Source organism: Gossypium raimondii, chromosome 13 (assembly GCF_025698545.1).
Source record: "Gossypium raimondii isolate GPD5lz chromosome 13, ASM2569854v1, whole genome shotgun sequence".
Classification (NCBI taxonomy): Eukaryota; Viridiplantae; Streptophyta; class Magnoliopsida; order Malvales; family Malvaceae; genus Gossypium; species Gossypium raimondii.
Genome location: NC_068577.1, coordinates 46978967 through 47051055, shown reverse-complemented (window position 1 = coordinate 47051055; position 72089 = coordinate 46978967). Strand labels below are relative to the sequence as shown.

At 32.7% G+C, this 72089-nt stretch overlaps 4 protein-coding genes and 1 non-coding gene across 7 annotated transcripts in view; 1 reads left to right on the top strand and 4 right to left on the bottom strand.

The window, feature by feature from the left end:
- Positions 1 to 28533: 28533 nt before the first annotated feature.
- On the bottom strand, positions 28534 to 38823 carry LOC105783396 (uncharacterized). Its single transcript, XR_008192578.1, has 3 exons — positions 38511 to 38823; positions 38336 to 38417; positions 28534 to 28740 (listed from the first exon to the last, which is right to left on the bottom strand). It is a non-coding gene; the product is annotated as an uncharacterized LOC105783396 (transcript).
- LOC128031886 (transcription termination factor MTERF5, chloroplastic) lies at positions 28766 to 30676 on the bottom strand. The gene is made up of 2 exons (XM_052626088.1): positions 30516 to 30676; positions 28766 to 30266 (listed from the first exon to the last, which is right to left on the bottom strand). Exon 2 carries the CDS (start codon positions 30058 to 30060, stop codon positions 28906 to 28908), a length of 1155 nt encoding a protein of 384 aa, XP_052482048.1. The 5' UTR covers positions 30061 to 30266; positions 30516 to 30676; the 3' UTR covers positions 28766 to 28905.
- A 6427-nt stretch (positions 38824 to 45250) lies between the features above and the next one.
- Positions 45251 to 47760, bottom strand: LOC105783380 (basic leucine zipper 34). The gene is made up of 4 exons (XM_012608802.2): positions 46950 to 47760; positions 46768 to 46858; positions 46540 to 46666; positions 45251 to 45796 (listed from the first exon to the last, which is right to left on the bottom strand). The coding sequence occupies exons 1-4, from the start codon at positions 47495 to 47497 to the stop codon at positions 45603 to 45605; spliced, it is 960 nt and encodes a 319-aa protein (XP_012464256.1). The 5' UTR covers positions 47498 to 47760; the 3' UTR covers positions 45251 to 45602.
- A 5055-nt stretch (positions 47761 to 52815) lies between these two features.
- LOC105783381 (ras-related protein RABA1f) lies at positions 52816 to 55668 on the top strand. Its single transcript, XM_012608803.2, has 2 exons — positions 52816 to 53161; positions 54934 to 55668. Exons 1-2 carry the CDS (start codon positions 52941 to 52943, stop codon positions 55364 to 55366), a joined length of 654 nt encoding a protein of 217 aa, XP_012464257.1. The 5' UTR covers positions 52816 to 52940; the 3' UTR covers positions 55367 to 55668.
- Positions 55669 to 69393: 13725 nt separating this feature from the next.
- Positions 69394 to 72089, bottom strand: part of LOC105783423 (probable E3 ubiquitin-protein ligase ZFP1) — a 4013-nt gene continuing 1317 nt past the window's right edge. For 2 of the 3 annotated variants that reach the window (XM_012608869.2, XM_012608868.2), the window contains 5 exons: positions 71001 to 71832; positions 70460 to 70824; positions 70203 to 70301; positions 69945 to 70112; positions 69394 to 69790 (listed from right to left, as the gene is read on the bottom strand). In XM_012608869.2, the coding sequence (XP_012464323.1) occupies positions 69644 to 69790; positions 69945 to 70112; positions 70203 to 70301; positions 70460 to 70824; positions 71001 to 71802 (1581 nt within the window). In that variant the 5' untranslated portion in view covers positions 71803 to 71832 and the 3' untranslated portion in view covers positions 69394 to 69643. Of the gene's footprint in view, positions 69791 to 69944; positions 70113 to 70202; positions 70302 to 70459; positions 70825 to 71000; positions 71836 to 72089 lie in introns of all 3 variants that reach the window. The other variant, XM_012608870.2, reaches the window with a different exon arrangement.

Below are 72089 nucleotides of genomic sequence, written 5' to 3'. Positions count from 1 at the left end.
ATTTAATTCATAGGGGCTAATTAGCCCATTTTTCGAGTAGAAGAGACAAAATGCAATCTTACTTTTAGTATAGGGGCCTCTATGATACTTTTTACCGTTATTTTACTGTTTGGTCAATATTTATTCTTAGTGTTTATTTATTATCGTATTTAAATATATGAAACTCAATTAGTGGAATACATAATAAGGATACATAGCATCAAAATTTTGGTACTTGCCTTCCTATAAATGGTCCCCCATATGTAGGTATATTTTCAGCTTAGCTGGAAATGCTATAATATAGAAATTTGCAAAGGAGATGGTTAAAGTTTGGGACATTTATAAAATTGGAGGTGGTTGGATTTGTAGGGCTTTTGTTGTTGGCGTGTAGTTGGAGTTTTACCTATGAATGCATAATTCAATATAACAATGAATAATTGTTTGCTAATTAATGGTTAATTGAAAAATGAGTTAGAGCATCATTTAATAATAATATAATTATTATGGAAGATTAAATAAAATTCAATGTTGGTGTTGCTCACTTGTCTTTGTTAGTTGAAATTGTTTTTTTTCTTTCTTTTTGTGACAAGAAACAAAACGGTTGGATTACAAGGCAAATATGTCATTTGTTTTATCAGAATCTAAGGTTGCTAGAGCTTCCCTAGGTGGAATATCAAACACTTGCACACCTGTCTCCTTATCAAAAGTTATTTTGGTTAGGCAATCAGCAGCTTTGTCATTCTCCCTAGGAACATGCCTAAAAAGACATTATCCTCCATGCATCAAAATTTGTTGGATTCGCCTAAGCAACACAGAACTCAAAACATCGATGTACTGTCTTGGATAGCTATGACAGCCTGCAAACTATCAGATTGAATCACCACTATATTATACCCTTATCTTTGGAGAAGAATCAGTCCATCTAAAATACCTCATAATTTAGCATAAAAATTTGAACACTCCCCCAAATAATGGTTATACCCAAGAATCCAATTCTCATTCCTATCCTGCAACACTCCTTCGACGGCTGCAATTCTTGAACCCATCTTGATTGCACCATCAGTATTTAAAAAAGCCCAATTACCTATCATTAATTGTCTCGGCTCGTGCTGGCTAATCAAACAGTTTTTTTGAGCAACATAATATTGTTTAGCTCAATTGTAAGAGAGCTTAACAATCTCAAAAGAGCTTCAAGCTATGCCTTGAAAGGTGAATAAATTCTTGTTCTTCCAAATGTGCCAAGCAAACAGGCCAAAAAAAAAAGACCAATTAACCCCTCCCGAGTGATTCATTGATTGATCTTGCAAATTTGCAACTAGCCACTCGAGAAAATTTTTCGAATAAAAACTATTGTGATGGTTTATTGGGATAACTTACAACCAAACTTCCTTGGCTGCTAAATAATCTCTAAGCACATGTAGAATATCTTTTAAAGCATGACCACAAACTACACAAGAGCTATCATGTCTAATACCTCGTTTCACCCATTCGACATTAGTAAGTAAGTGTTGCTTGAGTGCAATCCAAAGGAAGAATCGAACCCTTTTAGGACCTTGAAATTTCTACACAAGTTTCCAAACCGCATCTCTAGAGGACCAAGAACTCTCCTGTAGCATCTAATACACACTTTTAACAAAAAAGACCCCTGTTGAAGTACGCGTACATGTAATCCTATCCGGACCCACTGTAGGATGGGGATGGGGAATACCTACAATTCTCCTTACCACATCTTCTGATAGCCAAATACAAAAGAGATTTAAATTCTACATGCCTTCGTCTATTACCATTTCACTAAGAAAACAATCAGAGCTAAGATTAGCATGAGAAGAAATTTGCTTAATCAAAGGTCCTATGCCCGGAACCAAAGAGTCCTTCCAACATCGAGTGTTATTCACATTCCCCACTGACCATGCTAAATTGTCTCGGAGTAGAGGTTAGACCTTAGAAAGAAAGAAACATCTTCCTCGCGTAATACTTTCCAGCATTTTTTTTTCATGCCATATTTTGAGCGAAGAACACGAACCCAGAAGGCATTATTCTTTGAAGCATATTATCTCCAAGTTTCAGCAAAAAAGAGGTGTTTTGATCCCATAACTTCCTAAACCTATGACCACCACAAGAACGAGGTTGACAAATCAATTCCCACCCAACAAGAGACATTTTCTTCCTTCTGTCTAAGAAACCCCAAATAAACTATTTGGCCATGTGTTTGATCTCCTCACAGATAGGGGTGAGTATTTGATTGAGTCAAATCGAGTTAAAAAATTTCGTGTTAGTCGAGTTGACAAATCCTATTTTAACAACCAAACTCAAATTGAATTTTTTTGAATCAATTCTAATCGAGTAAAAAAAATTTGAGTCGAGTCGAATTAGCAAATCTTATTATTTATACTCAATGTTCCATTTACATGGACCGATTATTTTACTAGTAGACGAAGTACAAGCTTTTAGATTAATTTTGAGTAAAGGAAAAAAGGAGAGTGGAGCGATTTGGGAAGGAAAGTAAGACTAATGGGTAAACATTTATCAAAACAACATAGTTTTGCCTTTTAACTTGATAGTTTTAACTTTTTTAGAAGGTGAACATTTATCAAAACGACGTAATTTTGTCTTTTTTATTTGGATTTTCGGATAACTCGAATTAGGGGTGAGCATTCGATCGAATCGAGTGAAATTGTTTGAGTTAAATTAGAAAAAATAATAATGTTAAATTAAAATCTTGTACTGTTAGGATCGTTTCGATTAAGCAACAAGTAGCAAAAAATAGCGGAATAAATTGAGAAATTGAACACATAAATTTAACGTGGAAAAATCCCTATAAAGAGGATAAAAAAACCACGGGAAAAGATAATTTTACTATAATGGCAAAAGAACGAAGAGTACAAAAGATGGAGATAAAACTAAACCCCAAAAACCCGAAAACAAAGAACCCTCAAAACGTAAACACAAAATTCTCTAAATGTGTTATGAGTTCTAATCTCTAATGGGTGTTTTTACTAAGGTTGTGAAAGAGCCTAGTTATAGGCTAAATTCATATGTCAAATAATAATAAAATAATCTAAACTAATCAGTGTTTGACTGAAACAAAAAAACAAAGTTTAACTAAAATATTATTTCTCAAATTTGACTGAAAATAGGAGTCATACTTAACAAATCTCTACCTTGACTCATATTTCCCCAACATCATCTTTGCCAAAGCCCGCCACGAGCCTATCTTGAACTATGCAGGGAAATAACTGAGCCGAATCTTTGCTTAGAAACTGGAAGACTTCTAGCCTTCGACTTGTACATTGCCAAATCAAAACTAACCCGGGTCTGATTTTCGAACACAGTGCCCTAACTTTTCAAAACCTACATCCAAAAGAGAACCTCTCTTCAACGAAACGGTCATACATTTTTCCCTCCTATGACCAAGTTGCCTCCGCTTCAAACGAGTTGACTTCGACTCTGTAAAGGACGAGGGACGTCTGATTTCACCAGTCACTGTAGAACCTTCTAGAATATAAAGACTGCCAGTTCTTTTACCTTTTAACAAAACGAGAGCTCCACGAGATACTTTAATGCCGTTTGACTCGATGTTGATTCTGCATCCTTTCAAGTCTAAAATACTCAAGGAGATGAGATTCTTTCGTAAATCAGGTACATACCTGACATCTGAGAGTGTCCTAATCGTCCCATCGTGTATCCTAATTTTAACAGTACCAATACCAATTACCTTACTAGATGAATCATTTCCCATGCGCACAACTCCACCTTCAACCGAACTGTATGTAGAGAACCATTCTCTATTGGGACACATGTGGAAAGAACATCCCGAATCTAGGATCCACTCGGACGTGAGCTTGGAGTTATCGCTCGTTGACACTAATAAGAAATCATCACCGCTTTCATCGATCAAATTAGCACCAGCTACGTCTTCCTTGTTACTCTCAGCAGATCTTTTATTTTGCAGTTTATAACAATCTGCTTTGACGTGACCTAACTTTTTACAATAGCGACACCTTTTATCTCGTTTCTTTGATGCTATCAAAACAGAAGCTTGCCTATCTGCATTGCTATCCAAATGAAGCTCATTGTCGAGTTTGTCTCTACTCAACAAATGACCCTTTACATCTTCGAACGAGAGTTTGTCTCTGCCATAAATCAGGGTCTCCCTGAAAGACTTGTATGAAGGGGGTAAAGAGCACAATAATAGCATAGCTTGATCTTCATCATCAATATGAACTTCAATGTTCTTTAAATCATTTAAAAGAGTAATGAATTGACTGATGTGATCTCTAAGAAGCTCACCTTTGTTCATGCAAAACGTAAATAGACGTTGTTTCAACACTAAACGGTTAGCTAGAGACTTAGTCGCATAAAGAGTTTCTAACCTTTTTCACAAGGCGGATGAGGTCTTCTCCATCAATACCTCCTACAATACCGTATTCGTGAGGCACAACTGGATTGCAGACAAGGCCTTTTCATCAAGCTCTTCCCATTCTGTTTTATTTAGATTCTCAGGCTTTTTCCCGGTAACAACCTTTTTCAAACCGGATTGAACTAGAATTGCCATCATCCGAACTTGCCATAGATTGAAATTTGTCTCACCATCGAACTTCTCAATTTTAAATCTTGTTGTTGCCATATCTGAATGGGCTGATCTTTGAACTAGCTCTGATACCACTTATTGGGGATCGTTTCGATTAAGCAACAAGTAACAAAAAATAGCGGAATAAATTGAGAAATTGAACACACAAATTTAACGTGAAAAAATCCCTCTAAAGAGGATAAAAAACCACGGGCAAAGATAATTTTACTATAATGGCAAAAGAACGAAGAGTACAAAAGATGGAGATAAAACTAAACCCCAAAAACCCGAAAACAAAGAACCCTCAAAACGTAAACACAAAATTCTCTAAATGTGTTATGAGTTCTAATCTCTAATGGGTGTTTTTACTAAGGTTGTGAAAGAGCCTATATTATAGTCTAAATTCATATGTCAAATAATAATAAAATAATTTAAACTAATCAGTGTTTGATGAAACAAATAAATAGAGTTTAACTAAAAGATCATTTCTCAAATTTGATGAAAATAAGAGTCATACTTAACATGTACAATATAATTATTTCCATGTTAGTATGATAAACTTGAATCATTAATCACTTATTTATAATCCAAAATTATTATTTTATAAAATTTTAAATTTTTTATATATTTTTAGATTTTTTAAAATTTATAATTTTTTTAAAATACAATTTTCAAAAATTATTTTCAAACTTTAAAAATTAATTTGATTTTTTGTAATTTTTGTTAAGAGAGACTAATTTGCTCATTTTCAAAATTGACAAGGACCAAAATGGTATTTATACTAATTTGTTATTCAATTATTCAAATTATAAAAATTCAACTCGACTTGAACTCAAAATTTGAAATTTCTTATTCGAGTAATTTGATTCGATTAACTCAAAATTTAAATTTTTTTTTGAATTTTTGGAATTGAATTAAATTTTGCTCAGCCTTACTCATAGATTCCTTTAGGAATCATCATCGATTACATAAAATAACTTGGAATTGATAAAATGACCGCTTATGTTAAGGTGGCCCTGCCAGCTAGAAAAAGTTGTCTAACATCCCAACTCTACAATTTGATGTGAACCTTTTCTACTATGAATATTAATGTGCTAGTAGAGTTACCTTTTCATGTAGCAGAGGTATATCCAGATAGTATCCAAGATGCTGCACTCTTTGAAAACCAAGCAAATTGTTTATCTGCCCTCTCAACACATTACCAACTCCACTAGAAAAGAAAATGTTCGTTTTCTGAGCATTAATCTTAAGGGGAAAAAAAACAACACAAAAGCGCTCTGAAATTCCTTGAAAAAGTCGAGCTTGTTGCATGTGCGCCTTACTAAAAATAACCAAGTCATCTACAAAAAAAAAAGGTACGATAAGGCTGGGCCGTTCCGGGATAACCGGATAGGGCATCACTCACCTTTAGAAATGGTAGAAAGAATTATATATCCGTGCCATTCCATGCACAACAAAAAGAGATATGGAGACAAAGGGCACCCCTGTCAAATTCCTTTGACAGGCCTAAATTACTGAGTTGGCACCCCATTCCATTAAACTTGCATTGTACAATTTGTAATAGTTGACATAATTATATTCCTGAGAAAATACGGAATACGAAGCGAGGCATCAATAAAATCCCTTCTCACCCTGTCATAGTTTTTTTCCAAATTTATTTTAATTGCCATCCATCGCTTTTTATTATTTTTACCCTTCATGGAACACCTCTTGTGCTATAACGATATTGTTAATGATATTTCTTCCCGCAATAAAACCAACTTGCTCCTATGCAATGACCTTAGGAAAAAAAATTGAAACAATTAGCTATTATCTTCATAATCAACTTGTACAAAATGGAACAAAGACTTATAGGGCGAAACTGAGCAAAACTTTCAATATTTGAGACTTTGGGAACAAGAATAATCAGAGTATTATTTAACTCTGGATCTATAGCTCCCCTAACAAAAACCATTTTTACCCACTCATAAATATCACCACCAACTACCCCCATTGCTTCTGAAAAAATAGGGCGTGAAAACCATCACTACCCGAAGCCTTCAAAGGTGCCATGTCAAATAGTGTTATTTTAATTTCCTCATCAGAAACCGCCTTACCTAGAAATTCTACATCAAAAACATCAAGACATGGGAAAGAGCTAAAGGGTAGCCTTGTCATGGTATTCAGAACATCACCATACAACTTTTGAAAAAAAAAATCTAAACGCATTTAGCTGAAGTACATCTTGGTCATAAATCCAATCACCATCAACATTCCACAACACAGTGATCCGATTACACTTTCTTCTCTATATTGTATGGTTATAGAAGAACTTAGTGTTTCGATTTCCCAATTTGAGCCAATCACATCTGGTCTTTTGTTTCCAAAGTAATTCCTCATGATGAAGAACTTCTAACTCCTCTCATGCCTTTATTTTCAGCTGGATTAGATTATTCGAATTAGAACATTCTAGTGCCCTTTGAATACCCGACAACTTATTTAACAATTGTCTTTTAAAAGTCCAAATGTGTCCGTAAAAGAGTTTTATTTCATTCCTTAATACTAGAAGTAAATTGAAAAAGTGAGGCTGACATACTTCCATTAAAGTGTCGCTTGCCTTGGACAAAATCAGAGAAATTTAGATGTTTAATCCATCCTTCTAGAAAACGAAAAACCCTTCCCCTCGACATGTTAAACTCTGGCCTTAAAGAAAGAAGTAAAGGCCTATGATCAGATTTAATTCTCGAGAGATGAGTAACCATGCAATTAGGAAAGGCTTTCATCCAATCATCGTTGCCAAGAGCTCGATCAAGCCTCTCGAACACACCTCCTCTATACCAAGTAAAAGAGAGACCCCTAAGCCCCAAATTTTATAATTTAGTCGAATCAACAAAGTCACCAAAAAAAGGCATCTCCTTCCACTAGAGCGTCCACCTTTCTTGTCACTAGAGTAAAGATTAGCATGAAAATCACCAATCACCAATTACCAATCACCAATAGCCATCCAAGGAATTGATATCGAAGGAATAGACGATTTCAAAGTATCCCAAAGGAACTTACGCTTCTGTCTGACAGAGTTACCATAAACAAAAACGATGAAAATAGACTTCGATGGAATGCTACTTAAAACCCGAATCAGAATAAATTGTGGATGATTCTGAACCACCTTGACCCGAATCGAATCCTTTCAAACAATCCAAATACCCCTAGAATATCCAACACTTGTATGTTATGAGAACACTGAAATCCCAACTTAGCAACATTTGTATCTACTTTGGCGCCATTAGCTCTCAATTCAAGTAGACTAACAATGTCTGGTTTATACTCTAAATTATATTCTCGTAAAATATGGGGAAATTTAACGCTAGCACATCCCTTGTAGTTCCAAGAAAAAATAGATAAATTTATATTCATAGCAAATAGAAAAAAAGAAACAACCTTCAATGCCTGGGCACTTCCGTGACTTCCAACTGTTCTTCCGTCTTATTGGGGTTTCCCTTACCAGCTTTAATTTCAAGTTGAGAGGAAATAAGCTCAACCAAGGAATTTATTGAATCAGATAAAGGAATTCGAGATCTTCTAGTCGTATTAAACTGACTCCCTTGACCTCGTAATGATTTGTTAATTTTCTTCCCACCCTACCGAAACCATTCTTCTTACTGGCACTTCGCCCTTTAACACTAGAACTGTCATTACCTAAAGCTAACAACCTTCCTCCCTCAACTGTGCATACAGAAATTGGGGGAAAATTCTCCTTAAAAGTAACTGATGAATGCTTTTCGGGATCCAAACTATCGTCACTCATCAGAATTCCAAACTCCATCAGTATTTCGAAGGTCAGGTTAAAATGGGATGTGGTTGCACATTGGGTTTCAACACTCATGATTATTCCAACTATAGTAGCAGCTTCATTGGAACAGACAACAGGAAATAGTGCAGGTTCAGAAACAAGACTGGATTGATCCATATGCACTTGGGCCTCCATAGACGAACTCGCCTTTATTGCTACCTTCAGCATATTTTTTTGTAATTACAAATAATTTATTTTTAAAATTAAAAGTATTAGCATTTTATAAAATACGCCTTTTTATCAACTCATTAACTTGATGATAGATGATAGTTGCACAAACTGAATTTGACGTTTTTTTAAAAAAAATAGCTTTTTAAATTTAATTAATTGTCATTTTTAACAGCTATTCACGTTGTAGATATATGTATTTATAGTCTCTGAGTTAACCTGATTTTCAATCAGGTCACTAATTCGATCAAAAATTACCAAAATATTTTTCTGTAATTAAAAGAAATTATATTATTCGAGAGTATTTTAGTTTATTTATTTTAATAAAAACACTAATTAAAATATGTATATAATGATATTTGAACCGCATCAATTAAATTACTAAAACTTTAAATTTACTATTCAAGCAAACCTCCATTTTAATATATTTTATACTTTTTTAATATACACAATTTATTATCTCGACACTAATTCATAATTAATGACAAAACCATGATAAAAAAATTGTAGTACGTTTAATATTGTTTATCTTATGTATTTATGTGTTTAAATATCATTTAACTCATAATGTAATCTATTTTTTATTTTAATATTGTACATATTTCATGTGTTATTATGATTAATTAGTTTCAAACCATACACTTCATTATTTATTGTATGCTACTTTAAACATCCATGTGTATTTGGTTAGTAATGCAAATTTATTTCAGTAGTTAGAAGCTATTATTTCCAATAGTTCCAAACCATTTTTACAATTACAAAATATTAAATAATTTTCTAACCATTACATGAAAATATTACATTTTTGCCCCTTCCAAAATCTTATAAATAGGAGGCATTTTTCCTTCATTTAACACATGACTGACAAAAAAAAATAAAGTTTCTTCTACTCTCTCTTGACTCTCTCTCATTCTTTCTAAAACTTTAGATTTTTTTTTAAAATTGTATTAAAGAAAATTCTGTTTAGGAGTTTGAGTTTTAAGCAGAACCGTCTGTGATCCCTCCAAACTTTCCCGGGAATTGATCCTAATATGAATTTTCCGATTAGTTCAAAAGAGCAATACCAATGGAGTTCTACCTTCCTTATTCAAGTGTATGAATATCGAAGAATTGTGTTAACCTTGGGAGACGCCGTCCACTATACGATTACATCAATCAAGGTGAATTCATTTCTAAGGCTGTGGTTCTTCCACGGCATAATAATACTTTATTTATTTAATCTTAGTTTATTTTCCAGTCAGTGCTAACGAGTTTATTTTGCAGTAGTGTATTTTCCAACATATTTTAAATCTATAATTTCTACACGCATACCTGTGATAGAATTTCTAATTTTATTTATATATTTTAAATATGTTGGAGGACCAAAGAAAATGTCAAAATTGATAATTACGTCGGTTGAAGTGCAACATGAAGATGAAAATAATATTCCTTTGTAATTTAGTATAAGAATTGGACGATACGGATTGTGTCATTTTTAATTTAAATATAGTTGATTTTCAATAACCAAATCCATTTCAAATATGGGTGGATTTTTATTCTTTACTTATCTACTTGAGGTGCATTAATTTTTGTCTTTAATAAAAAATACTCCAAAGTCCAAACTTTAGTATTTTTTTATTAAAATGTTACTTAAACTTTGATTTCGTTATTACTTTTGGTCCAAATTATTTGTTCCATTTAAAAAAAAACCAAAGTCAATACTATAACACATGGTTTTTTAATTAAATAAAATTAAATTAAATATTATATAAAATTATTAATATATCATTTAGTACTCTAGTTTGACACATTTTTCTAATGTAGTATCTATGCTATTTTTGGTCCAATCTAGTACATGTATTTGATAAAAGTTATATTTTGGTACCCAAACGTAACAATGTTAATTTTTAGTATTTAATTCAGATTTTAGGATTGATTTGATTAAATTTAATTGCTAATATTATTAGGTTTGAATTTTTGTTATTTTTAATAGATAGAATTTAGTGTTAATTGTGACCTTGTTTAATTTTTCAAATGCAACCCGATGTATGTGACTCAATTCGAGTTTTAGGGTTAATTTGATGAAAATTAATTGTTAATATTATTAGCTAATAATGAATTTTCATCAAATCAACTTTAAAACCTAAATTAAACACTAAAAAATTAACATTATTAGCTTCAAGTACCAAAATGTATAACTTTTATCAGTAATTATCACATTAAAAAGAGTGTCGTATTCAAATATTACAAATATAAATGAATTAAATTAAATATTTTTTTCCTTCTCTCTCCTCTCCCACCTTTATCATCATCATCTCTTCCCTCCCCCTGCCTTCCCCTCTCATAACCGATGATCAAATACATCGAAAATATGGAAGAGCATTGAAAATAAGAGTAGAGAATTGAAAAAAAAAAACCACTTGGAGAGTTTGGCCAGGAAGAGCATTGAAACTGGCAGACTGTGCCAGCAACTATAAGGGCAGAGAAAATAAGGTAGAATTTAGGTTTAATGGTATAAAAGGTGCTCAAATTTTTAAAAAAAAAGTTAATTAAGTCCTTTTAATTTTTTGCATCCAATTGAATCTTTAGATTTATAAAACCAGTCTAATAGTTCTTTGACTAATATTGATTGTTAGTTTATTAATTTTTAAAGAAATTATTCGTGTGATTGTTAATAATTACTAAGCCAAGCAAAGAGGCGTTGACATGGCACTATCACGTCAAAATGAATTTGAATAAAATGATTGTTCAAGTTCATTTGAATCTAGATATATATACATTTGTCCAGATTCATTCTAAATTTAAAAATATAAAATATATTTTAAAAATCAATAAAATTATAAAAGATTCTAATTTTATAAAAATAATAAAATAATTATAAATTTTATATATATATATATATATATATATATATATATACTTTTAAAAATCCGGAGAGGGTTTCATTAGGTTGAAAAACTGGAGTTGGAGTGGAGTTGTATGAAAGAGATTGAACTTTGATTACTTGCAAGAATATTGAAGCTTTTTCTTTAATTGGTTTTTTCTTGGATTGCTGTGATTTCCATGACCATCCACAGCTTGTTGGGAGCTGGAAGTGCTGTTAAATTTCTTTCTTGTTTAGAAGATTTTATCCCCATAATGGACGATGGTTTGTAACTTTTGAAATATTAGATTTTAATTCCATCATTTATTTCATTATTCTAATCTTCATATTATACTTAATGGATTGAAGCAATCTGCTTAACATTTCATCATTTTCATTATAGGATTTTTATATGTTTTCAATAATTTTTTTATTTTTTAAAGGAAAATTTTGATTAATTAAAGGTTGCTACTGTTTTTTTATGCCTTAAATGAATGCAACTTACACGTCATTAATATAATGCGAGTAACCCACCAATTTTTATTCCATTATATAACTAATTCATTACTTTTGTAATCTTTTAATTCATTTATGAAATCTTATACAAACTATATATCTTTTACTTTCAATTTTCTTATTTACTATTTATTCATTTTATAACCTAATGGCCATCATTGTTTCATATTAGCCGTCAAATACTGCAAACCAAAATTTGCAACACTTGACATATGATGCAAAAATTATTTGTCATGAGTATTAGATGCTGAAATTCATCTAGATACTAAAAGTCTTGATAATACAATCATGCAAAGGTTCTAAGGCATCTAAACATAACAAAACCCAAGTTATGATTTTCCTCCATTGTCATCTTCATGAAGGATTGAAAACAAAATATTTGACTATAAAAGGTCTACTTGAATTGTAACATAGTTTAAAAGAAAGATATAACCTTCAAATAACGATAATTCTACAAAAATCTCGCTATGATTGAATGCTATTGAGGTTACAAGATTATAAAGCAATGAGTATAATTTTACAATATTTAAAATAAATTCTCAATCAAAATTATGTAAAAATAATAATTGATAAGAACTTATTGGAGAAAATAGCCTCAACTTTTTATACAGCTAACGTACTCCTATACTAGCAATGCCAAAGAAAGGGTTTCATTTATCGCAAGTGTAATTTTAGATTTTAGATGCAATTATAACTAATTTAACCCAGTCAAGTGTCAAATTTTAAAGATGATGAAATAACTTGGTGCAATAACAAATGAAAATATTGATGGTAGCAAGGAAATGACAACAATAATCCAAAACTTAAATTTCTATGCTTCTCTCTACATGAGATTGAAAAACGAGGTCTAGAGGAGCAAAATGAAATTGCCTCCCCTCACGTAAAACCCCTAGAGTACTTGCCTATTATAAATTCTTGGCATAATAGCTACATAAAAACCCTTTCATTCATCACTTATTCAATTAAGTCCTCTTACTTCTAAACTTCATTATTAAATTAATCAAAATAAAAAATCTAAAACCTCTTAATTATCCTAATTTAATTAACTAATACAAATCCTAAAAACATCTCTAATTAAAAATCCTAATAAGGGAGCTACTTCAACTGGCTTTTTCTCCCTTAAAAGTGCCTATGGGAAGATTAGAGAAGGTACATTGAATTCAAAAGAACAAATTTGGGAGATACCTTGGAAAATTAAAGGCCCTCAATGGATCTGTTTCTTCTTATGGCTCGCCCTCAAGCAACGTTTACTTACGAATGCTAAAAGGGTAAGGTGAGGCATTGGGAGTAGCAATGCTTGTGGGTTTTGTGGACAGGATTATGAGGATGTGTTGCATGTGCTCAGAGATTGCCTTGCTGCTAGAACTATTTGGAATAAACTTATTCCAGAAGGCAGACTCTCTAAGTTCTACATCGGTTCCCTCCCTAATTAGATGACAGAAAACCTTCAGAATCACCTCAACATTTCTTTAGATGGGGTGGATTGGCCATGTCTTTTTAGGATCATTGCTTAGCATATTTGGAAGAACTGTAACTTGCTTATCTTTCAAGGCATTTCCTAGAGTAATGATAAGATCCTTAAATTTTCGTTCAGCTGGGCAAAACGATATAATTTAATCTCGAAAACAACACTCCATAAGTCTCAAAGTTATCTCCACTCTTCGCCTACAGCTAGCAGTTGGGTTTACTTGAGAACAGATGGTTCAATTAGGCTTGACGAAGAATTTGCAGCAGCTGGAGGTTATGTATGTGATCATAATGGTGGATGGATCATTGGGTTTTGCAGATATTTGGGTAATTGCACAGTGACGGAGGCTGAGCTTTGGGGGATCTTGAATGGATTAAACCTTCTTTTGGAAAGACGACTCGAGAATGTTTCAATCCAAACTAACAGTATTGAGGCCGTCAACATTATCCAAGATGGCTCTTCCGGAAACTCCAATTCTGCTCTAGTAAAAAGAATACTTCAAGTCCTGAAAATGGTTAAGCAGTGGAAGATCCAACATATACCTAGAGAAGAGAATTCAATTGCAGATAGTCTAGCTAAGTCAATTTGTACTAGAAGCCTAGGTTTAAGATTATTTGAGGATCCTCCTTTGAGGATCTAGTTTATTTACTTTGTATTTTATTTTTTCACAAAAAAGCTTAATAGAATACAAATATTATTCTAATTAAACTAACTAAATAATAACAAAAATAATATTAACAACACAGCCCACACATCTTAAAAATGAAAAAAAAAGATTAATTACACTTCCAATCACTCGTTCACAAAATAAATTTAAATTTAATATTTAAAACAAATTTGACATTCAATTCAGGTCTCAAAACTAAATTGAATTTTCAAATAAGTCCACAACCAATAAAAATATTGTAAATTTAAATTTTATTATTTCATCCAAAATTTTGAAATAATTTATCATAATTCTTTTCTTGAACTTATCTCAATTCGTACAAAATCTAAAAATATTTTTTGGGGCATTATAATTATGAAACAATGTTATCAACATTAGCGGGAGAAAATAAATAGCTAGTAAAAGAAATTACATGAGATAATCCATTATTACCTCTTTAGATCCTCGAACAAAACAATGTGAACTAGAAGTTTAAATGATAATTCATTTGCAATTGCAACTCAACTGTCGCTCCTTCTGCTGACTTAAAAGAGTTACTAAATCTCATGTACTAACTGAAAATGCTCCAATTTGTATTGATGTCCCTGTAGGATAATCTGCTAGTGCAAATGAAAACAAGCCCCGCCCGAAGTGTGGTAGAATAATCAGTTTCAAAGATAAAAATCCTCATAAAAAGAAAGAAGTAAATACTTTAGATGGTCATATTGTGGAAGTGAGTGCCCAAGAAGAGACAAAAGACATAACTAATAAAAAACCTCAAAAGAGGTTCAAGTACTTGAAATAGTGATAATGAAGAAATCTCGATAAGTTATGTCACTACCGGAAAAATATAGTTGTCAAAAACATTTTTGCTTATAATGTTGCTATTGAAATAGCAAAAGAAAATGAGGATCTTGATTCTCAATCTGTTGAGAAATGTAGAAATAGAAAAGATTGGTCAAATTGGAAAGACATAATATAAGTAGAATTAAATTCATTTGCTAAACGTAAGTTTTTGGACCTATAGTCCAAACACCAAAAGATGTAAACTCGATGAGGGGTATAAATGGGTATTTGTGCGATATCAAAATGATAACAATGAAGTCTTTAGATATAAAGCACAACTTGTAGCATCAAGACTTTTAAAAAGGTTCGACATTGATTATAAAGAGACATATTCTCCTGTGGTGGATGCAATCACGTTTAGATATGTTATAAGCCTGGCAATACATGAAAAACTTGATACGCATCTAATGGATGTTATTATAGCTTATCTATATGGCTCATTAGATATTGAAATTTATATGAAAATTCCTAAAGGATTTAGTATTCTAGAATGATACAAAGTTTCCCAAGAAGATTAATCAACCAGATTAAGAAAATCCTTATACGGATTAAAACTATCTAGACGAATGTGGTACAATTGTGTTAGTGGATATTTATTGAAAGAAGGTTATACAAATGATTCTATCTACCCATGTGTTTTATAAAAAATATGGATTAGAATTGAGATAATTGTTGTTTATGTTTATGATTTAAATATTATTGAAATTCTTGAAAAGCTCTAAAATGTAGTAAATTGTTTAAAGAAAGAGTTTGAAATGAAAGATCTTGAAAAAACAAAATTTTGTCGTGGTTTGCAAATTGAGCATTTGAAGGATAGAATCAATATCCATCAATCATCTTATACAGAAAGGATATTAAAGGAATTTTACATGGATAAAACTCATCCATTAAATACTCCAATGGTTGTAAGATCATTGGATGTGAATAAACACCTCTTTTATCTTTGTGATGATGATGAAGAGTTGTTTGGTCTTGAAGTACCATATCTTAGTGCCCTTGAAGCATTAATGTATGTAGCAAACAACACACCACCTGATATAGAATTTGCTATAATTTTGTTAGCAAGATTTAACTCTTATCCCACGTGTAGACATTGGAATGAGATTAAGCATTTATGTAGATATCTTAAAGGTACAATTGATTTGAGATAATTTTATTCAAATTATTCGAAGTCTTAATTAGTTGGTTATGCAGATGTTGGATATTTATCGAATCCATATCAAGGATGATCTCAAACTAGATATTTACTTACCTATGGAGGTACAACCATATCATGACATTCAACAAAGCAAGCATTAGCCACTACCTATTCTAATCATGTTGAAATAATTGCAATGCACGAAGCAGGTCAAGATTATGTTTGGCTAAGACTATTAACCCAACATATCCAAAGGATATGTAACTTCCTCAAGAAAAGATAACAACTATCTTATAAGAAGATACCGAGCATGTATAGCTCAATTAAAATGGGATACATCAAATGAGACAGAACAAAACATATTTCACCAAAATTATTTTTCACTCATGAACTTGAGAAGAAATAGAAGTTCAACAAATTCATTCTAGTGATAATTTGACAAATTCATTTATCAAGGCAATACCAACTGCAGCATTTGAAAGGCTGATATATAGAATTGGAATGCGTCGACTCAAAGATGTTCAGTGACATTGTCATCAAGGGAAGTCTAAGACATGTTGTACTCTTTTCCTTTAACTAAGGCTTTGTCCCACTGAGTTTTTTTTTGTAAAAGTTTTGAACGAGACAACTTATGATGAGAAATTATGTACTATTTTTATTTCATTAGATTTTTTATCGCACAAGATTTTTCCTAATAAAATTTTAATGAAGCATATTTTTCTGTAATAGACATCTAAGGAGAGTGTTATAAAAGAATAAATGTGGATGTTCATATTCTAGCCCCTTTCATTTATGAGATAAAACCCTGTCCATTTATTAGAATGGATATGTAAGTTTCTTAATGTATGTTTTAATGAACTTAAGTAATTTTCATTTATTTGTATTTCATCGAAAGAAATGAGCTTATAAATAGAACCCTTTTGTAAATAAAATGAAACTTTCATATGTTTTTATTTTTAATGTTGTGATAATTTTATAACAAATTAATGTTTTTTGTGTGATTTTATAAAAGTTAGATATATCCCACTTGTCATATCTAAATAGCCTTGTTAACATATATTTTTCGTAATTTTATAATTTTCTAAGTGCATGAAACTAAATGAATTATAAAAATTAATAAAGTAAAATTAAATTGTTGATAACCAAATAAATAAATAATGTAAAGTGGGGAAATGCTGTTGAAAGGGCATGAAATAAGTGTGTGAAATCTCCAAATGCATGTGTTTAAGGAACAGACTGAGGCCAACAAGTCACGTACAAAAGCTGCAAAAAGCCAGCAACATATACCCCTAAGCTCACATTCTCAACTAACCCACTAAAGTTCTGTTCTACACTACTTAAAAAAAATAATTTTGACTCTAAAAATATTTTTGGAAGAAAAGCTATGTTTAACAAGTTACTTTTAGCAGAAATTTTTAATTTTTCAAAAGTGCTTTTGAAAAGCTTCTAAAAAGGAGAAGCTAAAATTTTTAGTTTTTCCTCTCTCAAAAGCACTTTTAGTGCTTAATTACTTTTTCAACTCTCCAATAACATAGTATTTTCCATTTTTCTTCTTAGTGCTTAATTACAAATGTGTTAAAATATTTTTTAAAAATAAAAAATATTTTTAAAATACTAATTACAAATATTTAATGGTTATATTTAAATATTTAAAATATAGTTTATATATTCTAATTAAATTTTATAAATAATTAATATTTATTACTTAAAATATTTAAAATTTATATTTCATATATTAAAATATTAACAACAAGTTATAATAAGTTCTTTTATATTTTTGCTAAAATGTAATAATATTAACTAATTTAAATATTATTTAAATGTATATTTGTTACTTGATAATAACATGTCTAGAATGGACATTTTATTTCTCAAAAATACTTTTTGACAGCAATGCTAAACACTCAAATTTTAAACCAAACTTTTCAAAAACACTTCTTAAAAGCAATTTTCCACAGCACTTTTCAAAAGTATTGCCAAACTAACCCTAAATCATATTTCTTTTACAACTTTTAAACAATTATTTTAGTTGCAATTGAATTCAAATATTAAAATTATTAAAAATTAGTACTTTTGAAAGCATTTCTTTTAAAAAATATCTAAACCCTAATTAAGGATTTACTAAATTTAAATTTTTAGTGAATTTAAATATTATTATTTAAATAATAATATTACTCATATTTAGTTGATAACCTATCCAAATTTTAAAAAGATATTGTATATGGTTGATTGAGTCTTAGTTTGATTGACATTAGTATTGTTGCTAGTGTAAGAGGACGTGAGATCGAAACTGTTAAAGTATATTATCCTCTATTTTAAGGGTTGGGGAGGGGCTATGGATAGTTAGACAGAATTAAACCAATGACGGAACCAGTCATCCTTATCCCTTTCCAATAAGTAAATAACAAATCAAATTTTTCCTCTTGATTTTTAGTAATTTTAGTTGGATTTGAAAAATTTGATTTGTCATTCACCTATTGGAAAGGAATAGGGATGACATAAGTCACATGAAATCACAATTTCATACGATCCTAGCGGTATTTACAAAATTATGTTGGGTAATATGGGAAGTCGGATTCAATCTCTAATATCATGCATGGTTTTAAGTTTTGAAAGGAACACAAAAATAATTGAACGTAGACCCCTTTTTTTCTTTTAGAAGGGTAAATGTAGAACTTGTTAGTATATATACTTGTTTGATCTTTTCTCTTTCCACTCTCTTTTCAATATTTTTTTAACTGAAAATTTGGCTTTCTTCTCTACACTTCCAATATCTCACAGATTTTCTGGGTATCTTTTTCTTTATCTTTTGTTGCTGCTTCTTGTATATATTCTCTCTAGATTTTCGTCTTCTTATCCTTATCATTTTAAATTCAAACATTGTTCATTTTTCTCTCTCTAAATCTCATCTCACCAGCTTCAAGGGGGGAAAACACGCATGATATTATGTTAACCATGGCAGCTGCTAGGACTTGGTAACATCTTGTTTCTGACAAGATCTCAAGATTTGGGTGTTTCTCTAAAAGCTTATAAATTCTTCGATTTTTCTTCAAACTTTCGAAAAAATTGTTTGTTTTATATGGAAGCTAGTAAAAGCGAAGATGAAAACCAAACCCAAAGATGTAGAAATACCACAAGCAGTGGAGGTGGAATTGGGAACAATAATATTGGTAGATCTTTCAAAAAGCAAAGGCCTAAAAAGGTACCCCCAAAGAGGACTTGGTGTGGCACAGCTTGAAAAGATAAGAATTGAAGAAGAAGAAGAACAAAAGAAACATGCAGCTGTTATTTCACCACCAACTGTTTCTCATAAATCATCATATGTTCCTTTGCCAATCCCAAGTTTCCATCTTTCAAATCAATCATCATCTTCTTCTTCAGTGCCATTTCCTGCCACACTACACCAAAACAGGTCTTTAGCGGCGTTTTTTTAGGCCTTTAGCGGCGTTTTTTAATGCCACTAAAGGTATTTGCGGCGCTTGTGGAAGCGCCGCAAAAAAGGCTGCTAACGAAAACGTCGCAAACGTTTGCAGCGTTTACAAACAAAAACGCCGCTAAAGACCATGTTCTTTAGAGGCACTTAGAGAAAAACGCCGCTAAAGATCATGTTCTTTAGCGGCGTTTTTCCTTAAGCGCCGCTAAAGAACATGGTCTTTAGCGGTGTTTTTTTATAAGCGCCTCTAAAGAACATGGTCTTTAGCGGCGTTTTTTCTAAGAGCCGCTAAAGAACATGGTCTTTAGCGGCGTTTCTTTCTAAGCGCCGCTAAAGAACATGGTCTTTAGCGGCGTTTTTTTCTAACCATTCTTTAGCGGCACTTTTATACAAAAACGCCACTATTTTTGGGATTTTTTTATATTAATTTTTTTTATTTTTTCAGCCCTTCTGTAGCAACAAATCAAAAGCAACCAGATCTAAACCAGCCAAAAGTAATAAATTTATATAATATTTCAAATTAAACGAATAAAATAATATTAATATCAATAAATAAAAGTGAATTCATATTATTTTTGCAAAAATGTTAAATGTTAAAATGATATAAATATTTATGCAATACACTATGACGGCGGAAGTTGCGACTGAAACATCTTCATCATAGTCTTAAGCTGCTGCTGGAGTTCATCGTACTTTTTGCTCTGCTCTCCTTCTCTCGTTGCAGCCTTTGCTTCCCTCGCTGTAGTCGCTGCTTCCCTCGCTGCCGCTTCTACTTTAAGTTGTAGCTGAAGTTCTTCATATTTCCTTTGAACTTTAACTGTGGACGCTTGCATCTGAGCCATCTGATCTTTTAACCTCTGAACTTCAGCTTGAGCCTGACTCCCCAAAGCCATGTATTGCTGCGAGCTGGATCCAAAATATTGGGTTGGGCTAACAAAAGATCCTTGAAATCGAACCCGACCATACCTTTCAGGACCCAAAACTTCAGTAATAATCCAGTTATCAATTTCTTCAAGATGAACAGAACTATCACTAGAAGAAATCGCTTCGTACTCCGCCTTTTTATCCTTTAGTTTTTCCTAATAAATAAATCACATTGTTAGGAACGCAATATATATATTAAAAAACATATACAACATAACAATAGTCGCATTACAAGCAATGGATTAAACCATTAGAAAATAAACACTATAAATATTAAAACAAGTCAAATCGTATTAAGTAAACGTACCATTATTTCACCAGCTTCAGGAGTCATGGGAGATCCATCTTTCTTCCTATATGTAATTTCAAAAAGTTGAAGGCGTCCAACTTTTTGACCGGACGACAGTTCCTACAATATAGTAAGAAAAATATTATTTAATGGAAAGTTATACATATTTGACAATATTGAAAAATTAAAAATACCTCTGCCTCAGCTACACATGCAAAACTTCTCGACCCGATTGTGTGAGTGAATTTTTGTTTCTGCCTGCTGCTTTTTCCAATTTGTTCACGATCCTACGTTATGAAATTTTTAGTACGTAAATAGAAAATACTATAAACCAAAATAATTACAATAGTTTGGAAGTACATCATAGCTCGCCTTTCTTCGAATGCCAAAATCTAACTGCATCTTCCCATTAGTACCTCAACATACCCGGCGGGACATTTTGCAATTTCTCATCGAGGGTTGTTTTTGTCTTATAATAATTTTTCTTCAAAGTACTTTTATTGTCTCTCCATCTTTTTCCCAATGCCTTCTTTACATAAGCATCCGAGACCTCCAAAGCAAACCTCGCCTACAAAAAACACAAGTTAATAGAGTAAATATAAATGAAACTATTTCCCAAGCATTACAGATGACATTAAGTAGCGCGTTACCTTAATATTATCGAGGGCTTGGTTTTTGTTGCATCGGGCATTTGATGCCATGACTCGTAGTTGATAGGCAACATATTCGCATTTCGTGCTAAAATGCCCATGTATCCTGCTAAAAGTCGAGCTTCTGATCCAACAGGCTGACCAAAACTGCTTTAGTCCAACTTTGACACGCTCATTGGATCTAACTCAGATAACTCTCTAAGTAGCGTCGTCCTCGACCTCTGCGCGTCCCACCATTTTCAGCTACTAATGGTATATTATAATATAAGAATTTGAAAAATAAATCAATTATAAGTCAACACGCATGTAAATTAAATGTAAAATTACTTTGAACTTCAGAGGATCCTCGGTGTAATCGAACATTCAAGATCCAATTGTTTATCTGTTGTTCAAGACTATTTGTTTCATCGAGTTTGGATCATTTTGAACAATGCTTCCCTTAGAATTTTTCTTCTAGGCATTTTATCTGCAATACACATAAAATAGTTGAAAACTTAATAACTAATTACAACAACAACAACACATATAAAATAGTTCAACCTTTGGAATAAGACCAAGATTTAAATTATGATATTACATATAATTAAACAATCGTAAAATCTTACTACATCATTATTCGTAATTTATTGTTTAATAAATTTATTTAAAAGTGGAGTCTCCATATAAATATTAATAAGTTATGTAAGTTATTATAAGTACGTTATGTAAGTTATTATAAGTAAGTTATGAAAGTTATATATAAGTTGTGTATTATGTAAGTTTTTAAGTTATATAAGTTGTGTATTATGTAAGTTATGTAAGTTGTGTAAATTGTGTATTATGTAAGTTATGTAAGTTGTGTAAGTTGTGTATTATGTAAGTTATGTAAGTCGACAAGTTATGTTTAGTATTAATTAATTAAGTTATGTAAGTTGTGTAAGTTGTGTATTATGTAAGTTATGTAAGTCGACAAGTTATGTTTAGTATTAATTAATTAAGTTATGTAAGTTGTGTAAGTTGTGTAAGTTGTGTATTATGTAAGTTATGTAAGTCGACAAGTTATGTTTAGTATTAATTAAGTTATGTAAGTTATGTATAATATTAATGTAAGTTATGTATTATGTAAGTTATTTTAGTTATGTAAGTTGTGTATTATGTGAGTTATGCAATTTACGTAGGCTATATAGTATGTACGTTATTATGTTATTATGTAAGTTATGCAAGTTGTTATATAAGTTCTATATAAGTTATGTAAGTTATGTATTATGTAAGTTTATATATAAGTTATGATATGATTGATAAATATATTAATGTGAAAAATATATAAATTGGTTGCGCTTTTTTCATGAAACATTTTGTGATTTTTAAAAGTTTTGCCATAATTTTAGAGTAAAAGGTTATATAGCAACCATTTAAGTTTTGAAAAAACATTACAATCATCAAAAATAGGATTTTGTGAGGAATAAGATATTATGTTTCAAAAATATTAAGTTAAAACAGAACATATCTTCTAATATGTTATAAAGAAATATTACAAAAAAATAGAACAATTGATCAAATGGCTGTTAAAACAATTTGCATTCGATACTACTTGCATAAATTCATTCAAAAACTGTGAGATACCAACTTCTACAACAAATAAAATAGAAAAGTATTATGTGCATAACTAAATAAACAAGGTCCACTTGCTTAAAATCATTTCGGGATTTGCATAATACATGACAGGCTGACCAAAATGCAACGGGTATATAACTACCTCGAACAGCAAGATGATTAACTAAAAAACCTTTTATTTGCAACATAAAATTTACATTTACAAAATTTACCTCCACGCCAAAGAATATCCAAATTCTGCAGCAATGAAACTAGCTCCAACCCAGCAAGCAAAGAAAGCAACGCAGACAAAGACCCAGCTTTTTTATCCAATAGTACATAAAAGAATCATAGGAAAACAGAAAAACAGAATCATCTCTGTTTCTATTTCATATATATATTGAAAATCTATGTAAGTGGTACTGATTTATTTAAGTAATAAATTTAACCAAATTTTAGTAAGTAATGTATTTAAGTAATTTATTTAAGTAACATATTCAAGTAATATATTAAAGTAAATTTTAGTAAAAAATATGTTTTAGTAAGTAATGTAAGTCATGTAAAATATACTTAAAAATATATATTAAAATATATGTTAAAGAAAAACAACATGTTAGAACCGACTCAAAAACGTTATAGACCTTATCAATGATTTGATCATGCACAAGTTTCAAACCCACTCAATTACTTCCACTTTGAAGACAATCTCAAAATGTAATGGTATATTGAGCAAAGAATGAGGAATCAATAAAGGCGTAATGAATCTCAAATCCATATATAATTTTAATATAAATTTTCACCCTCTCATGTGCTATAATCTTATTATTAGTGAAAATTTTATATTTTATAAATCGATTTGTTAGTATATAAATCCACAATTTCCTATTAACACTGCTATACACCACATATTTATCAACCACCAATCGAAACAACTTAATGCGAAACAACTTAATGCAATATAAGAAATCTAAATCGGAATAGTACATTGATACCACAAATCAATATTCTCACCTCACTTTGTAATTTCTAAAAGATTAGTACATTGATACCAGAAATCCACAAATCAAGATGTGATAGGGGTTTAAGGAAGCAAATGAAAATGCAGCAACAACGCATCAAGGCAACACGGAAACAAACCCTAAATTTTTTTTTCGGTTTGATCTAATGCTTCAGTACATTGTTGAAGTTGTTTAATCAAAACCCTAAAACCCCAAATAATTAGGACTGACCTAAAACCCTAAAAATTTAATCCAAAAAATAACAGAAACGCCTTACCTATTTAATCGACAAATCTCGCAGCTGTGCCCACCTTATTTCAAGACCGATCCCGACCTTCTTTTTTCCTTTGTAAGAAGTCCGAAATTTTTGTTCCCTTTCGACACTTCAGGTCTGCACTTTACTTCTCTGCAATTTCCCTCTTTCTGTTTTTGAAGGACGACAGAAGGGTATTAAGTTAAATGTCCTCTTAAGAAACGGCGCCGTTTAAGAAATTTTTAAGTCAGATTTGCGGCGCGTTGAGGACAAACGCCGCTATTGAGTCCACACTTGCGGCGTTTTAAATAAAAACGACACTAAAATTCCAAGTTCAGAAACAAACGGCACCGTTTTACAATTATATACCGCAACATTATGGCGTTTTCCCAATAATCGCCACTAATATCAGTACAAACGCAGCCGTTTAACACACATTAAACTAAAACTTGTGGCGCTTAGAGTAAAAACGCCACTAATAACATGGACAAAACGACACCGTTATAAGATAGCCTTAAACATTTTTGCGGCGCATTAGCTAAAGCGCCAGTAATAAAAATAGGAAACGACGCTGTTTTCTCAACTCGTAATAAAAAACGGCACCGTCTTTGTTACACTTAAAGGAAATTTGCGGCGTTTTTTAAATGCGCCACTAAAAGAAAACAAAAAACGGCACCGTCTTTGTTACACTTAAAGGAATTTTGCGGCGTTTCTTCATAAAACGCCGGTAATACATCACCTTTAGCGGCATTTTTGCTGAAGCGCCGCTAATGCCTTCCTCCAAGATTGAAGTCAAATTGATCCAAAATTAAAACAAAATTTATAAAATGAAATTATTAATTAATAAAAAATGGGAGAATAATGCATTTTTAAAAATTAATTTCATGTTCTATAAAAAATTTTACATCAATATATTTTTATATTGAATAAATATAAATATTTATGTATGCAATATATAAATGAAAATTGATGTTAATTATATCAATAATTGTGTTAATATTTTACAAGATTTAGATCAAATTAAAGTTCATGTATACAATTGAACATTAAACCGTTGTTCATGTACGCTTTTGAGATTTAACCCTAAACCCTAAACCCTTAAACCTTAAAATCCTAAGCCGCTAAACTATTAAACCCTAAATCCTAAAACCAACAACCAAACCCCAAAATCCAACCACCAATATACCATAAACCTTAAATCATAATTCCTAAACCCCAAACCTAAAACTCTAAACTCTAAACCATACACCCCAAACCCTAATCCTAACGCCGCTAATATTAAGGTTTTTATATATTTTATACATTGTTCTAGACATTATTTTTAATTGATACATTAAAATTATGACATTATTAATATTATTAATAATAATTAAAAAACAATACGTATTTGTCATTTTTTTGAAATTGGTACCAAAAAAGTCATTAAACCCTAAATCGCCCAAACCTCAAAACCATGCATTGTAAACCTTAAATTATAAACTGCAAACCGTTAACCACAAGCATCAAGCCCTAAAACACTAATTAACCTCTTAACATGACTAAAGCAGCCTAAACCCCAAACCCTAAACCTTAAACCTTAAACCCTAAACACCAAAACCTACATCATAAACCCTAAACTCAAAACTCTAATATTCACAAAATAATAAAAATTATATAATGATTAACCCTAAAACCCTAAACTATATACGATAAACTTTTTAACTTATAATAACCACTAAACCTTAATCACCAAACTCTCAAACCCTAAACTGAAAACACTAAACCTACATCGTAAACCCTGAACCTTAAACTGTAATCCAAAAATACTAAACATTATATAATGAACCCTAATACCCTAAACCTGAACCAAATATGATAAACTAAATATATAATAACCTACATTATATAATGCATGGTTAAAACCCAAAACTCCGTTAAGATATTTTGCGGCGCTTCACGGCGGTTTCCTCTAAGCGCCACTAATTTTAGTATAAATCAAGACCAAAACGCTGCGTTTTGTTTAAGGTATTTTGCGGCGATAGCCACAAATCGCCGCTAATACTATGCTTTAGCGGCGTTTCATCGTAAGCGCCACTAAATCAAGTATACATCAAGACCAAAACGTTGCGTTTTCGTTCAGATATTTTGCGGCGCTTACAAAAAGCGCCACTAATTCTTACATACCTCAAGACCAAACTCTGCGTTTTGGTTAAGATATTTTGCGGCGCTTTTAGCAAAGCACCGCTAATACTATGCTTTAACGGCGTTTCCCGTAAGCGCCACTAATTCTAGTATACATCAAGACCAAAACTATGCGTTTTGGTTAAGATATTTTGCGGCACTTCTCACAAAGCGCCGCTATTACCATTCTTTCGCGGCGGTTTCCCGTAAGCGCCACTAATTTTATATACATCAAGACCAAAACGCTGCGTTTTGGTTAAGATATTTTGCGGCGCTAGCCACGAATCGCCGCTAATACTATATTTTAGTAGCGTTTCACCGTAAGCGCCACTAATTCTAGTATACATCAAGACCAAAACGATGCGTTTTGGTTCAGATATTTTGCGGCGTTTCCAAAAAGCGCCGCTAATACTGTCCTTTTGCGGCGTTTTCCCATAAACGGCACTAATTCTAACATACCTCAAGACCAAACTCTGCGTTTTGGTTAAGATAACGGCGTTTCCCCGTAAGCGCCACTAATTTTAGGATACATCAAGACCGAAACGATGCGTTTTGGTTAAGATATTTTGCGGCGCTTATCGGAAAACGCCGCTAATACGATTTAGCGGCGTTTTCCCATAATCGCCACTAATTCTAGTATACATCAAGACGAAAACGCTGCGTTTTGGTTAAGAGATTTTGCGGCGCATTGTGGTAAACACCGCTAATGATGTTCTTTTACGGTGTTTATTCTGAAAATGCCACTGTTTGTCCGACTTTTGGCGGAGTTTTTCAAGGAACGCCGCTAATGCTTGATCTTTAGCAGCGTTTAGTTCTTTGCGCCGCTAATGCTCGATTTTTAGTGGCGTTTTTCGTCCAAACGCTACAAAAGATGCCGCTAAAAGCCTGTTTTAGTGTAGTGCCAGTACTGGTGGAGCACTGCTTCCAGTGAATGGCAGTGTCAAAAATGGTCATAATTTATGGAGTTCCTGTGGATGTGACATTGAAAAGGAATGTTGTGGGTTGGATCCAGGACTGGTTTTCAACACAACTTTTCAACAATCTTCTTCTTCAATGGTATGAAAATTGGTTTGTTGTTATTTTTTGGGGGGATTCTTTTTTATTTTATTTACAGTATTGTTATTGTTGATAGATAAAGAATTACGGTGGAATTAATGGTTTTTTTTATTTTTTTAAAGCAGGTGACATCAAGAAATTCATCAACATCTATACTGAATTATCAGATGGAGCCCCCTTCAAACCAAAGCTACTATGGAAATTGTACATGTTTATTGCCTGAACATGACAAGGTAAATATAGTTCATCATTGTTGATCCAAAGGAAAATCCCAGTTTTAAATTTCTCATCAAGTCTACTATTAATTATATTATGTCTTTTACTTAGAAAATTGATGTGATTTTACACCTTTTTTCCTTTTTATTTTATTTAATCATGGAGGCCTCTAATAAATTGTAGGTGATTGGCGTGAATAGATCATGTCCTTTGTCTCTAGACAATGCTCCACCCACCTCTATTCACAACAAATATCCTTCCATGGTTCGTTCCATCACTGGAGAAGTTGAAGCTACTTCAAGCAGCAATGGTAGTGGATTCAATTTCGAACCCAAAACCTTGAATTACAGGTCTGATTATAATTTTCATCACTTGTACAATATTAAACATTAAGGTCTAAGGTTCAAATCTCTTCTATAAAAGCAAATCTATCATAATCCGAGCAAAGTTTTTCCCATTATGTTCAGGAAAGGGCATTATTGTTCAACCTCAAATGGTGTCTGATGGAGATTTTCTCACATTAGCTCCTCCCACAACTACTTCAAGTTAAAAATGCAAGCACCCTCAATCCATTTTAATCAATCCTGAATTAGCTTACCAAGTGAGCTTAAAACACCAACTTCTTGTTTGATCTCACTTTTGTTCTTTTTTTCCATCCAAGTAATGCTCATATAAATCTGTTAAAGGCAAGCTTCGAAGATTCAATTCTATGGCAAGGTGTGACGGGAACCGGATCCGGCTCAATCGAGCATCAATCTTACTATAGCTTCCTTCCACCTGCAATGGTGCCAATTGACCAAGCAACTACACTAACCATGGCTAATTGTAATGGTGAAGTAGGACACCTTGACCTCAATTTAAAGCTATAAAATTTCTAGAAGGCCCTTTCTTAATCTTTAAAGGGCATTTTTTTTTATGAAGAACACATCAAGAATCCCATTTGCCTTTTAGTAAAAATTATTTGTTCTTGAGTTTGAATAGACCAGTAAACCTGAATTTATTACAACTTAAAAGTTTTAGAATCAAATAAAATACATTTTCATTATGTGTTTGTTGATTTGGTTGGTAAATGGGTCAGGCACTTTGATTGGTTACAAACTTTTGCATGTGGATCTGATTTAAGGTTTGTCCTGTATTGGTAAGTTGCAAATTGGTGACGTCTAGGAGGGCCCACACTGGATTAATTCCTGATAAAAGAGAATGTCAGTAGCATTTCTGAAACAACATATTAATTAAACCAAATCAGCTAATTCTTTTTGAAGAAAAATCCAAACCCAAACTAGTCTTAATTCAAAATCACTTTAATAAGCAAAAAAAGAACAGAAAGAAAAGCAAATTAGAAATGGGTTTCATCATGTGGCTTCTTCAGAAGAAGAAAAAGAAGTGGGAAAAAGATGAGCCTTGTAAGCTATCAATAGTTCCTCCACATCATCTGTAAACCTTGAAATGAACTCCAAGAATTCAATCTCGGTTTGATCCAAAATGTAAAGAAAACTCCTATCCTTCTTCAACAACCTCTTTGACTTTATAATCTGCATAACTCGATATCGAGGAATCACACGATCTTCCAAACTATACATCAACAGAAATGGATGAGAAGCCACTACATCCTTATTAAACTTCGCTGCATTGATGAAGAACTCAATCCCCAACTTCAGTTTCTCCTCGGACACCCTAAAAAGACCTGGAGCCTTCCTAAACATAGTCGCACAATCATTTTCTGAAAACCCACAACTCTTGAGCAATTCCCATTTCTTCTTGAATGTTTTCTCACTCAAGCAATTCATGGTATGAATAGCATGTACCAACATCCTCGAATCGGTTGAAAACCCCCTATCTAAAGCCCTCGAAACCAGGTTCCTTAATGTAGATTCTCGCAGCCTAAAAATCCTAGGTTGTCTCCTTAACAACATGGAGAGCTGGGATCCAACAATCCCGCAGCTTTCCAAATACTCGATATTTCTCGACAACTTTAATATGGAATCTCTAGCAATAAAACCATTACATCTGCTGAAAACCTTGAACAAGTCTTCGTTGTTATTCCCTAAAACTTTCTTGACTAATTGGACTGAAGGAATCAACTTTTTGTCTAAACTACAAGTTAAAAGCGTAGAATTCATGGAGAAGAACTTAGGTATATGGGGTTCCATAAGACCCAAGTCTTGAAAAAACTTTATTTTTGGCCTAAGTACATTTTCAACATCGGCAAAGAGAATCTGGGGCGCCAGACGGGCAGAAGAGGCAATTTGAGCATTAGAAAAGCCAAGACTTTGGAGAAAGTTGACAGCTGACTGGGTTTTTTCCAAGGATTTCACCTTACGGAAACGATTAGAGATTGAAAAAGCTTGGATTTCATCGAAATTCAAGTCTTTTACAAGGTAATTGAAAAGGGGAGGATTCGGAGCTGCGGTAACAGAAGAATAAGAAAAATATTGAATAACAATAAACGAGTTGGGTTTTAACAAACGAAAAGATGAGAAAATGGAAGATGATTTCAGGGTCTGCATTGAGGCTTTTTTCAGGAGAGGGTTTTAGGGTTCAAAATCCAACTTTCATCAACCGGAATTGCAGATTCCAATTCTAATTAGAACACCCACAGCTTAAGGGGTGTAAAAGGGTGAGGAGAATGCCAATGTCTTCCAACCTTGTAACGTCACTTGGGAAAAACATCAAACAGGTGGTGGGTCATACAAGTTGTCAACTGCTTCAGAAACTGAAAAATCCAACCAATACAAGAACTAAGCTCTCTTCAATTATACAACATTGAATATTTTAAAAACACGTATCTGAGGATTAAAATTCTAGCCTAAATCTTTTCCGTGAAACCAAAACCAAAACCAAACAGAATACAAGTTGTTTTGAAAATTTAAAATTACAAACATAAAACAGTTCTTGCATTGTTGGTTAAATTTTCAATTTGAAAAGCTTAAGAGAGAAACTATGATAAGATTAAAAGACAAACCTCTTAATGGGTTTCCTGACCAAGTGCTGCTTGTTCTCTTGGTGAGATCTCCACTTTATTCGCGTCAGGCAAAGAAAGTGATACTAGCGAAGACAAGAAGAAGAACATATATTTTTGAAGGATGGACTTCATAATTATTTCTTTACACAAATAAGGAATGCCAACTTTCAAGTTACGAGGCTGAGTTTAGACGATTCACGGTGCGTTTTTAGTTACGGATAGTATAAAAATAATAATAGTGGTGAGATTTAATATTGTAAGGTGAGATAAAAAGTAAATTAAATAAATTATATCGTATTATACTATATTATCTATCTAAACTCATCACAAGTAAAAATTATATTGTTTAAAAATTTTAATATTTGATATCTATGTTTATTTATTTTATTTAAAAAATGAGATAAAGATTAAAATTACCTATAAACTTTGATTTAATATGTAATGTGTTACATAACTAGAGGTGTGATGAGCCGGGCTGGGCCGGGTTCGAGCTGGGCTCAACTAAAAATTTAGACCCGTTTGCTAGGCCTGAGTCCGACCCGGCCCGAAAAATAATTCTAAAATTTTGCCCAAGCCCGACCCGGAAAAAAATGTTAAAACTCGGGTCCTACCCGGCCCAACCATATTATTTTTTATATAATTTTAAAATATATATAATGCATCAAAAATACTAAAAACATCAAAATAAATATTTCCCAACAAATTGAAAATAAATTTTTAAAAATATGTATACTTAATTAAATTTGTTCATAAGATAGTCTGCATTATGGCACGAATTAAGGTTTTTTGTCTGCCTTGTTGCACGAGTTTGCGTATTGAGTTTATTTTGTAAGGGTTCGTCGTTTGCAGAAAGGTTAGATCTCAAATTTAAGTGTGCATTATGGCTAATCTTAATATGGTGGAGGCAAATCTGGCAAATCTCAATATTACGGATAAGGAGGAAGATCCCTTGGTGGTGGTAAGGGATGACATATCCGTTGATCCAGAATATGGGTTATGTCTAGTAGGGCGAATTCTCACAAATCGTATTGTGAATTTCCCATCTCTAAAAAATACGCTAGCGAATTTGTGGTACCCGCTAAGAGATTATCTATTATGGAAATTGAAGATAAGCATATTTTGTTTCAATTCTATAGTGAAATTGATTTAAAACGGGTTATGGATGGCATGCCATGGTTTTTCAACCAACATCTGATAGTATTTCATAGGCTAATAAAGGGTGAGGATCCATTAACAGTTTCATTATGGACTACAGTTTTCTGGGTGCAAATCCACAATTTACCGGCTAGATTTATAACGGAAGGGATGGCATGGTAATTAGGGGATTTTATTGGAAAATTTATAGAGTATAACACGTTGATGGTCACAAAGGGGATTAGTAAGTATATACGGATTCGAGTTACAATGGATACTAGGATCCCACTTAAAAGGAAGAAACGGATTGGTATTGGGCAAAATAAATTTATATATGCATTGTTTCAATATGAAAAATGGTCGTTATTTTGTTTTTTATGTGTCCGTCTTGGTCATGAAGAGAGTTTCTGCCCAGTATGATTAACATTAAGGGATCAGCAAGTGGATTTTGGCTGGGATCTATCTCTAAGGGCTACGCTAAAAAGGGGAGGGCAATTGATGAGCAAATGGTTGCGGGAGGAATTTTAGAATGAAAGGTGGGCAAATATGGATATCGATGGGGGAGAATACGACAAGAAGATTTGGTACTGATGTAACCAATCAAAGTGAACATAAAGGAGGCAAGGGTTTGGTGGGGCGGTTTATACGATATATAAGAAAACCTATGGATTTGAGGATTGAAGATAATATGGGACAAATTGAGGGAAGGGAGATGAAGCAGAGTTAGAAGATATACCTGTAGAATTTATGGATGGGAAGAAAAGGCAAAGATTTAATGTAGAAGTGGGTGGTTCTGATAACAGGAGGGGATTGCTAGAGGGAGGATTGGAAAATGCAATATCGGCGGTCGCTGCCAAGTAGGCCGACCTGGCACAATGAAAATATTCAGTTGGAATGTTCGTGGTTTGGGGTAGCCACGAGCAGTCAGTCGTCTCAAAAATAAGTTGAGACACATTCAGCCCCATATTTTGTTTTTTATGGAAACAAAGGTTGGTAGTAAACGTTTGGAGAAAATAAGGAGGAAGTGTGGATTTGAACATGGAATTGACGTTGAAGCAGAAGGAACAAAAGGGGGATTATCGTTAGGATGGAGAGAAGGAATGAATTTAACTTTAAAAAGCTTTTCGAAATCTCATATTGATGTGGAGGTGGATGAAGGGAACGAAAAGATTGTATGGAGATTCACGAGTTTCTATGGAGCGCTTGTGGAGAAAGATCAGAAGGAGTCATGGAATTTATTACGGCATCTGAAGCATGGAAATAATAAACTATGGCTAATTTTGGGAGATTTTAATGAAAATTATTTTCTTTTGAAAAACAAGGGGGAAGAATACGGGAGGAAAGACAAATGATTACTTTTCGGGAGGTGCCAAAAGATTGCGAGCTGAGTGATTTAGGATTTTCTGGGCAATGGTACACTTAGGAAAGAGGTAGATTGGTTGGAAATAATATTAGGGAAAGATTGGAAAGAAGGTTTGCTGACCAAGAATGGTAGGATCTTTTTACAGGGTATTCGATGAATCATTTACAACATGGTTTTTCTGATCATTGTCCAGTGTTGATGGATACGAATGGGGATGGGAGAATGCAAGTTGGAGACTAAAAAAGGCAATTCTGTTTCAATGTCGATTGGATACTGGACAAAGATTTCGATGAGCAAGTTAAACATGGGTGGTTATCGAATGAGAAGGACATTTTGGTGAAACTAAACGAGTTGAGGGTAAGATTGAGCAAATGGCAAAAAAGGAGAAAGGCTTACGAGAACGTCGAACAAAAGAATTGAATTCTAGAATGCTTGAATTTAGTATTGAAGAAATCAATAATGAGGTTTTAGCGGAGATTACAGAGATTAAATTGGAGATGTATCTCGAAACTGATAGGGAGGAACTTTTTTGAGAACAACGAGTGCGAGTCAATTGGCTTCAAATGGAGGATAGAAATACGAAATTTTTTCATAGGTGGGCTTCATATCGTCAAAAAAAACATTATCAAGGGGTTAGAGAATGCTTCCGGGAGATAGGTTACTGATGCTAACCAAATTTCTAAAACAGTTACAAGATATTTCAAAGATCTGTTTTCGTCAATAAAGGTAAGAAACAGTGACAATTTAATTTTAGCTATATCATCATGTATTACGGAAGAGCTTAATGAGAAATTAATGACGGAGTTTCAAATAGAAGAGATTGTAGAAGTAATAAAATCTATAGCCCCTCTTAAATCATCGAGAAAGATGGTTTTCCTGTAATTTTTTTCAAAAGTATTGGCATATAGTAGGGAATGGTGTCACTAGGTACTGTCTAGATGTTCTTAATGGTCGATAAGAAATTGATGAGGTGAATCATACAATCATGGTTTTTATTCTTAAGGTGATTTCACAGATTAGCAGTTGAAATGTAATTTATAAAATAATTTCGAAGGTGATTGTCAGCAGATTTTGCCAAGCACTTTATTTTTGTATTGATGATAGTCAAGGGGCATTCGTACCAGGAAGGCAAATAATAGATAACATTTTTGTGGCTTACGAAATTTTACATTCTTTTAAAAAAAGAAGAAGGAATTTGAATAGAGGTTTTGCTTTAAAACTCGATATGAGCAAAACATATGACAAGGTCGAGTGGTGTTTTGTGGAGAAACTGATGCGAAGAATGGGTTTTTGTGAGGAGTGGGCTTCACTTATAATGAGGTGTATCACTAGTGTTTCGTATACAGTGGTGATCAATGGAAAAAATGGAGAGGAGTTTCGACCTATAAGAGGATTAAGGAAAGGAGATCCCCTAATCCCGTATTTATTTCTAATTTGTGCCGAAGGTTTCTCACGTTTAATCAGCATGGCCAAGAGAGAGCGGAGACTTTTAGGGGCAAGGGTGGGGAGAAGTCATATTTCAGTGATGCATTCACTTTTTGCTAATGATAGTGTGTTGTTTGGAGAGGCATCGATTGAAGGTACAAATACCGTGAAAAATGTAATCAATGAGTATGAAGCAATAGCGAGACAAATGGTTAATTTTGACAAATATCTGATCTACTTCAGTGGTAATGTGGAACAAGAAATACATGAACAGGTGGGTAATATTTTGAGAGTAAGAATTTCTAATAATCTAGAGAAGTATCTAGGATTACCCACAATGGTTGGTTGAAGGAAAAAACATGCTTTTATTGAGATTAAAGAATGCTTCAGCGAGCTGATGAACAATTAGAGTGTACACTACTTATCGGTCAGGGGTAAAGAGGTATTTCTTAAATCCGTTTTACAAGCTATTTCGATCTATGTAATGCAATGTTTTAAATTACCAGTTTCTTTTTGCCATTAACTTGATAATATTATGTGTAAAATTTGGTGGCGTAATCCTAAAACCAATAAAGGTATACACTGGTACAAGTGGAGTGACATGTGTATCCCCAAAACGAAAGGAGGACTGGGTTTTAAGAATTTATCAACGTTTAATACGGTCCTATTGTCGAAAAAGGGATGGAAAATTATTAGGCAGCCTAATTGTTTGTTCGCACGAGTAATGAAAGAAAAATATTTTCTAAATTCATGAGTGCAAGAATAGGATATTACCCTTCCTATACCTAACGAAGTATATGAGGAGCAAGACGCCTTATTGAGGAGGGGATTGGTTGGAGAATCGGGGATGGCAGGAATGTCAATATCTGGAATGACGCATGGTTACTGGGTTCTGGAAAAGGAAGAGTACAATGTCATCACATTGATATTCGATATTCTATGGTGTCAAATTTAATTGAAAGGGATTTTGTTACCTGGAAGCAGGAGGAAATTCGTTCGTTATTTGGTGAGAAATAGATGCATAAAATACTCTCAATTCCGTTGGCAAATAGTGAGCCACAAGATGTGTGAATTTGGAGAGGCGATAATCTGAGGATTTACAGTTAAAATGGTTACAAATGGATGAATACAATGGAGGAAACTAGCATACAACATGACAATTTATCTAAGTTTTTTACAAACATATGAGATCTTAAGGTACCAAGCAAGATTTGAATACATTTGTGGAAAGTTGCTAATGAATTTGTGCATATACTGTATAATCTGAGAACCCGCAAGCTGGTTTCTAACACGCTTTGTCCAATACGCCAAGAAGAAGAGGAGACGGTGAGCCATCTCTTTCTGGATTACAACTTTACTTGACAAGTATTACGAGATTTGGGAGTGTTTAATTCAACAACCAACAGAGAAACAAGTTGGTAAAAATGGTTAGCAGTTGAATATGAAAATCATGCTAATGAAGAATGTAAAATCCGAACTATCTTTTTATGGGCTTTTTGGTACAATCGGAACAGAATTTATCATGAGGGGAAAAGGGACCGAGTGCATGAAATTGTGGGCTTTATCAACGCATATTGCACAGAAATACAGTATATGGGTGAGGTGCTGAAGACTAGAAATGAGACTAACACTAATGTTTGGCAACCACCTAGGGGAAATGTTATAAAAATTAACTTTGATGCGTCATTTAATCAGAACTATCATAGATCAATTTCAGGAATCATTGTACGAAATAAATAAGGATTGGTGATGGCATCATGCACTTACCCATGGGAGAATATTTCAGATCCAACAATGGCTGAGGCGAGGGCGTGCTTACAGGCTGTTGTTGTTATTAGGAAACTAATCTCTGCAGTTGAAGATAGATCATGCATTAGAAGTTTGATCCAAGAAATCAAGGGAAGAACTTCCAAATTTAGAATTTTGCAGTTCAAACATGTACCAAGAGAAGCCAATAAAGCGGCACATAGATTGGTGTTGGAAGGACGGAAGTATGATGAACCACCATATTGGATGGAAGAGGTACCACGCACGGTGAAAGAACTGGTAAACCGCTACAATGATGGAATATAACTGATATTGACGAGTCCGGACTTGGTAACGACGGATCGGTCCGATGAACTCGCAGAAAATAACAGAGACTAGAGATTGAAAAGTCAGAAGCTGTTTGTTTCATGGGTGAAGGGTCTCTACAGCAGCTGATGCACAATGGGATTTTGTTTACAGCGTTAAGGAAAATAGGATTTCAGACCTAGGTTTTTCATTTCTGTTAAGTTTTAAGTTCTTTTGTTTCTTTTAGAAGTTTTGATTTCTTGTTTTCTTTATTTATTTTTGCCTTTCGTTTTCCAATGCACCGTTCTGGGCGCCAATTAGAGTAGGACAGTTGTAGGTTCATTTAATTGTTGAGTTTGTATTTGGGATTAAGAATTTCTAATAATCTAGAGAAGTATCTAGGATTACCCACAATGGTTGGTTGAAGGAAAAAACATGCTTTTATTGAGATTAAAGAATGCTTCAGCGAGCTGATGAACAATTAGAGTGTACACTACTTATCGGTCAGGGGTAAAGAGGTATTTCTTAAATCCGTTTTACAAGCTATTTCGATCTATGTAATGCAATGTTTTAAATTACCAGTTTCTTTTTGCCATTAACTTGATAATATTATGTGTAAAATTTGGTGGCGTAATCCTAAAACCAATAAAGGTATACACTGGTACAAGTGGAGTGACATGTGTATCCCTAAAACGAAAGGAGAACTAGGTTTTAAGAATTTATCAACATTTAATACGGTCCTATTGTCGAAAAAGGGATGGAAAATTATTAGGCAGCCTAATTGTTTGTTCGCACGAGTAATGAAAGAAAAATATTTTCTAAATTCATGAGTGCAAGAATAGGATATTACCCTTCCTATACCTAACGAAGTATATGAGGAGCAAGACGCCTTATTGAGGAGGGGATTGGCTGGAGAATCGGGGATGGCAGGAATGTCAATATCTGGAATGACGCATGGTTACTGGGTTCTGGAAAAGGAAGAGTACAATGTCATCACATTGATATTCGATATTCTATGGTGTCAAATTTAATTGAAAGGGATTTTGTTACCTGGAAGCAGGAGGAAATTCGTTCGTTATTTGGTGAGAAATAGATGCATAAAATACTCTCAATTCCGTTGGCAAATAGTGAGCCACAAGATGTGTGAATTTGGAGAGGCGATAATACAGGGATTTACACAGTTAAAAATGGTTACAAATGGATGAATACAATGGAGGAAACTAGCATACAACATGACAATTTATCTAAGTTTTTTACAAACATATGAGATCTTAAGGTACCAAGCAAGATTTGAATACATTTGTGGAAAGTTGCTAATGAATTTGTGCATATACTGTATAATCTGAGAACCCGCAAGCTGGTTTCTAACACGCTTTGTCCAATACGCCAAGAAGAAGAGGAGACGGTGAGCCATCTCTTTCTGGATTACAACTTTACTTGACAAGTATTACGAGATTTGGGAGTGTTTAATTCAACAACCAACAGAGAAACAAGTTGGTAAAAATGGTTAGCAGTTGAATATGAAAATCATGCTAATGAAGAATGCAAAATCCGAACTATCTTTTTATGGGCTTTTTGGTACAATCGGAACAGAATTTATCATGAGGGGAAAAGGGACCGAGTGCATGAAATTGTGGGCTTTATCAACGCATATTGCACAGAAATACAGTATATGGGTGAGGTGCTGAAGACTAGAAATGAGACTAACACTAATGTTTGGCAACCACCTAGGGGAAATGTTATAAAAATTAACTTTGATGCGTCATTTAATCAGAACTATCATAGATCAATTTCAGGAATCATTGTACGAAATAAAGAAGGATTGGTGATGGCATCATGCACTTACCCATGGGAGAATATTTCAGATCCAACAATGGCTGAGGCGAGGGCGTGCTTACAGGCTGTTGCTGTTATTAGGAAACTAATCTCTGCAGTTGAAGATAGATCATGCATTAGAAGTTTGATCCAAGAAATCAAGGGAAGAACTCCCAAATTTAGAATTTTACAGTTCAAACATGTACCAAGAGAAGCCAATAAAGCGGCACATAGATTGGTGTTGGAAGGACGGAAGTATGATGAACCACCATATTGGATGGAAGAGGTACCACGCACGGTGAAAGAACTGGTAAACCGCTACAGTGATGGAATATAACTGATATTGACGAGTCCGGACTTGGTAATGACGGATCGGTCCGATGAACTCGCAGAAAATAACAGAGACTAGAGATTGAAAAGTCAGAAGCTGTTTGTTTCATGGGTGAAGGGTCTCTACAGCAGCTGATGCACAATGGGATTTTGTTTACAGCGTTAAGGAAAATAGGATTTCAGACCTAGGTTTTTCATTTCTGTTAAGTTTTAAGTTCTTTTGTTTCTTTTAGAAGTTTTGATTTCTTGTTTTCTTTATTTATTTTTGCCTTTCGTTTTCCAATGCACCGTTCTGGGCGCCAATTAGAGTAGGACAGTTGTAGGTTCATTTAATTGTTGAGTTTGTATTTGGGTCAAGTTTCCCATCAAATAAAAGCATCAGTTGATATTAAAAATATATATATGTATACTTAAATAGCACTAAGACAGATGCAACTTAACAAATAAATGTCTCTAAAATAATAACAAAATTAATAAATTTCTTTAAAATAATAACAAAATTAACAATAAAATAAGTTTTATACAATATCCAAACAATAACAACAAAATAGTAGCAACATAATAGTAAAATAGTGGCAAAATAGGGAGAAAATAATAAGAAAATAATATTAAAAAAATAAATTTTTTGTCCTTTAGTGAATTCTGGTCGGGTCAGGCCTGGCTCGGGCCAAAAATGTCTTGCATGAGGTTGGGCTCGTTTTTAAACGGGCTTTTCAAGCCTATTTTTTGGGCCTATATTTTTGCCCAAACCCTCCCACATTTCGGGTAGGCCGTCGGGTCGGGCCACTGAACAGGTCTATACATAACTTCAATTTTGTGAATTTATTTGACTCTTGCTACTAATTATTAATTCTATTTAGTCAAATAGATTTAAAAACTAACTATGAAAAATTAAGAATACAAAAACTAAAATTAACAAAGAATATAATACTAACTAACATAAGGATAGAATATAACAAAGAATATAATACTCGCATTTAAGACATAACATGGGTAAATTGTCAAAATAGTCATTTTTGTTTATCTCAGGTTACATTTAGTCACTTAACCTCCTAACCTGTTCCCAAGCCTGTTCCCTTAACCTCCTAACCAACCCTCATGACCACCTTATCTATATTACCTACAACATTTTCGCCCTCTCAAACGTTTGAAGATTTTTGTACTTTATCAATCGAATACAATTAAGATTCTCTAAACCTTATTCTTGATTTATTTTTCATGCATATCTTTATCATCAATTTTATTATGTTTATGGATTCCATGAGGAAATAATCTTCTAATGGAGGATTAGCGAGTGGAGGTGTGATTGACTAATTGCTATGTAGGGTTTTCTTAGTGAATCAGCTATTTGGGAGAGCAAGAGTTTAAACCCTAAGCTTGACGACCTTAGAAAGTCATTTAGGTGGAAATTAACCCAAAATTAGTATGGTCTATCTGTGAACACCGTAGCCCCAAATCAGTTTGGACTGTGAGGTCGAGAGATAAGTAGTTCTCGCCGACTCGTTAGTTTAGTAGAAGATGGAGAGATCCTGCTAAGATTGAGAGATCCTGCTAAGGTAACGACTAGTTGATTGAATAGTAACCTGAAATAGGAATTAGTTATGACCACCGAAGCGAGCTAATCACCAATATTTAGATTTGATTGAGTTTAGATTTTAGTTATTTGAAGTTCACTTTATTTATGCAATTTTTACTCTTTATTTATAAAAACAAAAAATCTCTTATTTATGTTTACTCGTAATATAATTTATTTACTTTACTAATTAATTCTATTTGCGTTTAATTTAACTTTAATTTAGTACTCATTTATCTTGGGTACAATTCTCGAAGTACTCATCTACTTTGTTGTAAAAACTATATTAAAACATGACCCGTATACTTGTGAATATTGCCTCAATTCTACACCTTTAGTTGCAGTATTCACACTCTGGACGTTAGTACGTCTGGAGGCGATCACGTAGAAGTTAGAATTAGTTTAGTTTCGCCTCCCTTGGGTATGATCTTCGGAGTACTCAAATATTTCGTTGTATAAATTTATATTACAACCTAACCCCTATACTTGCAAAAACCGTTTAACAATTATATTTGGTTGCAGGATTTACACTCTAGACATTAGTACGTCTAGAGGCAGTCAACTTCTTTTATTTTAGTTTTAAGGATAATTGTATGATGTTTCTTTTTTTTTTTGCTTCTTGCTTATATCAACTTGCCCGATGAAGTCTCTGTTTCTAGTTATTTTTTGATGTGTTATTGGTAAAATAAAGATATATATATGAGTAAGTAAAGTGTTTGTTTTGACTAAGTATAGGATTCTATGTGATGCGTCATTTAGTGAACTCTTTGTTTTGGAGTGTTTTGTGGTTAGCAGACTCTTCTATAAGTATCCGTCCAACTCAGATGTTTTGGACGAACTCAGTAAGTTCGCAGTTGCTTAGATTTGTTTATTATTTAAGTATGGTAATTTAGTTAGTTAAGTTGAGACTTAGTTAGAAATGAACTACACTACTGTAGATGATAAGACTTAAACTAAGTTAAGAACACTTAATCACGGGAATCAAGAGAGTTAGTGGAATTATCTGATTTTTCCACTAATCCTTATTTCCGAACTAAAGTATATAAGGATAGCGGTGGTCTTTCTGAACACCTTTATGTTTTCTTCTTCTTTCTTGATTTTCTCTAAAAACTCTTTGAAAACTTAAGTTCAGAAAACCTCTTTGAAGTAAGGTTCGCAGTATTAAGCTAACGTATACGTTAGTACCAACTTACTGGTAATTACTGATGAACCCTAGGCTATTCTTTAAGTCATTTACATGTTTTTCGTTCTGCATGCATAAGTGTCAGAATGGTGTGTGAGGAAAGAAACTTCTTGATTCTGGTTTAAGTGTGGTTGATTCTTTCATACATGATGAAATTTGATAGATCGATAATCTGGTATTTTTAATTATCTTTATTTTAACTGAAGAAGATAATGAATGTCCAAGTGATAAGGATAAATGACCTGCTTTATAAACTTGTGTTATAGTTTTTGGTGAGTTCTTTCTTATTTCTATGTGTTGTAGTTTCTTTATTTTATATTTCGTAAGGTAAGTATTATTCCTCTATAAAGGATGAAAAGTGTATGAAGGATAATGAATGAAATATGTTTGTGTGGATAATGGTTATCCATACTTATCAGTTTAAGTACAATTTATCTATAAAATGAAATAAACACTATTCTTCATGCTTAAGCCACTAACATCCGCTTCTGATATGTACAATACAATATGATTTGATATGTGGTGATGAGGATGTAGAGATATGTTTGTTTAGCCTCCAATAGGGCAGGTATATTGCAAACTAAATTGGCAGATCATGAAAAAACATGTTGTTCTTAATGAAAATAATATGAGAAGTTAAGGAGGAGAATGATTGTGAATAAGTCTGAATGATATGCTTATGATTCTCTATTTTGGGTACGTAGTTGCCATGGAGATGGATTTGTCTAATTTATGTTAAGTTGGCATACAATATATACCTAGATGATAAGTTGGTGTTCTGAGTCTGTTTGTGTTCTGTGTATGCCAATGGGCGTACTCTATGTAATTCGTGTATGATCTTTAGAAAGGTTTGGTTAATGTACTAAGTAATGAATTGCATGATTTTTTTTTTGGAACTCAATAAGTTCAAACGAACTTACTCTGTTATTCCTTTTTCCTTTCTAGAATTGTTGTTAGAAGGAAGATTTTGTTCAAGGACTACATCAGAGTGTTGTTATGTTTGTGAGCTGACTGCTTTGTGTCTGTATCATACATGTCTTATGGGGTGGAGCATAACTATATTTTGAAAAGAAATTTTATAAAGAACTTCTTTTTGTTAATACTCTGTTTTGATGAGATTTTTTATGAAGTACTAATATTTGGTTTAAGATAATACAATTTGTTTACGAAGTTACCATATTTGAACTTATACGCCATATGACTTGTATATTATTTTTATACTGATGGTACTTCTTTCACCTTAGTAAAATAACAACTAAAATAATTCTATATCTATAACATTGTAAGAATTATTCAAAGCTTTCACTAAAATGTTTTAAAGTTAATTTGATTTCATGTAGTAACACACTATACTCAGATCCTATTATAGGGTCAGGTTTGGTGTATTACATTGCTGCTGCTACATTACTACTTTGATATGCCTATTGCTATTACTAATGACAAACTTGGAAGGTTTCTTGAATGGATTTTGGTTTTTGTTGTTGCATTTAACATTGATTTCTTAACTTTCTTAGTTATATTACTATTGGTTAGATATTGTTGCAAACACATACTAACATTGATGATCGATTTCTTAAATACTTTATAAGTTAAGTTAGGTTAAGTTATTGGGTATATGCTGAGGGGGAGCTTATGCTGATTGATGATTCATACTTCATGCTTTGTGGGTTTTGTTCAACAAATTGCCAAAAGGGGAGATTGTTGAAAATTATGAAACTAGCAATTTGGTGTTAGAAGGAGTACCCACTTCCCTATCCACCAAATTTGTATAGAGATAATTTTCATATTTAGGTGTTGGCAATTTATTGAACCTTATTTTTGGACTATGCTAATTACATGGTGAAATCTAGCTCATTATGAAAGATCATTCTACTTGGGAATACAAATATTGGTAAGTGCTTTGGATGAAAATTCCCCAAAGAAATCCTTGGATTATGGACTTTGGATTGGATCATGATCCTATTGATGAGTTGCTATAAAGTCCATATTTACTTTGTATATTATTATATTGTATTTTTATGATATTACTATTTTGCTAGGATTGTATTAGATATTCTATTGTAAGTAACTCTCGAAATCAATGTCTATATATTTGAGAGACTTGCCTGGGATAATGTACTGAGAGATAGTCACTTAATCTATTCTTGTGAGCATAATTTGTAATAGTGCTTTTTGTTAGTAAAACCTTCTGTTGTGATTTTTACTTGTTGTGATCGCAAGGAGTGATCATAGTGATGAGAGTATTGTATCTTCAAAGTACAAGAGAAACAATTAAGATGTGTGTGATTGAGTAAGTTCACTTTGTAATTGTTGAAGAGAGTGCATATTTCTCACTAAGCTAGGCTCCGCAAACGTAAAAAAACTGAATTGCGCAATCATCTACTTATGTCTTATGTGCTTACTATTTTTTATTTAGTGTATGAAGAAATACTCACCATCTCAATCACCAATTTGATTGTAAAGTTTCTATTCTTATCAACGTACTTTTACAAACAATAGCACAATATTAGTGCAGTTGGACTACCATATATGTTATTGATGTATAGATTGTTTTGAGCATCCTTTATTTACCAAAGAAAAATAAATAAAGAAAAAAGGATTTGCTTTACCCTATTTGTTGTTTCACGTAATATACAAAAATTGGAAGTAGTGGAAAAATATCACTATCAAACTCAGCTTTTTTTTCTATAATAATAAAATTAATTTTATTATTTATATTATTTTATTAACTTTACTTTCATTTTTTTATTTAAATTTGAGAATTAATTTTTCAATCGCTTTTTTAACAAAAAATTATTTAAACATTAATTTTTCAATGATGTTAGCGTGGTAATCTGTGTGACAGTATCATATGCATTTCATGCTGACATGACACTATTTATCTTATATACCAGTCAACAAATAATTCAATTATATAAAAATTAAAAAAATTAGAAAAAAGTTCATGAAAACTCAAAAAAAAAAAACATGAAGTATACGTAGATTATCATGCAGGCTACCATGTTTTAAAATTTAATGTTTTAGCAGGTATTTCTGTTAGAAAAAAAACAATTTGACTCTTTTTGATTGGTTGATGATCATATTTCACTTTTTTTTAAGATTTAGAGCCAAATTTAACTTTTAAAAAAAAGAGAATAATGTCCAAATTAATAAAAATAAGTAAACATTAAAAGTAAAATTTGTCAATACATTCTCTTTTTGCATTGTCTGTATTATTGTCTATGTTCGAGATTTGTGACTGCTCCTATAAAAGATGTCGTCTTTAAAATTTGAAATTATGTTTCCCCTTTTAAAAATACAATTTACCTTATCATTTCGACCATACTTGTTAATGAAAAATTTTTTTAATTAATAAGAGGCAATTGACGAGTACCGATGTATATATATATTATCGAATATAGGGAGGACCTATCTTGTCCCTCTCCAATTGCTCCCGAACCTCATCAATAATGTACAGTTCAGTTGTGGCCTGGACCTGGAGTCGTTTCTTTGGTAGCAAGTCAGCCATCCTGTTTGCTTCACTTGGGACATACCGGCACCTTACACTCCAGAATTTCTCCCTTAGCCTGTGAATTTTGCCAACTAAGGATAATGGGCTGCTACCTGCATCAGCAGTATTAATAATAGCCACTGCTGTAGCATTATCCATTTCAATGATAACAAGCCTTAGCCCCTTACACCATCTGCTTGTAGTGCACTACACATCCCAATTTTCCTGTAAAAACCAGCATTCCACCTGCCTTCACAATCTCTAATTTTTACACCCTAAAAAGAGTTGTTGCGATGATCATTTGGGTGTTGTCATTTCTATATTTCTAAACAATTTTTGATGGAATTTCTAAACAAATTAATATAGAAAATTTAAAAAGAAAAATTGAAAGCAAGAATCAATTATTTTTTCTTCTTTTAGACAAACAATCAGACATTAACCCATCCATCCTGACAATACGAACTCTTCCCATCCATCCCAAAACAACAACCCCACACCTTAAAATCCCCACCATGTTTTGTCTCCCATTTAATTACAAATTTTTAAACCCCCCCCCCCTCCAAAAAAAAAGTTAAAACTATTTGCATCATCATTAATTTGAAAACAATAATAATAACGAAACCAATTCCCTTCCTCCCCCCAAAAAATTAACACACAAAAATGTTAATCAATCAATTTTTTTCATTTTACACCATAGCTTCTGGTAGCCTTTCCTTGGATCCCTAGCTCTCTCTTTTTCTTTGATCAAGTTGTTCTTCATTTTGTGGCGGTGGCGGAGATGACGGAGGCGGTTGTTGTTGTTGTGATGGTAGTGCATGGCGGTTGGTGGTTGTGGTGTTCATGTTCTTGAGATTTTGTTGTTGTTGATAGACTTGTCTTAGTCTCTCAATTTCCTTCTTCAATGCTTCTTGATGAGCTGTTGAAAGGTGGGTAAATGGTAGATAATTAACAATGCACCAAAAATAAAATAATGCATTAAATATTAAATATAAACAAAGAGCTAAAGCCTTGATGCCACTTTTTTTTCATTTTCTGGATAGAAGCTTAATGCCACCTTTCGATATAGAATTAAAATTAAGGACTTTGCCATTATATATGAAAAATCAAACATCTTTTCAGTTTTCTAGTGAAAAAGAAAACCCTATATTTTATTAATAACTATTATTATATTAGTGAAAATCTCATCTTTCTTTCTAAAATCTGGGTTACTTATTTAAATTAATATACAAATTTTAAATTGAGTTTAAAACCAATTTAATATTTGGGCAATAATTTAGAGACATTTGATGATTAGCCTAAACTATTTTACCAAGCTAGAAAATAAACCATTCAAAGCAAAGTGCATATGGTTACGAATATAATATATTGAATCAATATTATATGTTATTTTAAAATATTATTTGCAGAACATGTTTATACATCTTTTTACATGGACATATGATTAAGTTAACAAAAGATGTTTTACATGGGAAAATATGAGTTTATTTTATTTTATGTGCATATATATATATATATATCTGAAATATGCATTTGGGAGATCTTGAGACGTAAAATTGGAAAGAACAGATAGTTTCTTATTTAGTTAATTAACAAGTGATGATATTCAAAAAAAAAAAAAAAGAAGAAAAGAAAAGAAACCAAGTAATCAACAAGTCGTACCATCTTTGAAAATTTTATCTTGAGCCAAAGCAGCAATCCTTTGTTTCAAAGCACTATTGTCAACATTTAAAATCAACCTTTGATGATCCAAGAATGCAACCCTCGGTGATAATGCTGATACTTCAGTCTTCAATTTCCATCAACCAAACCAAATCAAAATGAATTCTAAAATAAAAACTAAATTATGTATCTCTCTCCCTATAGATATATACATGTATGTATGTGTACCTGTAATGTTGTAACGCTTCTTTCAAGTTGTGAAATATATTGAAGCTTTCTCACTCTTGATCTTTGAGCTGATTGCCGGTTTGCCAGAATTCTGATACATCAAATTAAGTTTGAAGCGGAATAAGCCTATGGGTTTTAAATTGTTTAATATATATATATGTTTATGTGTATTATTCTTTTACCTCTTAACCCTTTTTGGATCGATGATAGAATCGCCGTTGGAGGATGGTGGAGCTTCTGAGGCGGATAGCTTGCGTGTGCTCTCGACCTCCCCTGGTTCATTTTTGGGTTGCTGCAGATCCGTTGAGGGTGCTGTTTTCTCCTCATTGTTGCTAGACGTCGGCGTCGATGGATTGGACGAAGATACCGTTGGAGCAGGCGCTGCCATGGTGACGGCGACATCGTCGGAGAATAACGACATGAGCTGGTCATCGTCAAGACGATCGAACATATTTAAATTTGATACCGTCGTGGTAGTCATCATGGGCATGGCATTGGAGTCCCTGCATTCTTCCTCCACCAATGGTTGTTCAAGGAAGGCTATGGAGTCGCTCATGGAACGACGGTGAGCGCCGCGACGGGCGGAGGAGAAGTCGAGGAACTCGTCCACCCATGAAGGGTGGTTGGTGATGGTGGAGGGAAAGAAGTTTGCCATGGAAGGCATCTTGTCATGAGGAAAAGAAGGCCAATTTTGGGAGATACTGGGTATTTTAGGAGGTAGTTCAGCCATTGTATTTCTTAAACTCCAAATCAAAAACCCACACTCGATTTATATAAAGAAAAGAAGATTATAGGCGTCAATACTCCAAAACCAGACCTAATCTTAATCAATCAAAACTAACCAACTAACCATATATATATAATAAATAAAAAAAACCCCAACACAACAATGGTTCAAAATCTCAATATTTATCCTTAATAAGAAACATGAAAGGATGACACTAAAACAGAAAAAGGACCCATTCATTACACACATCATGCATAACACAGTCTTTAAGGTAATCCCTTTTCCTTTTTCAATTTTTTGTTTTATAATTAATGTACTAAAATGATACATGTTGTTTAAATTAGTAAAAAAAAAATAAAGAAAAAGGTAATGGAAAGGGGGCAGTCACATGGGAGGGGATTAGGGACAGCTAGCAACAGCTGGGGCTGGGGGACTTGGGGGGGGGGGGGGGGTTTCCTTGCCTTTGCCTTTGCCTTGCAGTGCGAAAGTAGTAGTGGGAGTTTAATAAGCGGAGGAATCAGCAATACCACGTGCCGATGTGACCTCTCTATCTAAATTCCAATCCCCTTAGATGGACTTCTGACTTCTTACAATATGCCCCTACCTTTTATATATATTTTATTATCAATTTTACGTTAAAACATTTAACCACAGTACTGCATTCTTCTTCTTTTTATTATTTCAAATCTATATTATCTTTTCATTTTTAACATCAAATTTTTTAGATGCATTTTAGTTGGCTAGTTTGTGCCTTTCACATAAATATGCATGTTTATTTTTATAAATAAAAGAGTTTGATTAAAATAATTTACCAATAATAAAATAAATTTAGTAATATAATAGATTTAAAAGTTTCTCACTTATATATATATTATTAGTTTCTAATATTATATGTGTTGCATGTAATTTTAGACATTTAATTTTTAGATAACATATTTGTTAGTAATATAGTTTCTCTTAATTTTAAATAATACATAAATAAAGTTAATTATAATGTTTTTTTTTGAAAAAAGGTAACACAACATACAATAATTATAATAATAGTTCATAATAAATATGAAAAATATTTAAACTAAATTAATAAACATATTTAATAATAATAATTAAAACTGATTTTTAAACTCATTCTTTTATATATATTATTGATATTATAGATTAATTTTATTCATTTTATAATTTATAAATATAATAATTGAACATTATTGTAAATTCAATTATATTTTGTAATTAAAAAGACGTAACGATTGATTATAAGTATAATTGTAATTTAAATAAAAAATGAAATTTAATTAAAAGTAGTTAATAATTTTTATTATTTTTTTGGTAAAACAAACAAAAGCTTACAATAATTAGGGGTATGCAAAAGTAGTTTTTATTTTAGTCCTCATGCTTAGCTGCTTCATATCGCGAAGTACAAATTGTCGCTTTCACAAAACAGATCACAGGTTACTAATAACAAATTTCAACTCCAATATCAAACCTTTTTGCATTCATTTTTTCTTTTCGGATTTTGATTTTTTTAAGTAAAAATATTGAGAATGGAGTTGCACTTTGTCTCTCTATTAAATAAATAAATAATATGTTTGTTAATATTTTCTGGTGTTTGGATAAATCTGTGTAAAATGTTTTCTATTGTTTGACAAATTTCTTAAAATATTTCATAAAGGTTGTTTTCAATGAAACAAACATACATTTGAGGTTTTTTAATCTTTTATTGTTTAATGAAGTTTATTTTATATCTATAAATTTATATTTTACATTGTTTTGTATATATTAAAAATATTTTGTTATATTCAGATTCATTACAACGTCATTTTTCAGATTACATGATTATGCAAAGTGAGTCTTTTTATTTAAAATGTGACATCAACAAAATTGACAAAAAAATTTAACAATATCAACAATTGGACTTGGTTTTCAAATCTGAAAAGTAAGTGGATTAAATTCTTAAAATAAAAGTACAAAGACTAAATTGTAAATTTGTGGAGAATACATAGACTTATGACATATTGTAACCTTTATACTACAAAATATTTATTATTAATATATTCATAATTGTAATAAATATTTATTATTAAAATATTAATATTGAATATTTTAATAATATGTGAAGAATATTATTTTAAAATTTATTATTAAAATAAAATTGAAATATTAAATAATTTATTAAAATAATAAATTATATTAATAATTTATTATATGACTAAATATAAATAATTAAATATGCATGTTTAATAATATTGAAAAAATAATTTTTATATTAATATTTTAATATTTTTAAAAATAAAAAATAAAATTTATTATCAATATAATAATATTAAGCTTGATTAAGTTAATTTTTATATAAAAATAAAATTACCTATAGAAGAGCTCTTTCTCGGAAAATGATTTACGTTTTTCAAAAGGGTAAGTCATTTTAGAGGAAAAAGAGTTTATTTTATGTTGACTTATAAGTCATTTTCCATTGACCAAGTTGTTTTCTGTGAAACAAACACAGAAAAATGCAGAAAACATTTTCCGTAAAACTTTTTTCATGTAAACAAGCAGACCCTTAGCCATTGTATATTAGCAAATTGATCCTTCTATTAAAAAATTCATTTATTTCTACAGTTAAAAACTGATCATTGTATATCAGCATGGGGTACATGTGGTAAGCCACGTATCACTATCTGATTATTTCGTCAATCATACCAATTTTTAACATACAAATGGGTGAATTTTTTAATAAAAATGACCAATTTACTCTTTAAGCTAAGATACAATTTGACTATTAATTCAACAACATCCACGACACAATAATATTTTTTTTATCCAAAAACTTACATATAACAATATGTAGATGTAAAACATGAAATGACAAGAAGTTTTATTAACACTAACTAAAAGGATTTATTATTATAATAGTGAGGATATTTGGCGGTAGGGCTATGAGCTGTGAAGGAAAGGGGAGGTGTAAGAATCATGTCCCATGTGAAGTGTTTGTAAGAGCCCACCAATTTCTTTGCTTTGTCCCTAAAACACAGTCACATGGAGGGTAATGTGACCTTTATTTTATTTCTTAGTTTCCCTTAAGTATCTCTCATTTAAGAGAAAGAAAAACAAGTACTTAAGAAACATTAATCATGATTAGTCGAAAAGTTTTAGCTAGCAAGGCATGTTCGTAAAAGTTGGTACTATACCATTATTCTTTTATGATGTACAGGTAAAATTCATCAACCTCGCCCACTTTCATCCCTTAATTATATAATCGCAATTTAATCTTGTTCATTAATAATTAAAATAACTGAAAAACATAGGACCCAGCTGGCTTAAATCAGATCATGTACAACACACCGTTGCATTAATATATAAGTTAAATGCAAACCTTTTAGCATTATTATAATAATAAATATTAAAATTTAAAAGACTTAATCATAAATTTGACCACTAACCTTTACATATTTTCTCAAAATGATCCTAGTTGTATTTTTGAGTCTTTTTTACCATCAACCTTTGTTCTTGTTTTCAATCTACTTTTTCTAACTAATTTAATGAAAATACCATTAAAAAGGTTAACGGGATGAATGAGATATAATTTATTACTTCGATAACCCGATAAGATAATTACATGTGGAAAATAATAAAATAAATAAATAATACATTAAATTAAAAAACTCTTAATTTAAAGAAAATATGCGTAATTATCTAAAAAATTTAACTCAATAAACAAATTTATCAATAAACAAATGTACGAAAGATTAAAAACTTTTGAAAGAAAACAAATATTGAAACTTTAAATTTATTCATTGAATCATTAAAAAACAATTGGAGAAAAGAACAAAGGCTGATAATCAAAAAAGCTAAAAATATAGTTAGTAGTTAAATTTATCGTTAAGTCAATTTAAAATATCATCTTGTAAGAGTAATTATATAAATTTTAAAAAATGAAATCGTAAATTTATTGTTCGTTTTTTCTTTAATAATGCAATATGGGTTTACCACTTTTTTTTTTTTTTAGAAACAAAATGAAAAACCTATTTTATAGGTTCACATTTAAATTGTTTGTTTTATAAAAAATGAAAAACATAAACTAAAAGAAATTAAGCACTAAGGCCTGTATCCAGATCGGCGCAAAGAGCAGTTAAACCGATGGTCGTGAGTTTTGCCATGGAATCTGCTACCATGTTGGCTTCACGGAGAATAGACTAATGGAAACTCGCCATTGTCTACGATGTTGGCTAACGTCGTGACTAGCATGGAAAAATGATGACTAACAGTTGACATAGCAAGTTAATGTGGAAAAATAATGTTAAGAAAGACTTAATTGATTTTTATATTATTTTACGGGGATTAATTTTTTTTTTTTTAATTTTACGAGGACACAATTCATCATTTAAGTTAAATTTTTTTTTAGAAAAATTCTAAATTTTTATAAGTCTAAATCATAAAAATTATTAGAAATCTATAAATTATTATAAAAAATATTAAAAGTTATAGAAAAATTTTAAATGTTATAATTTTTTTAAATATTTAAAATTTATTAAAACTATTCAAATATTATAGAAAATTATAAAATTAATGAAACCTATAAAAGTTACAAATTTCTACACATTTTTGTTCTCTCACGCACTATATCACTCAACATCGTCACTCAAACCCCTCACTCGGTATCCCACATAAATCTAATTATCACCATAGTTCAATCTCTCCATTTCCTTATTATCGAAGCTAAAGACTCCAAACTAGCAAAATAACAATTCTTTTTTGTTTTTAATAAATTTTAATATTTTAAAGAAATTTTATTTTATAAATTTTATTGATTTTAATAATTTTTGTAATTTTAACAATTTTCTATAACCTATTTGTAGTTTTTTTTGTTCTTTTTATAATAAAAAATCAGTTAAGCTCTCGTAAAATAATAGAAAAATCAATTAAATCGTCCATGTTAACTTACCATGTCGACTGTCGTCATCATTTTTCATATCAATATGTAACGACATATCAAGGGCTTCGACAGAAAAATGAATTCAAGAGGCTCAATTGGGTACAAATCATTATTCCAAGAGCTCAATTAGTAATTTTTTGACAAGGGACTTAATTGATTTTTTTAATTATTTTCAGAGGGCTTATTTGTCGTTTTAGCCTTATTATTAGTTCTATTAAAAATTCAAAATGACCGCTCCAAAAATTTGAAAACAAATTCCGTAAGGGCCCACTAACTCAATATTGGGCCTTCACCAAATCCAAAAATCTGACCCGACCCGACCATCGCCCATAGGTTTGGTCCTGTCCTACAATCTAACCCCATTTCCGATTTCTCAATTACTTTTATATTTTTTTTTCCAAATTCAAAAATTGTCACACCAATGCCACTGAGCTCTGCCATTTATTAAAATTTCCTCCCAAAAAATAAATTCAAAAATTTTAATATAAAAATCCATAAAAGAACCCGACCCGGTGACCCGGAATGGCGGCGTATAGAGCAGATGATGACTACGATTACTTATTCAAGGTGGTGTTGATCGGAGATTCAGGTGTTGGGAAATCGAATTTGTTGTCGAGATTTACGAGGAACGAGTTTAGCCTTGAATCCAAATCCACAATCGGAGTTGAATTCGCCACCCGAAGTATTCGGGTCGATGATAAGGTCGTTAAGGCACAGATTTGGGACACCGCCGGACAAGAAAGGTACATTTCTTTAAAAACTTATTTTCTACTTTTTTTTATTCATTACTCTTATTTCTCATTTCGTTTTTCTTTTAAATTACTTTTAAGGGGTTTTGTTATTTTGAGAGATTTTGAGGAAAATTAAACGTTTTTGAGTTGGTGCTGTATTGGATTGGTAGAATCGCTATTTGGGAAATTTGAGGAAAATGAAGCGTTTTTTAATTTTCGGGTTAGTCTTAAAACTTTTGAGAGATTAGAGGAAGTGAAGGTGGTTTTTTTTTTTTTAGTATTAGTGTATTGGTTTGATGAAATGGCTATTAGCTTAGGACCTTTTTTCTCCTTAGTCTGAGCTGTTTGTGTGTTGAGAAAATGTGGGATAAGGTGCATTCAAAATTTTCCTTCTCTTTTTAACGTTATAAGCCTGTGGAGTGTGGACTTGGTTTATTTTGTAAAAAGTTGTTTTTTATTTTATTTTATTGATATATTTGATTTGAGCATATTTGAAAGACATTTTTCTTGATTAGCACAATGCACTTCGATTTAGTTTAGAAATTAGCATGTGATAGGTTATATATAAAAATCCCACTGTTTGCTTACTAATGGATGAGCCCCAATGAATTTTGCATCTGGGTTTAGTTGATAAATGTTACAGCTTTATCCATTAATGAAAAGGTGAAGTAAACCTACTTTTTCTTAAAACTCCTACTTGAATCATCAAGTGCATCTGTAAGCATCTTTAGAATATAGGTTTATTGAATAAGATATCATTTGTACATCCAATCTATGGATCGTTGTATTATTCATCATTCATTTTAGAATGATATGTTTCATTTTGGGCATAAAGAAGGTTGCAGCCTAAGAATCAACGAAACTGAACCGTATGCTTGTTGAATGCCACCTCTTAAAGGTGGGTGACTGCATGAATCAACCAGGCTAAGCCCTGGTTCAAGGGATTGTCTGTTACTAATTATAGTAGTTAACCTTGTTCCAGTCTTAAAGTTTGTCATGTTATTCTGAAAGTGAGGGCATCTCTATATTGTCTGTTTCAGTTCTGATGAATGACTTATCATCCAAAACTCGAAAAGCATCTTTACATACCTTCAGAGGGCATGTCTTCTACTCCGTTTTAACTGTCTATGATGCAGGAGGCTGGGAGAAATCTTGTGTTGCATACTCGGATATTCTGCATAGATAATATTCTCACTGGCGTTTGTGTTTCTCTGGGAAAAGATACCAGAGTGAAGTTCCATAATATTATCATACATTTCATTAATCGGAAGATTTAACTGTAAAAGCTTTAGAGATACTTCATGTTCTATATTGACAGACTTGATTTTTTTTTCAAATTAAGTATAAACTGTACCTGTAGATCATAAAATGAAAATTCTGTGCTGTTTCTCCATGAAATGAAATGTCTTGGGTGCATGAACTTTTAATAGGCTGTGCAAGTTTTTATTATTACTTGTTTCATCAGTCACTAGCAGCAGAAAATTATCACCATGATTTTGTTAATGGGAAATCATAATATTTCGGCTCTTGCTGATACTTCTTTCTGATGATGAGAACTGAATAGAAGATCATGATGTTAAGATTTGCCTAGCATAAGAAACTTATGCCTTGGCTTGGAAGGCATAAAAACAAGGTTGCGCTTGAAGTATTATTTGTTTAAAAATGAAATATAAATGATTTTCTGCCATCGTTTTAGCTATGAACACCCGAATCACACTTTCTCCTATAACTTTTTAAGGTGTAAGCTTTTGAGAGCTGATTTCTTGTTTTCTTCTTTTTCAAAGATACCGAGCGATTACAAGTGCATACTACCGTGGAGCTGTTGGTGCGTTGCTTGTCTATGATGTCACTCGACATGTCACATTTGAGAATGTTGAAAGATGGTTGAAGGAATTACGAGGTCACACAGATTCGAATATCGTGATTATGCTTGTTGGTAACAAGGCGGACCTGCGACACTTGCGTGCTGTTTCCACCGATGATGCTAAGGCCTTTGCCGAGAGAGAAAATACCTTCTTTATGGAGACATCTGCCCTTGAGTCTATGAATGTTGAGAATGCATTCACTGAAGTACTAACTCAAATACATCATGTTGTCAGTCGAAAAGCACTTGAAGTAGGAGATGATCCTGCAGCATTACCAAAGGGACGAACCATCAATGTAGGAAGCAAGGATGATGTTTCAGCCGTCAAGAACGCTGGCTGCTGTTCTGCTTAAATGTTAGATGATATATCCTCCATTTTTCGTATCTTTAAGCACAAGATTTGAGATTGAAGTCAAAGGAGAAAGTAGCAGCTTCCAAATTTCCTTCATTTGATTTCGGTTCCTTACTCGTGGTTCTTTTATGGTATTGGTCTCCCTAGTGTAATGTTCCATTTCATAGTTTTGATAGTTTTTGTTGTATTTGATTGCTTTAGAATACATAGCAGACAGATCTAGTTTGGGTTTCTAAATAATTTTCATTAGTTGTGGATGATAAATTTTGAATTATTTAAGACAATACATCTTAAATTCCTCCATACGTGAATGCTAGAAATTGTATACAAAATTGGAATTGCAAAATGGATTGGGTTTCAAGCGTACACCATACTGTTTCAAGTTCTAACAAAACTGTCTGCATTACTGTTTTGACAAGAATCTAGCTGTTGTTCATAGTATCTACGGAAGCATAAGCAAATCCGAGCCCGAAGTGTAATCAGTTGGTTCATGTTATTATCCTTGAGAAATGGTATTTAACAGGTCTAAGGACATGGCTGAAGAAGAAGACTGTTTTTATTAGAATTTGGAAGTTCTATTCTACTAGGACCTTGCTTCCATGAAACAAAACACCAAACAGCTTGGCTAAGCAATTTTGATTTTTGAGCCAGGTTATGTGCATTTGGAGGCCAGATTAAATTGCAAAAGCACGACTTCAGCATTGCTTTGAGAATAGCAGCCAAAAAGTGTTTTGGAAGAGGTATGATTTAAAATTTCATGTTTTCAGTATTACGGTTAGAAGTGTTTGTTATGTAAGTTAATTCAAATTATATTATAATTCATTAATATGGACAAAAGTAATTAATATAATTTATTTATAAAATTTAATTTGAATATATGTTAGATATTAAAATAAGAGGAGCGATCCACTTACAGTGTAAAAACTAAAATAGTTTATGTGATTAATATTTTAATGATCCAACCGTTATATATATATGGTCTATTCATGTAGATTATGCATGTCAAATTTTATTTAAATTTAAAATTTCTAACCATTTGTTTTATGTAAAAAATTTCAATCGTTGAATATATATTAATATATAGAGTATTTTAAATTGATCGATTGAGATATCGGATCGGTTTGAAAAGTTACATGCATGACAAGTGCAGTTATGTTAATAAATTCAACGATTGGAACATTAAAATATTAATCATATAAATAGTTACAAAAGTGTGTAAAATTACTTTAGTTTTTATACTGAAGTGGATCTCTCCTTTTATTTTTATTATTATTATTATTATTATTATTATTATTATTATTATTATTATTGTTATTACAATGCCATGTTACTATTTTTTGGTATTAGAAAGTATTCAAGTTAGATTATAATACAAATATAAACAAAATTATGGTAACTCATTCTTAATATAAAGATATAAGGAATATAAATTAAACATTTTTAAGAAATTAATATAAATTGTATGTGAAATTTAACTTTAATTTATAGTTAATATAAATACGAGGAAATTTAATAATGTCGCACACAAACTGTCTTTTAAAAACTCAAAACCTAAAATTTTTTATTTTTTTACTCAAAGCCAAATGCTAAAATTTTAAACTTTTCTGCTTTGATTTGGAAAGTTGATTTTGTTTGAAAAGCTATTTGTTTAGTATTGCTTGTGACTTATTGGTTTGACTTTAAAAGTGATTTTGAAAAACAATGCTAAACCCAACCAAAGCTTATGAGTTACTTATTGTGATATATGCACGGATGGATGAGATTTATTAAATTAAGTTCACCAAATTTACCAATTTCTAAATCTGAAAAGTCAGTTAACTTACAATGCATTTTTGGATGGGATATAGGCATTTATGGGTGGAGATATCATTTGACTGATGATAGGTCTATCTCTTAGTTTTGAAATGCACTTTGAATCACCCAATTTCGAGTATGAGAGCTCAACTGATGATAGAGCTATCTCTTATATTCGAAATGCACTTTGAATCACCCAATTTCGTGTCCGGGAGCTCAAGTTATGGTTGTTTTAATAAAAATTGTGTGAGCATAACTTCTAGACAACATTATTATGGGAAATTACAAATTTCGGACTTTATTTCGAGTTTAAATCATATTGAGTTTGATTTAAGGCTTAATTTTGATTATATTTGAGTCCAATATTGTATTTATGAAGTCTTATTTTTTGTTATTTATTTATTCCGAATTTTAGGATATTTTCAGTATTTTTAATTGTTTTCTCAATCAATAAGAAAGTTTAATTCCACTAGAATTACTATTTGTTTAGATTAATTAGAGTTTCATTATGCTAAGGAGTTATATTTTGATGTAATTAGCTAGCCTATATAAAGACATCTTCATTATTCATTAGGGGCACTATTCATTTTTTTGATTTAATACAACTATTTGTCAATACAACTCTTTGTGTTTTCTTTTTTGCAAGATATCTCTCTTGTTTATTTTAGAAGTTATTTTCTTCTTCGTTTCTTTTTGAAGTTGCAGGAAGCTCTTCACATTTCCATTTGCTAGGATTTGGTTCTAGAGGGTGAATTAGAACCATTTGTGAAGTTTGTTGAAGATTATTCTTCAAAAGATTTCATAAGGCATCTCCTTTTCGTCTTCTTCCCTTCAATCTTTTTCTATCTTGATTATGTCCATTAGAAACATTTTCTAATGCTTCATCTTCTTGTTTGATTTTAGGTTTTAAGATTCAAGTATTTCTTTTCAAGAAACTTGTTCTAAATTTCAAGAAATCAATGTCTCTCAAACCATTTGAAGTTTTCTATTCTTTCTTTTTCTATTCTATTTGGTTTGATATATTCTTTCTATTTACTTGTTTGTTTTCTTCCGGTTCAAGAAAATCGTCAAAAAGCTTCAATTTTGTGTTGTTTCACATTTAAATTCATTGCGGTCTTGGTTAATCCATTCTTGTTCTATATTTTAATTTCCACAGCCGCTACCAATTTGTCCTTGTTATTACTTAGTGTTCTTGTGTGTTTCAAGTTATTTTTTTCACCAAGTTAGGGTTCGTTCTTGTTTGATTTAGTTTCCCCTTATCCAAAGAAACTTAAATCTAATTCTATCCGCTATGCCCCTACTGTTCTTATCATCTTGGAATTGAGTTCTCTACTTTTACTTGAGCAAAGTGTCATGGGGCTAGAACTTTAGTCTCGCAATCTGTGTGGTCTTAGGTGATTTCTTGGGTTTAAATCCACCTAAGTCAGCCTAACTCTCGCAATGTGAGAATTCTTGATAGAAATTCTCTAAAGCACCGAAAATAAATCAGAAGCAACTTAAAGACAAAAGAGCAATGAAAGAAAAAAAAGCCACAAGAAAGCAAAAGCACTTCAAGTGTCTAAGTAAATGCTCTCAATAGTATTTAATTACTATGAAAGATTACAACTAAGTTTCTATGGGATGATTACAAATGAAAGGGAAAGTTTCTATTTATAGTTGAGCTCCTCTAGATCGAATGATATAGTTTGCTTTATACCGACAGTCGAGGTTAAAACATATCTGATACATGCTCAGATGGGGTGAAATTTATTAAATTCCATTCACCGAAGCTGTCAATTTTTAAGTTTGAAAAATCAGCTAACTTATGACAGCTTTTTGGATGGGATCCAAGTATTTTTTGGGTTGATATTTCCCATAGAATTCGAAGAGCTATCTCTTAGATTCGCAATGCACTTTGAATCACTTGATTTCGAGTTTGGGAGCTCAATTTATGATTGTTTTAGTGAAGACTGTGTGAGCAAAATTTCTGGATGGGATTATTACGAAAATTACGAGTTTCAAACTTTTAATTCTAGTTTAAATCATATTGGGTTCGACTTTTAGGCTTAATTTTTATTATATATGAGACCAATATTATAATTATTAGGTTTTATCATTTTATTATTTATTTATTTCAAATTTTGGATATATTTTAAGTATTTTAAGTTATTTAGAAGTTTTATGTTTCTTAGTCAAACAAGAAAGTTTAGTTTAAAACTACTTATTATTTAGATTATTTAGAGTTCCATTATATTTGAGAGTTTTATTTGGATGTAATTAGAAAGCCTATATAAAGACCTCTTAATTTTTCATTAGATGCACAATTGTTTTCCATTAATAAAGTTCTCAACTCTGGGAGTTTGTTTTTTTTGTGCAAGATTATTTTCTTGTGATTTTTAGAAATAATTTTCTTCTCGATTTTCTTCAAGGAGTCACAAGAAATTCATTCTTCATCCTTCAATTTACCAAGGATTATTTCTTGGAGGGTTGATTAGAATCATCAATTGATTTTGTTAGGTTTACACCTCAAAAGGTTCAATTGGACATTTATCCATCTATCCACCATATCCATCGATGTATTCGATCCATTTTTCTCTTTTTATTCTATTGTTTATTTATTTAGTTATTATTTTGGATATTTATTCATTATTCTTAAATTTATTATTTTAGTTTTTTTTTTTTTCGAAATCTGTTTGGTTTTCTTTTCTAGGTCAGATCAGAAAGTTTCTTTCTTGAGTCGAATAATTTGAATACAATCTAATTCCGCTTGCTCCTTTATCACTATCTACAATTGAGATTCTTAAGGGATTTGCACAATCCTCTAAGATTAAAAAAATCAAATCTTATAAAGTTACCCAATGCTTCAAGTAGATGGACTTCTCCACATGTTCTACGAATCGAGCCAGTTCAAGTGGGTCCAATGAGCCCCATTTAATTTATTGACCTCTATGGGACACTCTTTGCACATTAGTCACGGGCTTTGGTCCGCCGGCCGTGACATTCTTGCCTATCCATCCTCTCAACGCCCTCATTTTGTCCTCGGGATGACACTCATTTAACTTGCCTCGATCGATTCCCAACTAGTTTCTCTGTTGGGTAGTTCTGCCCCTCAGAACATTTGCCTTGATTTCAGTCATCGCCTAACTCAAACCGTTTCTTTACTTGGTACGTCTCATTTGCAAGAGCCCACTGCTCATACTTGCCTATATTATGACTTGCCTCGATCGAAATCCCATTGATCCACATAATTAGGCTTTAGTGTACCCATATTAAACACTAAGTTAACCTTGAATATTCCCGCTAACTCTAGTTTGTAAGTCCCTCGGCTTACTTGCTTCAAAACTCTGAAAGGGCCCCTATGTCTTTGTCAATTCGATGGTAAGTAAAAATAAAAAAATACTAAGAAAGTGTTTGAGATGCACCTCGCGTGTAGCATTTACTCGATCCACCTACCCAGTTTGCATCACCACTTTTCCCCTAAAGTTTGATGCACAACCCACCTTTTTTTGGTGGTAGCCCCATTGATAACTCAACAGGTTTCATATCGGTTTGTCATGCCTTTAGCACTTCTAAGGGGATCTTCTTAGCATTTATATCTACCAAGTTGATGTTCTTACCACAATAAACATCCGCGGCTAGCTAGATTGCCGACAATACATTGTTTCCACCTTTCTCATCATGACTCACCGACACCACGCATTGTCGTTGACGAGTATTCAAGATACATATGCAATCGAGAAAAGGAACCAATATAGAATTAATCCACTCAAGGAAATTCAATAAAAGAACGAAGTCGTAATCATCTAAATGAATTACCTCAAAATCTTCTTTGCCTTTCCACTTATTGATTTACAACTTAACTCTTTGTGTTACTCCCACAGTTAAGACCACTTTGGAATTCACTATCTTAATCCTTTTGGTTGATTTGGCAATTGAGAGACCAAGTTTACCCAGGGCTTTCTCCGATATGGATAGACCAAAAGCCCTAGTATCAACAAGGGCACTCCTTTGACCTACAATGTTAATGTCTACAAGCATCAACCCTTTCTACTTATGATCCTTTGTTTTAGCAGAATTAAGTATCATTGATCCAAGTTTCAATAGCCTATCCTCATCAAGCACCACTTTCTTTTCTTTGTTGATCACGGCGAACTCAGATCGATGTGGGAAGTTTCGCACCCTATGCGGACCACAACATAAGAAGCATTGTATCTCACTCTTCTTTTCCTTTAGGTTGTTATTAGCTTTCCGCTTCTCATCTATCACGCCATATAAATTATTTATTTTTTGCGCTAGTTTATGACATAATGAGTAAAATAGCCTAGTGGTTAAGTTTGTGAATTAATTCCTAATGGTCTCAAGTTCAAGCCCCTACAAGCTCACCTTTTTAATTAATTAAAATTTTGACAACTTTAGCTAAGTGTAAGCACTCTTGCCATCCAACCCATGTTTCCATACTAGGGAAGATTCTTTCCTTGATTACAAGGTCAACATTCCCCTTTTTCTCCCATTTTCACTCCCATTATCCCATTTTCATGCCTTTGTCCCTTGTAACAACCCGATTTTTAGTGGTGACACTCACATTATCCCATTTCCATACCTTTGTCCCCTTATAACAACCTGATTTTTAGTGGTGACAGAATAGTGGTTTCGAGACCATAAATTTCTATTGTGTAGACTCGTAAATATTAGTTATAAAATATTTATAGAGTTATTAGAATCATATTAAAATTTGGATAGGAAATTTTATCGTTTAGGTAATTAATTAAAGAAAAGGACTAAATTGAAAAGGGTGCAAAATTTAGTAATTATTACATTTAGATGATTAAATAGCTTAATAACTAAATGATGAGGGACCAATGTAGCAATTAGTCCTTAGTAATTGACATTGGACGACAATAGTATTAAAATGATAAAAAATATTAAGCATTTAATGGTAAAATGGTAATTAAATTAAAATTAAATAAACAAATAGTAAGAATAAACCTTTCTTCTTCATTTTTACTTCTCCTATAGCTGAAATCACCATGAAATTGTAGCTTGAGAATTGGCCAAGCTAAAAAACTTTGCATGTAAACGATTTTTATACATGTTTCTTGTAATTTTTACGTTTTTGATATTGTTGCAACTAGGTCTAACTAGCTCGTACATTCATTTTTAAATCTGTTAAAAATTTTAGAAGTTTCCATTGATTAATCTTGAATGTTTTTTTATTATAACTATGTATTTAAAGCTTTAATTATGGTATTTGGTGATTTTATGAAGTGATTTTGTTAGATTTTGATTTAGGGATTGAATTGTGAAAATGTTAAAATTAAAAGGTTTGATAGTAAATTTGATGTTTATTAGAGACTTTTTAAGGGCATAGTATATCCGGCTAAAATTTTTAATTGATAAAATTGGTTAATTTGATGATTTTGGGGTTAAGGGACTAAATTACAAAAGTTATAAAAGTTAGGGGTAATTGTGTGATTTTGAAAAAATTTAAAAGGTATAAATTGTAAAGTGAATTGGAATGTAAAATGTAAGCTAATAATTGAGAAATTTTACATTTTAAATCAAGACCTAGTTTCGTGGAAAAGAAAAAATTATGGAATAGTCCTTGAACTTCTGCAACTACTGCAATTCAGTCCAAGGAAGTTTGTACAGTTCATAATTTAATATATATAAAATGTTTGATGATACAATGTGATGTAATGAATATATTTGATTATAAATGATGTAAAGTTATTTGAGAAAAGTTATTGAAATTCAAGACTTGAATCAGATTGAACATGGGATAGAGTACAATCGAGATATGGTGTGTTATGGGGGATTGGAGTGGAGATTGTTGTGGAGTGATATATATACCTGTTTCCCGATTAGACCAAGGTTCAACATTTGTTGCGAACTCTCGTGTTATACTTCCTATTTTGGTGTGATTTCGATTGGATTAGCTCTTCGAAGCCATTGGTGTGTTATTGGGTGGACTGGCTCTTATGAGCATTTGGTGTGTTTCAGTTGGACTAGCTCTTATGAGCATATGGTGTGTTTCAATTGGAATATCGATATACTCATATTCGTAAGTCGTTTATCAGATTGTAAATTTCTGTAATGTAACTTGTTTTGTGGTTTTGGTGATTATGTCATGTATTTTGACTTTGAATCAAATTATGAAATTCACTTGGTTGAGATTGTGGATGACAGGGAATACACATATGGTTATATTATTATAGAATGATTTGTTGTACTTACTTCGGCAAGATTTATTGTTTTAGTACGTCAAACTTACTAAACTTCAATGAGCTTAGTTGTGTTACTTTGTTGTTCTTGTAGATACTCTGAAGGTTGGATGGTCAGATCGACACTCAAGTCACACTATCCACTCATTTTCGGTAGTTTTTGGAATGTTCATTTTGGATTATATGGCATGTAATAGTCTTGTATGCTATTACTTTTGTTTTGATATGTAAAGTGTTAATATATGATCTTAAATGCAAATAGTCAATTTATATGGTATATATGTGAACGAGGTATGATATTTTAGTGCAAACTCATAGTAAGTATATTCGGAATGTTGTGATTGAGATGCTTATGTTTGACAGATTGGTTGAATGTTTGATGGAGTGATTTCATTTTGTACATAGTTATATATACTTGTGGTACCAATGAAGGTACATTGGTTAAGCACTTAGGATGGTTGATTTAACATGTTTTGAGCTTGTTTAATGTCATTTTGAATAGGTCTTTTGGCTGGTAAATGGATTACTTATAGTCTAAGTAAGCTTAATTGGTAAACTTATTGTTTAAGGTTAATTTTGGGTCTACACAGCATGAGACATGGGTGTGTGACTCAGACAGCCTGGCGACATGGTCGTGTTTCATCAGATGAGTTCTTTAGGGTGCAAGTCAGTGAGTTACACGACCCATCACACGACCTGGCACACGGGCGTGTGGGGCGACTAAAAAAGTTACACGGCTTGGCACACGCGCTGGGACATGGCCATGTGTCTCTACTTCTATTGTTACACAATTTGAGACACGGACGTGTGTCTCAGCCGTGCGACCCCTATTTTACAAATTTTGCATATTTTTACTAAATTTCTAAATTGTTTCAAATTTTTTCCAATTTGATTCTAGTTTATTTTTAGGACCTCGAAGGCTCGATTTAAGGACATTGTGCTTGAATATAAATGGTTTGTGATGTGATAATATTATTGATTGATAGAATGTTCAAATGTTTTTTTATTGTTTTGTAATACTCCATAACCCTAATCCAACGATGGAGACGGGCTAAGGGTGTTACACCCCTCAACCTACCAAATTTCCTCCCTTACCTTACCTTGGCTGGCCATGCACCTAGACATGTCCAATTCACTTTTTATTTTTATTTTCATTTTTCTCTCCTCCCCTTTCTTTGTCGTCTACCACCTTGCTCTTCCCCCTTTTTCTCTCTTTTTTCTTCCATTTCAACATCTAAATCACCCTTTTCTTCTCATTTATCCCTCACTCCACCACCACATAAGGCCGTCACACCTCCACCTCACCACCACCTCTCCATTGCCACCGCCGCATTGTCGCCGTCAACCACCACCCGGAAATTTCTGATTTTTTTCTTTTCTCCTCTTTTCAAAATTCGTTTATGTAATCCTTCAATTATGATTTTTGTTCATTAAAGGGTTACTTCCCATCCTATTTTCTAACTTTTTTTACATCATATTATTTTTTGATAGTGTCGGATCCTCCTCTCTAATCATCATATCATGAGAAATCTTTTAGCCCTCTTTCTTCTGTTACTACGTAAGTATAGTCAATGTTTTCTCCTTGATTCACTCTTGTATATTTTATACATACATACTCGACTAAGACAACGCTAACCATTTTAATTTATGAGTTTCATTGAAGTGCTAATAAAAAAATCTTGGTTTCGTAACCCCAATTGTACAAATGTGCGATTAAGTCGAAGGATTTCAAGCTCGAGAACCGAACTCTTTCGTTAGAAGTTGGAGTCGGGATCATTACGAACGGGTTTGCAAATGTGTGGGGATTTTTTTATAACAATGGTTGATATCATATTTAATCAAGATAATATTATTATGAGAAATAATTAATTACTATTTAAATAATCATCTAAAAATTGATATTGGGTGAATACGTTAAGTGTTCGTATGGATTGGTAAAATCCGTTAAAGAAGGATTTCAAGTAAGGATTCTGAAACTTCAGATCTGTGATGAAATATGCGATTGTGTGATTTCTGTTAAAAATGTTGATGTGCGATTTCCTTACACTCATGATATGTGATATATGGCGATTTGAATACAAATGTACAATAAACGTGATATTGAATTATTGATGTTATGATTCGCATGTTAAACATGTTAATATTCTGATATTTTGATTCGCGTGTTAAGCATGCTATTAATCTGATTTTGGCTCGCATGTTAAGCATGTTATTAATCTGATTTTGACTCGCATGTTAAGCATGCCATTATTTCTAATTTTGATTCGCATGTTAAGCATGTCATTGTGTTAAATCAAAAATAAATCTGATTCACATGTAAAGCATGCTTAATGTAAAATTTGTTCTGTATGCCATATTACATGCATGGGGTTGGGATAATGTGTATGGATGAAGTATCTAGCAGATTAACTGCATATTAATATGAGTAAGCCATCGTTGTCGGGCAACCCGGGGTGGCGGGTCATCGTTGTCGAGCAACCCGGGGTGGTGAATTATCGTTGTCGGGCAACCCGGGATAATTTAATTGGCAGTATACCTGTAATATTCTGTATCTAGCAGTATATTTGCATTATCTGATGGCTCGACCGCAATATTTTGTTTCGGACAGCTCGACTGCACTATCTAGTGGCTTGTCCACAATATTGGTGTGTTATTGGATGGAGGAGTTCTGGGAAACTTATTATGATGTGTAGCGAAGATGGGTATAATCTGTTTTTCTGAAAGATCTGCATTGATTTCTGAAAAAGTGTTGCATTGACATCGTCATTATGCGTTTTGATAAATGTGAAATTTTGACTAAATATCTATATGTATATGATTTGTTTAATCTGATGTTTTATGTGTTAATTTATGATATTATGATTTGTAACCCACACTGGGATTTTAAAGCTCACCATTTTTTAATTTTGATTTCTTAGATAATAATCGAGGTTAGGACGGGCTCGGCTTACGAAGGACCTCTCGGTCATTTTTAGAAAAATATATTATTTTGGTACTCAATATTTTCGGGATGTGTTTTTATTACTTTGGACTTTTACTTTGGATTATTTTGGTTTTGGATTTTTCTACATGATTTAAGTTTTAAAATTATCATTTAAAAGATCGTGAAATTGACAATTTACGATGGATTTTCATAACTAAGTCAAACAAGACCCAATAAGGGTGTTTTCAGAATTCAATACTTTGTTTTTGAAACTCAACACTATCTGCTCACAAAATTGATATTTTACGAGATATATATTAAATCTACATTTTAAAAATGACGAGTTTTAGATATGCAAATTATCTGTTGTAATGTTTTAATTGAAGTACGACGTTTTCTGAAAAATATCAAAACTTGAGTTTTCTAAAGATAAATAATTTCAAACAAAATTTGGTTTTCTCAAACAAGTTACAAGGACGTTTTTAGCAACGGTGATTTTTAAGAGAAAATAGCTAAATGATTTTTTGGGCCATCAATATGGCCAATGTGATATTCGAGATTCGGCCATAACGTCTAAGTCGGGTTTAGGGGGTTACACCATCCGTGGGTTCCCATTGGCACCATTACTATTGCTATACTCAACATGTCCTTCTTCATCTACCCCACCATTGTCCTTTACCTTGGATTTAGGAGACTCGAACTTGTCTTTCCTCAAAACAAGCTCGATTAAGGACTCTATCACGATCATGGCTTTTGACAGTTCTTGGACCCCTCGGCGTTCCAATTCCTATTTAACCCACGGCTTCAACACATCCATGAAATAGAAGAATGTCTCTTTCTTACTCAAATATGTGATTTGGAGCAGTAATTTTCTAAACTCCTTCACATACTCCCAAATTGTGCCTTCTCGCGAGAATCGGTGCAACTTAGCTCGAGCCTCCTCCTTGGCATATTGGGTGTAAAACTGCTTCTTGAAATCATCTTTTTGGAACTCCTCCCAAGTCTCAATTACAACCTGACCACGCCTTTTATCAGTGGACTTTCACCTCCACCATAGAAGAGCGAAATCAGTAAAATATCTAACAGTAATATTTACCTTCGCATCATCATCCTCGATGCTCACGACATGAAAGTATTGCCCCATCTCCCACAAGAAGTTTTTCACTTTCCTTACAGACCTTGCCCCCTTAAACTTCTCCAGTTTTGGGACATCTATCTTGCGGTTTAGTGTTGCACCCAACACCCATTTACCCACAACTGCTCGGCACACAACGAGCTATCCCTCGAGCTCTTCAACTCTTGTGCTTAAAGCCCTCGCCGTGGCCTTAGTTTCCTCCTTCAAAGCCATCACTGTGCCTCGAGAGCATTGTCCCTTACTGTCAGCTTATCCGCAATGGAATTGAGCACCCATCACATCACTTCCACATTGGAATTGAGAGACTCCAACACATATTCCCTGAGCTGCTCTTTCACCGAGTCCAACTCATCGGTGCGTCCCTCAACTATCTCTAGTGCCTCCTTCATATCTTCTATGGATTCCTCGAGATTGACCACTCAACTTTCCAAAATCGACAACATATCTCTCGATTGGCTAGCTTTCCTTGCACTCTCATGGTTCTCCATCTACTCCTTTTAACATATTGATTGATGCCTTGGAGCCGTAGTTCGGATACCAACTGTCACGGGGCTAAAACTTTAGGCTTGCAATCCTTGCAACCTTAAGTGGTTTCTTGAGTTCAAATCCGTTTAAGTCAGCCTAACTCTAACAAAGTGAGAATTCTCCATAAAAATTCTTTAAAACACCAAAAATAAAACGGAAGCAACTTAAAGACAAAAGAGCAACAAAAGAACAAAAAAGTCACAAAAAAGCAAAAACACACCAAGTGTTTGAGTAAATGCCCTCAATAGGATTTCATTACTATAAAATATTACAAGTGAGTTTCTATAGGATGAATACAAATGAGGGGGAAGATTTCTATTTATCGTTGAGCTCCCTCAGATCCAATAGTACAGTTTGTTGTACATTGACAATCGAGATTAAGTCTTTCTACAATTAAGATTCTTAAAGAGTTTGTACAATTCTTTAAGACTACAAAATCAAATATTATAAAATTATCAATCTTCTAATATTAGTTTCCATATTTACCATGAAAACCCTAATTTTCTTTTGAGTGCTTCACTGGACCACTAAGGCTTCAAGTAGATGGGCTTCTCCACATGTTCTACGAATCGAGTCAATTCAAGTAGGCCCAATTAGCCCCATTTAATTGATTGACCTCTATGGGACGCTCTTTGTACATTAATCATAGGCTTTGATCCGCAACCCATGACAAAAGAGTTAGTCAGTCAATTCAATTGATTTTTTACACTTAACCAATTATCCTCCTACTATAATCAAACCTATTGATTTTGAAAAATAATGCTAAACACACTCTAAGTTCAAAAGTTATTTCTAGGGTTTGAGTTTTGGTTTTACCTAAACAAATTGTTAGGTCAATCGCTTCAATGCTTTCTAATACATAACTAACCATCCTTTTACTATAACCAAACCAATCAACTTTCATATTTTGATCTAATCAAACGAACTTAACATTTTTTTTTAGGTTTATTTCATATCCATTTTATGATCCATGTTTGGGGTTCATGACTGTCCCTCCCAACAATGTCGTCTCCAAGGTATGTATAGATATTATATATTATAAACATATTTAAACCACATCTATATGAAACCTTAACCAATTTAACTAAAACCAGCTTATGCTCTCCCCAGTTTTATCATTTTTGGTGGTTTTAACACCATGGGATGGATGCACCAGGAGTAAAAGGGCTTTGCCTTTGGGTTGGTGGTTATGTTCCACAAGAGACGTTACTGAGACGCCCATCTAATGTGAATCATGGGGTTATGTGGTAGTCTTTGCTTAGTGATAAGCAAATTGTATGGCTTCCTCTCTTGGTTGATCATTATACATTTGGGCACCAGATTAATGGTAGACAGCACTGAAATGGCTTAGCCTAATCATGCCAATCCTTCCTTATAAATGTTCTTCAACAAGAATATAAACATCAGAGAGATGCAAAACATATTATAGGGAAAGAAAATAAGAAAAGAAGTCCTGAAAAAGCACATTATAGCTGAAGTTAACATTACAGCTTGAAACTGCATAATGAGAGTCTGTACAATTGTTTGATAATTACAAAGCCAACAAATAATGGATGGACTGTCCGTTAGATATCTGCAAGTTCATGTACAAAATACTTGACAAAATATCAATCTAGAAACATCTAGGTGAGTTTTCCCAGATTGATTCTACCAAGATCAACCATTTTATGTAATTTATTACTCTTTTCTCACCTCCATATTTTATACATTCTTTGACTCTGTGGCTATCGCCTCAGATTTGCAGATGGGGCATACATTCTTAACAACCAGCCACTTCTTCAAGCAACCTGCATGATACTCGTGTCCACAATCAAGAGTTCCGATTTTCTCTTGGTTCTTATAATCCTCCTGCAAAATTCCAAGAGAAATAGCAAATACAATCCGTCAGGAATGGACATGTTGTATGATGGCGTGTGCTTCAAACTTGAACAACGGAGATGTGCAGTTCAAGCTCATTGATAAAGAATAATACTAGTTCTAAGCATTGTTCAGTGTCCGTTACCTGGCAAATAATGCAAGAATCAGGTTCCTGGTCAATAGGTGCTGCCTCTTCCAGATTAATAGTTGTAGCAAATGTTGAATAACTTCTTGTTTTCAATTTACTTGTAATGGTTTCCTCAGACAATCCAGTGTTCACGTTTCCAATACGCTCACCCAGAGCAAGCAGTTCCTATGGTCATTTAGAGAATTTTACAATGAATGGTCACCTAAAGTAAAGTTGAACCATGCAAGACAACAACGTATATGATCTTCAACTAACCTCGTAAGACATGTCCTCTATATCCAAACGCATATCTCTGTGATGATCAATAAAGTTCCCTACTTCATAAAATTCAGGGAGCTCCAGTACAGCAATTCCCTGCACCAAATCAATTAAATGATATCACCATATTAAACTGAAAATTACCCCCAAAAAGAAAAGATCAGTTATATATGAATACCTTTTTCCTAGTATCAGAAAAGAAAATGAAGTAATAAACATAGATAAGATTGCAGAAATGAAGAACAGGTACTAACATCAGGCGGAAGAACTCTTAGGTGAGGAAGATTGCGGTGTCTCGCAGTTGTCTCAGGTACGATACCACTCTCTCGGCGGGAATGATATATCCTAAAGCCACTAGGAGGAACTGGTCCCAGATGCCTACGACCCATCTCCCAACCATCATGCGAAAGATTCATGGAGCTTTGTGAGGCGTAACTTGCTGGAAAGCGATGAGGAACTGCTGCTACTTGTGGATGAATATTAATGCTGTGACCTCTTACTCCTTCAATAGGTGGTGCAGGGTGATGAAAATTATGGTTCCGAAGTTCAAGGGGAGAAGCATGTGAAAAGTTTGTGGAACTTCTAAGACTAGTCTCCATAGGTGCACCAACATTGCTACCTGCTCAAACATAAGACAGTGAAGAGTCCACAGAAATCAGTTTCAAGGAGAAAACATTGTACTACATCACCTCATTTACATGGAAGCTGCTTTCAGAAAAAAGAAATATAACTTATGGAAAATTGAAATTCCTAAAACAAGCTTGGGAGGAAAGAATAGAGGAATGGAGAAACTACCATGCATATATGGAACCCCAGGAACCTGAGTCCAGGCTGAGGCACCTCCATCTGTTATTGTTGGCTGAAAGGGCTGACCCATGTAATTTCCTTGAAAAACATGGTTAGCACTATGCATCAAAACAGGTTCCACTGGAGTTGCGCCTAATCTGTTCCTCACACTTCTTTGAGGTCCTGCTTCTCTAATTGTTGGAGGGCCATTCCCCCTATACTGAGGAATGTTGAAGGATGCACCATCCATTGTCCCAACTCCATCGGGATGTCTAGAACTTAATGGTGTAACTGAGGAACTAGAGCTTGATGAGGCATTAAAATGCTGAAAATTTCCTGGGACTCCTTCAGAATTCTTTCTCTTATACGAGCCCCTAACATTATCCATGAAGTGGCAATTCCTTGCATATTCATTTGCAGAAACTCCTAGGAGGTTGAAGTTGCTTGAAGATGGCATCTGGTCTGCCGGTCCATGATTTACAGGAGCACTCGACGAAGGGTTAGCCACATAGGGGATGTAATAGTTGGATGCACTTCCAATACCAAGATCAAGATTTGGGGAATGATTATGATGCTGAACACCTGGGTACTGGGGTAACCCATAGAACATACCACTGTCATAATGCTCTGGTAAGGGATGAGTATCAAGATTAGTAGCATTCCCTGGAGCCGCGACTCCCATCTGGATATCAGGTGGTGGGTAATTAGGCCTGCCACCCATAAAGATGCAGGGCTCAGGATGTAGATATCCTTGGCCTTGCTGGTCCATTTCTATCATCTGATTAGGGCATAGCATATTTCTTTGGCCCATGGTGTTCCAATAACTTGTTACAGTTTGTCACTGCTTCAAAGTAAAAAGAAAAAGAAAAAAAAACTTATTAGTACAAGCCATACCATAATCCACATTTAATATAGCATAGAGAAGAAAAAGCTAACTGGCCACCATGCATCTATCCATTTATAAGAACCAAAAATAAAACATACAAATATAACTTGAAAATAACAGCAAATCTATAAAGTTTGAATTATCAGAAAAGACACAACGAAATGAAACTTTAGCACATGCTCCACCCCAATACAAAAAAGGGAACAAGTATC

Bases quoted from the DNA above. Each gene is read 5' to 3' on its own strand.
- LOC128031886 (XM_052626088.1), bottom strand. From the start codon at position 30,060: ATGCAGACCCTGAAATCATCTTCCATTTTCTCATCTTTTCGTTTGTTA.
- LOC105783380 (XM_012608802.2), bottom strand. From the start codon at position 47,497: ATGGCTGAACTACCTCCTAAAATACCCAGTATCTCCCAAAATTGGCCT. The intron at 46,667-46,767 runs GTACACATACAT...TGGAAATTGAAG, and splicing joins GAAGCGTTACAACATTACAG to ACTGAAGTATCAGCATTATC. The intron at 45,797-46,539 runs GTACGACTTGTT...ACCTTTCAACAG, and splicing joins AGATAAAATTTTCAAAGATG to CTCATCAAGAAGCATTGAAG.
- LOC105783381 (XM_012608803.2), top strand. From the start codon at position 52,941: ATGGCGGCGTATAGAGCAGATGATGACTACGATTACTTATTCAAGGTG. The intron at 53,162-54,933 runs GTACATTTCTTT...TCTTTTTCAAAG, and splicing joins GACACCGCCGGACAAGAAAG to ATACCGAGCGATTACAAGTG.